Consider the following 71,161-nt stretch of genomic DNA (forward strand, 5'->3'; position numbering starts at 1 on the left):
GGAAAAGTTGTCCTTGGACAGAGCCTGGACTTTGGATGGACCCACTGGAAATGGCAGCTCAGCTGCTTCTCAGCCTTGCAACCCAGAGTGTGCCACTTAATTTCACTGAGTGTCTTGCCTTTTCTGGAAAATGACGGTAACACTCCTTACCTGGAATTTCATCTATAGGAAATTCCTAGCACAGTGGCAGACACAGAGAAGGGGCTCAAGCAATGTTGGCTTCTTTCCCTTTCAGTCCTCTGAGCAGCTAGTATCAGGAAATCAGAATGGTTAGGCCATAGCACAGGCTGAGGTAAAGGGTCCAGATTCTGGCTCTACCACTTGCCAGCTATGCAACCTCAGTTTTCCTACCGGTAGGATGGTGACACTACTTGTACCAACCTTGTGGGAATTAAATAGGTTAGTACAAAGTGTTTAAAATGGCATGGCACTGAGTAAGGATTAGATTGGCTCTTAGACGGGGCTGACCATTAGAGTCCTCTAGGGATATCTTTTTTTTTATATATATAAGATTTATTTATTGGGGCACCTGGGTGGCTCGGTGGGTTAAAGCCTCTGCTTTCGGCTTGGGTCATGGTCTCGGAATCCTGGGATCAAGCCCTGCATCGGGCTCTCTGCTTCAACGGAGAGCCTGCTTCCTCCTCTCTCTCTCTGCCTGCATCTCTCCTGCTTGTGATCTCTGTCTGTCAAATAAATAAATAAAATCTTTTAAAAAAAAGATTTATTTATTAATTTTAGAGAGAGAGAGAGAGAGTACCCATGAGAAGGGAAAAGGGGTAGAGAGAGAGAGAGAATCTGAAGCAGACCCCACAGAGCCTGAGGCAGGGCTTGGCGCATGGCTCAGTCCCATGGCCCTTAGGTCGGGACCCGAGCCCAAACCGAGTCTGAGCCTGATGGTTAACTGACTGCATCACCCAGGCACCCCTTCTAGGGACATTTTAGAAAATATTCATGTCTGGACTCTATCTTCGGAGATCTTCTTCTTCTTTTTTTTTTTTAAATTAAAAAAAATTTTTTTTTTTAATTTATTTGAGAAGCAAGCATGAGCAGCAGGAGGGGCAGAGGGAGAAGCAGAGACTCCCCACTGGCGGGACGGGGAGCATCTGCTCAATGCAGGATGCAGGGCTTGATGCGGGGCTCGGGGCTTGATCCCAGGACGCTGGGATTGTGACCTGAGCTGAAGGCTGACACTGAACCGACTGAGCCAGCCAGGTGCCCCTGTGTTCAGAAATCTTGTCTGTATTCATCTGAGGTGGGGCCCTGGCATAGGTATTTTATAAAACCTCAACTGATTCTATGTGCGGCCAGGAACAGGGACTCTACGGTAGGATTAATGAAGAGCATGGGTTCTGGAGCACAAGGGCATATGTTCAAATCCAACTGAGCCAATGGACAGATGTGTGAACGTGGGCAAGTTCCTAACCTTTCCCCTTAAACTGGGTCCATAAAAGGACCTGGGAGGTTATACAGCTCTCAAATGCTTGGAGCTCTCTGCGGCAGCTAGCAGGCCCTTCGCAGGCCTGGCGTCAGCATCCCTCAGTTCCCCTGCTCTTTCTTTTTTTAAAATTTTTACTCTTTAAAATTTAAATTAATTAACATATAGTATATTATTAGTCACAGAGGTAGAGTTTAGTGGTTCATCAAATTGCATATAACATCCAGTCTTCATTACATCAAATGCCCTCCTTAATGTCTACCATCCAGTTACCCCATCTCCCCATCCTCCTCCCCAAAACCTGTTCTTTCCAAACTGACTATAACCCTGGGTTCAGCTCATACTCACAGTCTCCCCAAGGGGGCCTGGATGCCTTGAACATCCCTCTCCTAACTTTAGCTGCCCCTAAAGTGATTTTTTAAAAAAGTTTTAATTTATTTTTTGACAGAGAGGGAGAGAGAGACAGCAAGAGAGGGAACACAAGCTGGGAGAGTGGGAGAGGGAGAAGCAGGCTCCCCGCTGAGCACGGAGCCCAGTGTGGAGCTTGATCCCAAGTCCCAAGGATCAGGACCTGAGCCAAAGGCAGACGCCCAAGGACTGAGCCACCCAGGTGTCCCTTAAAGTGATTTTTGATTCTTCTGTTGTTCAGCTTTTTTTTATTCACCCACAATGAACAGAACTATCTTCCGAACAAAATTGTCTGCTCAAAAATCAGACCCCAAGGGGAGGGAGGGGAGGACAGAAGCTGACTGGCCATTCAAGTGTCTCTCATATTAAAGAATAAGAAGAGGGAGAAGGAGAAAAAAAAGTCCCCTTCAATGCTTGGGAAACAGTGTTTAGTTGGGGGGGAAAACTGTAACATGGAATTGTATATTCAAGGTAATTCATCCAGGTAAAGGAAAAATAATGAATAGAAAAAAGATCACAAGGAAATATGCTCTATGTTAAATAAAAGTTTTTTCCTGTTTCTCCATCCTTTTATGCACTTCACAATTTTCTTTTTTTTTTTTTAAGATTTTATTTATTTATTTGACAGAGAGAAATTACAAGTACACTGAGAGACAGGCAGAGAGAGAGAGAAGGAAGCAGGCTCCCTGCTGAGCAGAGAGCCCGACACGGGACTCGATCCCAGGACCCTGAGATCATGACCTGAGCCGAAGGCAGCGGCTTAACCCACTGAGCCACCCAGGCGCCCCGCACTTCACAATTTTCTATAGTGAATGTGTAATTAATGAGAAAAATGATTAAGTGAAAAAAGGAAACCCTTCACAAGACTTTCTTTCCTCTTAATCATCTTAATTTTATGTCTTAGTTCCTCCTATCAAATTTATTTTTTTTTAATTTTTGCTTGTTTTATTTAAAGATTTTATTATTTTTTAAAGTTTTTTAAAATTTATTTTTATTTTTAAGTAATCTCTACACCCAATATAGGGGGCCAAACTCACAGCACTGAGAGCCACACTCTTTTACCAACTGAGCCAGCCAGGCACCCCTCTATAGAAATATTTTATTTTATTTTATTATTAATTTATAGATTTGTTTAGTTGAGAGAGAGAGAAAGCAAGGTGCATGGGAGAGGGAGATAGTTTTTTTTTCTTTTTTAAGATTTTATTTATTTGACAGAGCAAAAGTAGGGGGAACAACAGGTACAAGGAGAGGGAGAAGCAGGCTCCCCACTGAGCAACAAGACCACCGCAAGGCCCCATTCCAGGACCTGACATCATGACCTGAGCTGAAGGCAGAGGCTTAACCAACTGAGCCACCGAGGCACCCCAGGAGTCTTAAGCAAACTCCACACTGCGTGTAGAGCCTGGCTCAGGGTTTGATCTCAGGATCCTGAGATCATGACCTGAGCTGAAACCAAGAGTTGTTTGCTTAAATGAGTGTACCACCCAGGCACCCCTACAGAAAATTTTGAAGAATTGTCTCCCTTGGCTGGTTCTGTCACTTCTCCCATTTCCTACTTGATCTGCAACAATCTGGCCTCCTCCCCAACCTTGGAGGTGACCCCACCCTGGAAGGCTCAGCAACAAGTCTTAAGTTGCCAAATCCAGTGGCTTCTCCTTTCCCCCTGCCAGAGCTTTCTGTAGTATCAGATACGGTTGGTGCTTTCCTCTTTCTGTAAGATCCCTGCCTACTCTCTGGACTTCCTTTCTTCCCCATTTTTGACGACCTCTGGTTGGTCCTGGCAGGTTCCTCTCAGCTTAATGTTCCCAAGTTTTGGGCATCTAGCCCCCTCCCTCTCTTCTTGGGTGGCTTCATCCACTCTTGGCCTGTTATGATCCCATCCAGGTGACAGTTCCTAGATCCCAGCCCTGGACTCTTGCCTGGACAAGTCAATCCAACTTCCTTCTGAACACCTTCATTTGGATGGCCCTCCAAACACCTTACACTCAAGAAGTCCAAAGTGACTCATCATTTCTACTTTCCCTCAACCCAATGAACTATTCCTGATTTGTTCCTTCCCTGGGAAGTCAGCATTGTCTTTTTCTTTCCTTCCCCACATCTAGTAGGTCACTAACACCTGTTGGTTCCAATTTGAAACTGTCTGGAGCACACTGGCTCCCTGAGGATGTGTTCTGGCTCTGTCCTACAGAAGGGCCCTCTCTCTCTTGCTGGATGATCATAGCAGTCTCACTGACATAGCTTGCTTTTCCTGGTCTTTCTCCTCCCCAGTCCATACCTTCTGATTTTTCTGATTATTCATTCATTTAGTCAATCAACAAACATTTGCCATGTACAAACTCTGCTCCAAATACTGAGGGGTAAATGATACAGATGGACCCAAAATAGGTAAATAAGAAATCTAGGGCATTTCAGATTGTGGGGATTGCTATCAAAGTAAGCAGGGGGATTGAGAGAAAGTAGGCATGGGCAGGGGACTTTTTTCAGAAGTGGTCTTTGTCCCCTAGATGAACATGACAGTTACCCTGATGGAACTGGGGGCAGCAATGAGGGGAAAGAATGTGGCTGGGGACTCCACTTTAGGTTGGGAGCCAGGGGAAGGCCTGTGAGGAACAAAGGATGAGAACGAGCTCTGAAAACTGGAGGGAGGTGCTTTCCAGGTAGAGGAAAGAGCTAGTGACAAGGCCCTAAGGGGGTTCCCAACACACAAAGGAGCTCAGGATGTCTGGAGCACACTGAGTGAAGGGCAGAAAGAGGAAGGCTGGACGATCATGCCTGGTGGGGCTGGTGGTAGTGCTGGGTTTTATTTGAGTGCAATGGGAGGCTATTAAGGAGTTTTTCACAGGCAAGTCACATCTGACTTTATCTCTTCAAAAGATTACCACCTCTAGGAGTGTAGGGTAAAGAGCATCTGGGAGGGAGGTCCAGGCAAGTCCTGTGGGCTGGGCTGGGTGTTAGGAGTGCAGATGGCAGGAACTTAAACCTTCCTTGGGTTCCCAAATATGCAGGCTAGCTCCATACTCCTTAGGACATCCACTTAGTTCTAGCCTCCCTCTTCAGCCCATTTCTCCTCATTTCTTCTTTGTCTTTGCACATATGCTTTTTGGAATGTTCTTCCCCATTTTCCCTTTGATTTATTTCTGAGACCAGGTTCAAATACCCCCTCCTCTCTAAAGCTTTTCAGGAATTCTCCAGAGAGAGCCCTTTGAACTTTTTCAGTGCTTAGTTTATACCTCTAGGATATCTATCACACTGTACCATTCTGTTGTTTTCAATTCTATGTCTGAAGAAGGTGAACCAAGAGCTTCTGGAAGGGAAGGACAGAGTTTTAGTAAATGTACAGAGTGTTCAATGCATGATCAAAAGATACAGATGGTCCCACTAAGGAACAGTTCACATAGGTCACAATTCCAGGCTGCCCTGTTATATTCAAAACCACCTGATAATGTGTAAGTTATCATCTTATCCTGATGATAAGAACAGATACTAATGTGGGTATTACATCTCATTTGATCCTGGAAACAGCCCTGAGAGGCAGGCACAGTAGGAAAATCATCTCTATTTTACAGATGAGTACATCGAGGCTCAAGATTAGAGTTGGCCAACATCCCTAAGCCAAATTCAGTTCTATTGTTGACTCATGGGTCTCCTTGCCTCTCCTTGAATCAAGAACTTGTAAGACTTCCTGTACCTCTTCATGGTGGTGGGAACATCCAGCAGAGATGACTCACAGGAGGCAAGATGGGGAAGCAATTCTTTCCTGTTAAAAAAGTGCTCCATATCACCACCCCATTTGTTCCTAATAAGGAGAGCAACCATCTCAGCGATTATAGCCTTGGACTCAGGGGAAAGAGGGCCTGAATAGAGGGCCTGCCCATCTATACCATTTACAGGTTACTTTGACTTTGAGGAATTAGTTAACTTCTCTTGCCCCTCTCCTGGGTTTTTTTGTTTGTTTCTGTTTTGCTTTGCTTTTATTTTATTTATTTTTAAAGATTTTATTTATTTGACAGAGAGATCACAAGTAGGCATAGAGGCAGGCAGAGAGAGGGCGGAAGCAGGCTCCTGCTGAGCAGAGACGCCCCCTCCAGGAGCTAGATCCCAGGATCCTGAGATCATGACCTGACCCAAAGGCAGAGGCTTAACCTACTGAGCCACCCAGGAGCCCCTGTTTAGTTTTTAGTCTGTAAATGGGGAGTGAGAAAAAGTTGCTTAGTAGGGTTGCTGGGAATATTATAGGAGACCAAGCATCTTCCCCAACGCTTAGCCATACAGAAAGGTCTTAATATTTGCTAGTTACTATTACCGGCCCCAGAAATTTTCCTAAACGCTTTTCAAGTAACACCTTTTTTAATACTCACAACAACCTTATGCCTTAGGCGACATACACACTTGGAGCTGTTAACAACGCCCCCCCCCCCAAGAAGCTAAGACTTGAACCCATAACCTCACAACCAGGCAAAGCTTGGCAAACACGTGTGGCTCACAGAATGCAAGCAGTCTGCTCTTGGACTCGTGACCACTTACTGACCCTATACTCAAACAGATTTTTGATTCCGAATTGATAGTTGGTCAAAACCCTGAAGGTGTGTAACATGTAAACTCCATAAAACTGGATTTGGGGAGGTGAAACGGGCAGTCCTCCAGAGGAGTCGAGAGACAAGCTTCTGCCTCTGAGTGTGGATGAAGCGACTCTTTAATTTAGACCTCTTTTTCCTTACCGTGAAGTGGGGGCAGAAGAGTTATTAGGGTCCCCAGACCCCTTTCCAATACTGACTCTCGAGAGCAGAAGAGTTCTGCTCAGGTAAAAGCTCACTCAAATCCCTCCGGCCGAGGTTCATCCTCCGCTGGGCCCGCAATAGGGACGCGTCCCCTTTAAGGCGCCAGCTCGCCGACGGCGGCGGCCGGAAGTGTTGAAGCCCGGCCTGGCGGCGGCGGTGGCAGTAGAGGCCGTGGCGGCCTCTGCGCATGCTCCGTCGCCCGCCCGCCCTGGCCGCTCGCCGCCCGCCCGCCCGACGGAGACGGTGAGGAGGGGGAGGGGTGGGCGCGCGGGCGCGGGCGCGGGGTGGGGTGGGGGCGGGGGGGCGGGCGCGGGGGCCGCGCGGCGGCCGGCGAGGGCGGGCGGGCGCGCAGGGGGCGGGGGGCTGCTGCCTCCGCGGGCGCCTCCCCACGCCCTGTGCGTGCCGCCGCCGCCGCCGGGGAGCGAGCGGACGTCGCGGCGCCGCGGGGGGGGGGGGGGGGACGCTGCCGCTGGGTCCGCCCGAGCAGCCGGGCCGCCCCCAGCGCGGCCGGCCGCGCCGCCCGGGCTCGGCCCCTGGCCGAGGGCGGCGGGCGCCGGCGAGCGGGACGCCTGGGGGCCCCGCGCCCCCAGACCGAGGGCCCCGGAAGTCCTAGGCTGAGGGGCCCGGAGGGGCCGGAGCGACTCGGGGCCGAGAGGCCCGGACGCCCAGGACCCCGGCGAGGGGTCCGGGGATCCCGGGGTATCCCCAGAGGCGGGGCCCGGGGAGCAGCAGGCCCGTCGACGCGGAGCTGGGGAGGGGCCTCGGTCGCTCTTGACCGGGGCGCGGGGGGGGGGGCGCGGTGAGGGGGTGGGGGTGGGACGAAAGGTGAAGGAAGCTTGGGTCCCCGCCCGGGAGGAGACCCTCGGAAGCTTGGCGGGGGAGCAAGAGAGTAGGTTCTTCTGAGGGAAGGAGGCCCGAGCTTCACCCGAGGGGCGCGTTAGAGGCCTCAGCCATTCAGTCCAGGGGAAAAGAGGCAGGTGCTGCTCCGAAGGCGTGGCGACACGGTGGGTAGTGGGAGCTGGGGACGAGGAAGAAGAGCTTCAGGGAAAGTGACCAGGCCCCTGCTTTCCCTGAGGTGAGGGGGCAGTAGGAAGACGCCTCAGAGCCTCCTCAAGTAGGAATAGGAAGGGTCCAAATCTGTGAGGGTGTGAGATTGAATACCTTCTGATGTATAGGTAGAGAACGGGACGACCTGGTATGTCAGGGGATGGGAAAACCCATGTTCTTGAGGGCCGGAGAAAAGATAGTTGAGGGGAAGAAGCTTAGAGTACCCCTACTTTCAGAAATGAGAGGGGAATTGGCCAGGTGTCTCCTGAGGGGCAGGAACAATGACAGCAGAATCTTATCTGAGGGTCCTGGAGAGTGATCCACCTGACTTAGGCATGTCAAGCCTTGACCTACAAATCCGGGGAAGTCTTGACTATCCAAGGAAGTGGAGAAGGTCTGAATTCTCTTAAGATGAGAGAAATCTCAAAAGTACTTCCTGCCAGACACAGAAAGGGCCTTGTTTGATGTCTCTTTAGGAGAACCAAGAATTGGGATTCTTCCTTAACCTGGAGAATGAGGAAGAGGGAGGATCAGGTCATTCCAGACGAACTGAGAGGGATTCCTTTCTTCTCCCTTGCCTCTGCTAATGGTTACCAAAGTGCTTTTGGAAGACTTTTTCATTAAATGTTTGGACTGTCTTCCCTAATTTATCAGCCTTGTATCAGTTATGGGTACTGACTTGATGACTTTTTCATTAGTCATTAGTCAACCATTTATTCATATTTACTTCAACGAACATATTAAATAGCTGACTTGTATTCAACTTCATGGGGTTAGCTTGGGCTCTGAATTGGTCTTGTCCTAAGCAGAAGTCTCCTAGACTCTAGTGTGACGATCCTTCAAAGAACACTTTTATCTCATTGCTTCCCCAAGCACCTATATAGTAGTCTCCAATATGTGACTTATCCCAAACTTCATTTGTTTTGGCTGTGTCCCTCACAGTGGTCCTGTATAGCCTTCTTGTTGGCTTTATTACATTTGATAGTGCCCTGAATTCAGTATTACTGAATACATGAGAAGGAATGAAGAAGAGAAAAAATCAAGGAGTTTTGGCCTCAAGTAATAATAAAGTTTTAATTTGGAAATTTCTTAAGAATAGACTGCACAGTTGGGGTGCCTGGGTAGCTCAGTCCGTTAAGCATCTTTACTTTGTCCAGGATCGTGGTCTCAGGGTCTTGGGATTGAGCCCCCACCCCATCTGACGAGCAGGGAGTCTCCTCTTCCTTCTGTCCCTCCCCCCACTCATGCCTGTGTGCTGTCAAATAAATAAATAAGATCTTTAAAAAGTGAAAAAAAAAAAAGGCTACACAGTCTATTAAAATTTCAATGCAGTATGGAATAAATAAATACGTTTTAGGGTTAGAAAATTTCAGGCTATCTGCTATTTTATTCCTTTTCAGCTACCAACTCTGATGTTCCTGCAGTCATGTGACACTCATAATCCTGCCACATTTTAAACACTAGCTTCCAGGAGTGCCTGGCTGGCTTAGTCAATGGAGCTTGTGACTCGATTTTGGGGTTATGAGTTTGAGCACATGTTGAGCACAGAAATTACTTAAAAACAACAACAAAAAGAAACTGGTTTTCAGAACACAAAAAATGAATTTAATCTAGAGTAAGTCATACGTCGTCAGTTTTTTAGTAGTTTATGTGAGTATTCATGTGCCCACTTTCAAGGTATCTATTTTATCTTTGAAAATAACTACAAAATAATTATTTTCACATAAATATGACATCTTTCCTTTATGTGTGTTCCCCTAGAGTTACAGAGTGTTGTATGATTACACAATGAGTACTCTCAGGCTCCTTCTCTGAAATACCCAAAGGAGCAACTCAGTCATCTTGCCCCAGGAGTTTTTGTTGCTATAAACAAGAGCTACTTTTCAGTTTATACTCACCTCAAAGAGATGACCTTGCAGTTAGCCAGTGTAGTCTGTAGAGCTGGTTTCGGGTTGCTTGTTAGGAATGTGGTATTTAGGGTAATAAGAGATACTCGACCTAAACTTGCTTCTCTAAAGAACGTATGAATTGCCATGTTGGATTAGACCTTGTGTCTCTTAACTGACACTGAGAAACATATTGTGGATGATTATAATTATCTTCTTGGATAAACTCAGAAGGTTAGAGAACATTCCTCTTGAGTTCCAAGGTGTGGGAGGGCTAAGGAGTAAAATATGAGTTCCCATTGAGGAAAGTATTAATCAAGTAGTTAGTCAACCACTTATTCTGAGTGTTGTAGAGAGGACTCAACCTTAGGGTAAAACGTTAAAACTAGAAGCATCCTTCTAATTCTCCTCCTCTAACCCATTAATTTACCCAAGCTATTTTTTTTAAGCTATTTTTTAAAAAGATTTTATTTATTTATTTGACAGACAGAGATTACAAGTAGGCAGAGAGGCAGGCAGAGAGAGAGGAAGAAGCAGACTCCCCGCTGAGCAGAGAACCCAATGCGGGTCTCGACCCTGGGATCATGACCTGAGCTGAAGGCAGAGAGGCTTTAACCCACTGAGCCACCCAGGCGCCCCTACTGAAGCTATTTTTAAAATTGTAAACCGCTGTTTTAAAATAATAAATTCTATAAGTTTGTTATATGATAAAGTTTACATCTTTTAAATTCATTAATAAAGTAATAGTAACGAATAGTGCTTGACAATAAGTGTCCAGCAAATGTTAGCTGTGATTCTTTTCATTCAAGCTACATTTTTATGATTCAAGCTTTTTTTTTTTTTTTAAGATTTTATTTATTTATTTGACAGAGAGCACAAGTAGGCAAAGAGGCAGGCAGAGAGAGAGAGAGGAGGAAGCAGGCTCCCTGCTGAGCAGAGAGCCCGATGCGGGACTCGATCCCAGGACCCTGAGATCACGACCCGAGCCGAAGGCAGTGGCCCAACCCACTGAGCCACCCAGGCACCCTGATTCAAGCTTTTTTTTAAAAAAGATTTTATTTATTTATTTAACAGAGAGATCACAAGTAGGCAGAGAGGCAGGCAGAGAGAGACGGGGGAAGCAGGCCCTCTGCTGAGCAGAGAGCCAGATGCAGGGCTCCATCCCAGGACCCTAAGAGCAATGACCAGAGCGGAAGGCAGAGGCTTAACCAACTGAGCCACGGAGGTGCTCCTGATTGTCTTTTTTTAATCCCTAGTTTTTGTTTTTTTTTTTAAGGTTTATTTTTGGGTGGGAAGGGGCAGGGGGAGAGAGAATTCTGAAGCCGACTTCCCACTGAGCTTGGAGTTTTGCAGGACTCAATCCCTGAGATCATGACCTGGGCTGAGATAAAGAGGGGGGCACTTACCTGACTGAGCCATCCATGTGCCCCTATTCCGAGTTTTAAACCTTTAATTTATGTAAGTTCAGATAGTGTACTGTAATATTTTGCAATTAATTTTTTCTCTAATATGTGACAATATCATGCATCTCTTTTCCTTAATTTCTTAAGAGCATACACTGTCCCTTTTCATCTCCAGTGAGCCTAATTCTGTGCCTGATGTGGAGTAGAGACTCGGTAAATATTTGTTGAACTGGCCAAAATGACAGACATAAGCTTAGCCTAGCTACCTAAGCAAATTTATATCCCCTAATTTAGAAAAGTAGAAAATTCTAGAAGTCTTTTAGGGCAAGGCGAGTCATTCACTACACAGAAATTTATTACATACCTGTTATGTGTCAGATTTCCTTAGAAAGTTTTAGGTAGGCAGTTTTGTAAATAGTCTGATATTTGAACACTATTTATGTACTCCTGTGTTCTGGGTACTGAACTAGTTATAGGGGAGTTGTTGAAAAAGGAAAGCCATCTTTGCTCTCCCAGGATGTAGTCTGGTGAGGAGAGGCTGATGAAATGAGTTAATGGTGATGACAGGGGTGCTGCAGCAGGTACTAAGAAGCAAGAATGCAAGCTTACATCTAGCCTCCCTGTAAATGAACATGTATGTATGTGTGTGTATATATTTTATTTTATTTATTTTTTAAGTAAACACTATGCTCAACATGGGGCTTGAACTCATGACTCTCAGATCAAGAGTTGCGTGCTGTACTGACTGAGCCAGCTAGGCATCCCAGGATGTGACATTTTAAATAAGTTATAAAAGTTTAGCAGTGACTAGCCAAATAGGAAGGAGGAGAATTCCCGGTAGAGGAAACAAGTGTGAAGACTCAGGTGAGGAAATATGGCATGTTTGAAAAATTTTTAAAAAATTGGCGACAGGAGCCCACAGCATGAGAGGAAGAACTATGAGAAACGAGACTAACATGTGGACAAGGGACAGACTTGGAGGATTCTATAAGCACTGTTAAGATGCTTGCACTTTAGTAGCAAAGGGAATCCACTGAAGGATTCTGAAATGGGGAAATGGCCTGTGGCCTTTAGTAAGATGACTCTGTGGGCTGTGTAGATAATGGAGTGGAGAGCAAGACCAGAGATTAGGATACTGATGAGAAGCAGCTGGAAAAATTCAGGTAACAGTGTGGCGGCTTAGAATATGGTGGTGGCAGCACAGATGGAGGATGGGGGATGGTTAAAAGAAAAATACAGATGATAGAATGGATAGGATTTGGTGGTTGATTGGATTTAGAAAGAGAAGGCTGAAAAATAACTCAGTAGTTTCTGGCTTGAGAAAATAGAGGATAGTGCCATTTATAGAGGCAGGAAACAGGAGCAGGTTTATGAGAGAACATGAGTTCAGTTGAAGGTGTCTACAAGATAAATTTTAAGAGGCATTTGGGTACAAGTGGTATAGCATTCAGGAAAAAAGTGTGAGAATCATAAAAGGCAGAAGCATAAGTCTGATATAAGGAATTTTAACTAGGTCAAATACAAACAAAAATTGATTGAACCAATGTGTCAGTACCATGGTGAACAGGGCTGTGGGAGACAAGCTTTTTATTTTTTTAAAGATTTTATTTATTTGTCAGAGAGAGAGCAAGCCCGCACAAGCAGTCAGAGTGGCAGGCAGAGGCAGAGAGAGAAGTAGGCTCCCTGCTGAGCAAGGACCCTGATGTGGGACTTGATCCCAGGCCCCAGGATCATGACCTGAGCCGAAGGCAGTGGTTTAACCAACTGAGCCACTCAGGTGTCCTGAGACAGGCTTTTTATTTTTATTTTTTAAAGATTTTATTTATTTATTTGACAGAGATCACAAGTAGGCAGAGAAACAGGCAGAGAGAGAGGAAGGGAAGCAGGCTCCCCGCCGAGCAGAGGGCCCGATTCGGGGCTCGATCCCAGGACCCGGGACCATGACCCGAGCCGAAGGCAGAGGCTTCAACCCACTGAGCCACCCAGGCGCCCAGAGACAGGCTTGGTCATGATCTCAGGGTCCTGGGATCAAGTCCCACGTTGGGCTCTCAGCTCAGCAAGGAGCCTGCTTCCCTCTCCCTCTCTCTTTGCCTGCCTCTCTACTTGTGATCTCTGTCAAATAAATAAATAAAACCTTAAAAAAAAAAACAAAAAAACCTAAAGAATCAACTCCTGCCCTCATAGAATTAAAAATACCAAAAAATAAGAAAAAAAATTTAAAAAAAAGAAAGAAGCAGTACCTCATAGAGAGTATAGTTCAGTTATGGAAATATAGGTCTGTTCAGTTAACTACAATACAGAGCACAGTGTGGTAATCATTAAAAGAGAGCTACAAAGCAAGTGTTGGGGGACTGGAGAAAAGAAAATGATTTGGCAGGGGCTTTGTGGCGGAGGGAGGTTTTGAACTGGGTCTTGAAGGGAAAAGTTGAGGGAAAAGAGAGTTTGGGCTTAAGGAATAAAAAAGGTATAGAAACCTGAAGGTACCTATTGTATATTCAGAGTACAGGGGGAAGCTGGTATGGCTGGCACTTGAGGTTCTAGGGGAATCGCAGTTGCAGATGAAACTGGAAAACTCTTTGGGGGCCAGATTCGGGAGACTTTGAGTGCCATCCTTAACTATGCATATTGTAGACAAGTGCTGTGACAAAGCCAGATGTGGATTTGGTTTCTACCAGTCCCACATTCAAACGTGCTTCTACCATGTGCCTACTCTTATCAGCATATCCTAATCATCTCACATACCTAAGTAAACACAGTGCTCTTACCTATACTCTCTTAAGTGACTCCTTTCTTTGCAGCTGTGAGAACTAACCACTGCAGAATATCCAGGGGCCCTCAGAATTTTCATGAAAATTGGGATGATGCTTTGAATTACATTAGAGTCAAGGAGCACCTGGTTTTGGACACTGGTTTCCCAACAAGTATGCAAGGGAGATGTCAGGCAAGATCATCTCTCCCTTCAATCTGAGGCAAAGAGATAGTAAGAAGTTCCTAGAAGACATACAGTTGGATTCAGAATTTATTAAGCAACCACACAATACAAATCATTTTTCTTCCTATGCAGTTTATTTCATTTAGCGGATACTTTTATTTTTCCTTTGAAGATTTTATTTATTTATTTGACAGAAACAGAGAGAGAGGGAAAACAAGCAGGGGGAGTGGGAGAGGGAGAAGCAGCCTTCCCATTGAGCAGGGAGCCTGATGCTGGGCTCAGTCCCGATCCCCATACCCTGGCCTGAAGGCAGACTCTTAACAACTGAGCCACCCAGGCACCCCTTACCGGATCCTTTTTAAGTAATTCACAAAGGACGGAGCATTTGATGAGGTGCAGTGGCTATTGCAAAGAAAATAGATGATTCCTACTTTCTAGAAGCTTACTGTTTGGGATGGAACTAGTGGTGTGCTGGAAATCAGTTCTCCAGGAAAAAAAAAATCCTGTCCTCTAGTGCTTGCCATATCTGTGGTGTATACTCCCAGCATCACTGATTTCAAGCTACCAATTTGATGTCACTAAACTCAGAGTTGGAACAATTGATTCTTGAGAGCAGGTTCCAAGGCACCTGGGTGGCTCAGTTGGTTAAGTGTCTGCCTTTCGCTCAGGTCATGATCTCAGCATCCTGGGATCAGGTCCTGTGTCAGGCCCTCTGTTCAGTGGTGACTCTGCTCCTCTCTCTCCCTCTTCTTCTCTCAAATAAATAAGTGAAATCTTAAAAAAAAAAAAAAAAATGAGCAGGTCCAGTACAATCACAAAACCTAAGAAAGCCTAAATCAGCAAGTGAGTACTAAGGCATTTCTGGAAAGATCAGAGCCTAGGTCAGCCTCTTCTCACAGTTCCCATCCTCTTCAGAGGACTGCGATCTTGGAATTGGTAGTCATAATTATCTTGGTCTTCCTTTCCTACGATTGCCATTTTTTCTTTATTTTCTTTATTTTTTTAAAAGATTTTATTTATTTGAGAGAGAGAATGAGAGAAAAAGAGCATGAGAAGGAGGAGAGTCAGAGGTAGAATCAGACTCCCTACTGAGCAGGGAGCCAGATGTGGGACTCAATCCCAGGATCTCCAGGATCATGACCTGAGCTGAAAGTAGTCGCTTAACCAACTGAGCCACCCAGGCACCCAGTTGCCATCTTTTCAAACCAGACCAAGTCACTGGTGCTTCTTGTTTCCGACAGCAGCCCAGCTATCTGACTTCATGTGAAAGATGGCTAATGCGGAAGTGAGTGTCCCAGTGGGGGATGTGGTTGTGGTACCCACTGAAGGAAATGAAGGAGAGAACCCTGAAGACACTAAAACTCAAGTGATCTTGCAGTTACAGCCTGTGCAGCAAGGGTAAGTGACTAGAGATTTGGGTCTTCTGAAAAATTTGGGAGGTTTAAAGAGTGGGGAAATTGTGTGAAACTGTGTGATTGCTTAGCACAAGGGAATATTCAACATCAATCTCTCTCAGTACTGGCTAAGTTTTCATCTTTTTATAAAGTATTGTGTGCTATATTTGTCATAGTTGTACTTACTACAGCAGTTACTATGTCCTTGTCTCTTTCTCTTTCCCTCTTCTCCACTGTAAGCTCTTGGAGGGTAAGTTACATGGCTCACTCTTACTGATCCACACTGTTGAGTACAGGGCCTTGATACAAGGCTATTTTGTTCTTTTTTTTTAAGATTTTATTTATTTATTTATTTGACAGAGATCACAAGTAGGAGAGAGGCAGGCAGAGACAGAGAGGGGAAAGCAGGCTCCTTGCTGAGCAGAGAGCCCGATGTGGGACTCAATCCAGGACCCTGAGATCATGACCTGAGTTGAAGGCAGCGGCTTAACCAACTGAGCCACCCAGGCACCCACCTTGGTGCAAGTTTACTGAAAGACAGTATAGTTAGAGTCAGAGGAGATTAGGCAAGGCAACTACAAAAGTTTTCCTACCAGAAGCAGTCTGGACCCTAAGGGGTGGACAAATTAATCAAGCTTAGTTTATCAAAAAATACATGTCAACGACCTATTATTTTATAATGTATTACACAGTGTTGGAAGAAATTATCGCACATGGTTCCCACCATCATGGAGCTTGCAGTCTAGTTGTGCAAACAAGAAGTACATATATGTAAATAAAGAGGTCATTTACATGGCAAAATCTAAGAAGTACTGAGTATCATGGTTAGGAAGTAGCTTGAATTCAGAGGATCACTATGAATTTGAAAGAAGATATAAGACTTTTTAATTGGTCTTGAAATTTATTTTTATTTATATATTTATGTATTTATGCATTTATTTTTTAACATTTTATTTATTTGACAGAGAGATAGGGAGAGCCAGAGAGGACAAGCAGAGGGAATGGCAGAGGGAGAAGCAGGTCCCCACTGAGCAGGGTACCAGACGTGGGTACATCATGATCTGAGCCAAAGGTAGATGCTTAACCATCTGAGCCACCCAGGCACCCCCTGGTTTTGAAGTTTAAATAAGAATTATATTTACAGAGAGAAGGAGGGGGTAGTTAGTTATTTTATCCTGAGGAACGTATGAAAGATTCTTCATAAGATTAGAAATGTTCTTGGGGCATCTGGCTCAGTGGAGCATGTAACTCTTGATCTCAGGGTTGTGAGTTTGGGCGCCATGTTGGGTGTAGAGATTACTTAAAAAAAAGAAAAAAAGGGGGTGCCTGGGTGGCTCAGTTGATTAAGCATCCAACTCTTGATTTCACCTCAGGTCTTGATCTAAAGGTTGTGAGTTCAAGTGCCGCATTGGACTCCACACCCAGCGTGGAGCCTACTTTAAAAAAAAGTGTTCGTGGGACACCTTGGGGGCTCAGTCAGTTAACCCGCTGCCTTTGGCTCAGGTCATGATCCCAGGATTGAGTCCCACTTCGGGCTCCTTGCTCAGCGGGGAGCCTGCTTCTCCTTCTGCTTCTGCTTGCCACTCTGCCTGCTTGTGTGCATGTGACCACTCTCTCTCTCTGACAAATAAATAAACAAAATCCTTAAAAAAAAAATGTTCATGGGCAAACACGTAATCCAGTCTCAACCTACTAAGTAACATACCTTGTCTTAAAACACTTAGGGAGAAAGACAGTTAACCTCTCTTGGTAACTTAAACTTTTTAGTATAGGAAATTTCAAATATACCCCGAAATTTAAGAAAAATGCTGTAATGAACCCCCATGTACACACCCATCACCCAACTTCAACAGTTATCAACACATGGCCAGTCTTATTTCATCTTTATATCCACCTACTCTTGAATTTTTTGAAGCAAATCCCAGACATTAGTATGTATCTTATAAAAGTAAGGATTTTTTAGTTTTTAAAATTTAACCATAGTTTGCTGACATTTCTGAATATTGAAGGAAATATTCTAAGATCTGTGAAAGAAAGTTGATATAAATACTGATGGGGTTCCTGGCTGGCTCAGTTGGACTATGTGACACCTGATCTTGACGTTGTGAGTTCGAGCCCCATACTGGATGTAGAGATTACTTAAAAAAATAATAATAATAAAATCTTAAAAAATAATTACTGACATACAGTGAATAGAATGATTAGAATTTTTATTTGCACCAAAAGATTATGTTTGCCTATTCAAATTCGCTTGTTTGGGAACTTCAGTTGTTATGTACACACATACTTGCAGTTGTTATCCTTTGAGGAAGGGTAATGAGGAAGAATTAAAGAATATATTCTTTAATGCATGGCAGCTTTATTTTCTCTTAGAGTCATTGTTTCTTCTCTCTTTCCTAAAGTGCTCCAGTTGTCACTTATCCTATCCCTGCTAGAGACAGAGAACACTTCTCAACTACTTAGAGATTTAATTATTTTGAAGATTAGCTCCATTTATTTTGTGTGTGGCTTTATTTTCCAAATGACATTGCTCTCGTTTCTTGATTAGATTATAGGCATCTTTGTACAACATTGACTCCCCAACATACTGTTTATACTGAATTTGCCGTATGAGCAAATGAATACATTTTCAGGTACTGAATTTTGAGATGCCAGCTAGTCAATGCTCAGTTGATTTCTCTAGTTGTATTTTACTTACTTACTTAACTTATTTATTTAGAGAGTGAGCAAGCATGTGTTCAGCCGGGAGGGGCAGAGGGAGAGAAAGAATCCCAAACAGGCTTCATGCTCAGCATGGAGCCTGACATGGGGCTCAGTCTCATGACCCTGAGATCATGACCTGAGCTAAAATCAAGAGTTGGACACTTTGTTGCGCCTGGGTGGCTCAGGGGGTTGAGCCTCTGCCTTTGGCTTGGGTCATGATTTCAGGGTCCTCTCTACTTGGTGGGGGGCCTGCTCCCCCCTCCCCATCTGCCTGCCTCTCTGTCTACTTGTGATGTCTCTCTCTGTCAAATAAATAAAGAAAATCTTAAAAAAAAAAAAAGTTGGATACTTAACAGACTGAGTCACTGAAACATCCTAGGAAATTTTTTCTTTTTTTCTTTTTTTAATTTTATTTATTTATTTGACAGAAAGAGAGAGATCACAAGTAGGCAGAGAGCCAGGGAGAGAGAGAGAGGGGGAAGCAGGCTCCTCACTGAGCAGAGAGCCCTATGTGGGTCTCGATCCCAGGACCCTGAGATCATGACCTGAGCCGAAGGCAGAGGCTTAACCCACTGAGCCACCCAGTCGCCCTGGAAATTTTTCCTTGATAAAACCTTGTATATAGACTGTACCCCTACTTCCCACAGCAAGTACAATTTACTGATTGTTGAGATTATGTATAAATAAGAATTTCTTTGGGGTGCATGGGTGGCTCAGTCATTATGTGTCTGCCTTTGGCTCAGGTCATGATCCCAGAGTCCTGGGACTGAGTCCCTTGTTGGGCTCCCTGCTCAGCAGGAAGCTTGCTTCTCCCTCTTCCTCTCCCCTGCTTGTGTTCCCTCTCGTGGTCTCTTTCTCTCTCTGTCAAATAAATAAAAATTCTAAGATAAATAAATAAATAAATAAATAAATATGAATTTCTTTCTTTTTTTTTTTTAAGATTTTATTTATTTGACAGAGTTCACAAGTAGGCAGAGAGGCGGGCAGAGAGAGAAGAGGAAGCAGGCTCCCTGCTGAGCAGAGAGCCCGATGTGAGGTTCGATCCCAGGACCCTGGGATCATGACCTGAGCCGAAGGCAGAGGCTTTAACCCACTGAGCCACCCAGGTGCCCTAAATATGAATTTCTAATTTTTTTTTTTTAAGATTTTATTTATTTATTTGACAGACAAAGATCACAAGTAGGCAGAGAGGCAGGCAGAGAGAGAGAGAGGAGGAAGCAGGCTCTCCGCTGAGCAGAGAGCCCGATGTGGGGCTCGATCCCAGGACTCTGGGATCATGACCTGAGCCGAAGGCAGAGGCTTTAACCCACTGAGCCACTCAGGCGCCCCCCCCCTTTTTTTTTTTTAAAGATTTTATTTATTTATTTGACAGAGATCACAAGTAGGCAGAGAAAGAGGAAGGGAACCAGGCTCCCCGCTGAGCAGAGAGCCCAACTCGGGGCTCGATCCCAGGACCCTGAGATCATGACCTGAGCCGAAGGCAGAGACTTAACCCACTGAGCTACCCAAGTGCCCCTGAATTTCTTTTAAAGGATTTTGCACGTACTGGTCAATTTAGAGTGAATTTACTGAACTTACTTGAAGCAGTAGTTTCTCATATTTATCATAATCCTCATTAACTGACCAACTACTATTGAGTACCTTGTCATGTTCTAGTTAGTATTCGACACACTAGACATACAAAATTAAATAAATAAATAAGACATGATCTCTATTCTCGGGAGCCTCTAAGACTGTGCTTAAGGAGAGGCAGACAGCTGAACAAATATATAATATTAAGTGTTATATGTGTTGTGACAAAAGCCTGAAGTATAGCTGGATGACAAAGAAGGAGATAAGTGATTGTACTGGAGGGTTTATTGGAAGAAAAGGCATCATAGAGGCTACTCATTAAAAAACAAATAGGAGGGCACCTAGTTGTCTCAGTCAATAGAGCATGCGATTCTTGATCCTGGGATTGTAAATTCAAGCTCCACATTGGGTGTAGAGAATACTTAAAAATAAAGTCTTGGGAAGACCTGGGTGGCTCAGTCGGTTAAACCACTGCCTTTAGCTCCGGTCATGATTCCAGGGTCCTGGGATCAAGTCCCGCATGGGGCTCCTTGCTCAGCAGGAATCCTGCTTCTCTCTCTGCCTCTGCCTGCCACTCTGCCTGCTATGCTCTCTCTCTAACAAATAAAACCTTTAAAAACAAACAAATAAATAAATAAATAAAATCTTAAAAACAAACAGGGTCACCTGGGTGGCTTAGTTGGTTAATCGTCTACCTTTGGCTCAGGTCATAATCCCAGGGTCCTGGGATCCAGGCCTGCTTTCGGCTCCTACTTTTCCCTCCCTCACCCCCATGCTTGTGCACTGGCATGCATGCTCTCTCTCTCTCTCTTTTTACCATGCTCTCTCTCAAATAAATAAATAAAATCTTTAAAAAACAAACAAACAGATGAGGAAGGTTGTTCTGGGGAAAGGGGGAAGTAGAACAAGGAGGGAAGGTGTGAAAGATGACAATTCTGGGAACCACAAATAATTTGGTATGACTAGGGCTTGGATTATTATTATTATTATTTTTAAAGATTTGATTGATTTATTTATTTGACAGACAGAGATCACAAATAGGCAGAGAGGCAGGCAGAGAGAAAGAGGGGGAAGCAGGCTCCCCGCCTAGCAGAGAGCCCAATGCGGGGCCTGAACCCAGGACACTGGAATCATGATCTGAGCCGAAGGTAGAGGCTTTAACCCACTGAGCCACCCAGGCGCCCCTAGGGCTTGGATTGTAAGGTGAGGTTTAGGGAGACTTGAAACCAGGGGCCCGATCTTGGAGCAACTTAAATATCCTATGAAGGATTTGGGGCTTTTTTGTAACAGCAAGTAGAGGGTTCTTGAAGGGTTTTAAGGAGGGGTTTACACGATCACTCCATAGGAATATAGAGATCAGGAGATGCAAGGAGACTAGTTTAGACCAGAGATGCTGCAGTCTGAATTAAGGCAGTAGCAGAGGAAAAAGAGACAGGGAGACTGGCTCGTGTTAAGTAGTTACATCTGGTAGGATTTGGTGGCTGAGTATGTGGGAGTTGAGGAGGAGGAAGAGGGAAAAATCTGATGTAATCCCCAGGCTTCTGTCTTAGGCTGTAGAGTGCTTGGTGGTGCCATTAACAGGGATAGGAAATATAAGAAGAGTGGTTTGGGAGAGGGAAGAGAACTTGGTTATTTTAGACATAATGAATTCAACAAACTGCTATGGGACATCCAGAAGCGTTTATTCATTTAGCAAGTAAACTGTGTCCTGGTGTGAAATTAAGAGGAGAGGCCTGTGCTAGAGGCGTCACCATGGGGGTGCTTTCAGGTAACAAGATGCAGGGGCACCTGGGTGGCTCAGACAGTTAAATGTCTGCCTTTGGCTCCGGTCATGGGATGGAGCCCCACATTGGGCTCTCTGCTCTGTGGGGAGTCTGTTTCTCCCTTTCCCTTTGTGCTCTCTCTCTCTCTTTCAAATAAATGAATAAAATCTTTTTTTTCTTTTCTTTTTCTTTTTTTAAGATTTTTATTTATTTGACAGAGGGAGATCACAAGTAGGCAGAGAAGCAGGCAGAGAGAGAGAGAGAGAGGAGGAAGCAGGCTCCCCGCTGAGCAGAGATCCCGGGACCCTGGGATCATGACCTGAGCCGAAGGCAGAGGCTTTAACCCATTGAGCCACCCAGGTGCCCCTAAATGAATAAAATCTTTTAAAAAAAGATGCAATAGTTAGTACAATAAGTTTATTATAGAAATTAAATGTTGTTAGTATATTTTATTAGGTTATCTGAGTCCATTTCTTAGAAGGTAAAACCATTTAATTTTTTTTTCTTTTTTAAAAAAAATTTTTATTTATTTATTTGACATGGAGAGGCAGGAAGAGTGGGAGAGGGAGAAGCAGGCCTCTTGCTGAGCAGGGAGCCCGATGCGATGTGGGGCTTGATCCCAGGATCCCAGGACCTGAGCTGAAGGCAGTTGCTTAAGGACTGAGCCACTTAGGCGTCCCTATTTATTTAAATTTTTTTGAGAGGGAGGTGGGGATGGAGAGTAGGAGTCAGAGAATTTTAATCAGGCTCCATACCCAGTGCAGAGCCTGATGTAGGGCTCAATCTCACGACCCTGAGATGCTGACCAGAGCTGAAATCAAGAATCCTGTGCTTAATGACTAAGCCACCCAGGCACCACAGAAGGTAGAAACATTTTACAAAGACTTTCCCTAAGTGATACTTCTAGTTAATGCTAGTTACTTTGGGCATAGTCTATCTCTCTGTCTCTGTCTCTCTCCTTTTTCTTTCTTTCTTTTTTTTTTCACTAGGCTCTGTTCATATCAATAGTTTGATTATGACCATTTGAAAAATGCTAAAGTGCTAAAGAAAGACTAAAGTATCTAGATTCCAACAAAGGACATCAGCTTCTATGGTCAATGATCTTTAAAAAAAAAAAAAGATTTTTTAAAGATTTTATTTATTATTTATTTGACAGTGAGAGAGAGGGAGAGCACAAGCAGGGGTAGCAGCAGGCAGAGGGAGAGGGAGAAGCAGGCTCCCCGCAGAGCAAGGAGCCCCACTTGGGGCCCAATCTCAGGGTCCTGAGCAGATCTGAACAGAGGGCAGATGCTTAATGAGCAGATCTGAACAGAGGGCAGATGCTTAATCAGCGGAGCCACCCAGGTGCCCTGGGTTCTTCCTGTCTTGAATTGTCCAACAATATTACTTTTTAGTCTTCTTAGGATAATTCTATAATATAACTTAATCTTATACTTGAAGCAATATTTTATATCATAAGCATTTAAGGTATGAAGGGAAAATCTAGTGTGAAACAGTAACAAGTGGTGATGTAAAGACAGTAGCAAGAGGAACTTTCCTTTGAGGTGAGAAAGTTGTTGATTCATGTCCATGGTCGTAGCTGCTAAGTAGTCCTGGGTAGCTTGGAGTTTAAATACAATGGGAAACTATTAAAGCACTAACATAGAGTTGTAAAGTATATTTATTTTATTCCTTTTGAGATAGATTATAACGAATTTCTTAACCCCATGCTGTGAATATTAATTTTTTCATGATTTATGTAGTTTGTTTATCGATGGACACTTTTACAACAGGATTTATGAACCTGGGTCCGAGAACAACACAGCAGTTGTGGCAGTAGAAACTCACACGATTCACAAAATTGAAGAAGGGATTGGTAAGTCTTTTTGTTATTCTGGTATCTTTGATCTTAGCTTCCTTGGTTGAGATTTCTTGCCTTTTGTGCCTTATATTTTTCCCCCAACCCAGTACGCCCTACCAGTGCTGCATGAGTTTGATGATGGTGCATCTAGAGACACCACTGACTAGGCCTGTCAGCTGATTATTTAACATCAGTTTGCTAGGGTACTGAAAAGATTTTTCATCTTCAAAAATTCCACAAAGAAATTAGAGCCTCAAGGTTGATCTGTCATGAGGGAAGTTGCTGATTAGGATGTACGAGGTGTTGATTGGAAGGCAGTCGGTGGAAAGAAACTGAAAAAAAAGTTTGAAACTAGACAAGCCAGAGTTTAAATCCTGCTTTCTCACTTCTTAGCTATATGCCTTGGGAAAGTCACTTCAACTTTCCGAGTTGCACCTACATACATCGGAAACACTTATTGCCTCCCAGGATTGTTGTAAGAACTAAGTAAGATTAAGCATGTAAAAGTACATAGGACAGTATCTTGGATATAGGGTGAGCTTGGTAAGAGAGCTGTTATGTTAAACTTCTTCCAGAAGATTCCAAAATGATACCAGCCAATGTGAACTGTTAGCTACTCCGAGGAACCAAGAGACTAGAGATTTTGAATTAAGCTTTTGGGAAAAAGCATTCAATAAATAACTGATATATTATTTTCATTTTCAGATGCAAGCACTATAGAAGCAAATGAGGATATGGAAATTGCTTACCCCATAACTTGTGGGGAGAGCAAAGCCATTCTCCTCTGGAAGAAGTTTGTATGTCCAGGAATAAATGTGAAGTGTGTCAAGGTAATTGCCTTTTCTCCTTACTGGGATCTGTTTGGGGGCTTCTTGTTTTCAAAGAGTATACTTTAGTGCCTCTTCTCTCTTGTCTGCCATATCAATGTTTTCAATTTTGTGGCTATAGTCCCTATAATGTCACAGGGAAAAAAAAAAGGGCTTTGGAGTGAAATTGGCCTGATTCAAATTCCAAGCAGAACACAAGTTCTGTGAGAGCTGAGAACTTGGATTGTTCGCCAGTGTATCCCCAACACCTAGAATGATGCTTGGCATCTTTATCTATAAATGTTTGTTAAATGAATGAATGGAGTCCCGTCTCTATGACTGGGTGACCTTGAACAAGTTAATATTTTAGAGTTAAAATGAGAATAATGTGTTAAAATATGAATAATCGTATGTTAAAATATGGATAATCACACTGTACGGTTGCTAGCAGATAAAATGAGATAATATATGTAAAAGGCCTTATAGAAGTGTGCATTAGAGTTTATTGAAAATTATTACTGATAAAACTAAATTCTCTTGAGAGCACAAAGTGGAAATAATTGCTTATTCTGTGTCCTTTGGTAGCCACAGCAGTACCAATGGATGGTAGTCACCATCGCTGGCATCATCCTAGAATCATTAAGGATTACCGAGTTTTGAGGCTCTGCAGTGATAGTGGTTTCTGTGGTACTTATTCTTTCCACCACATCCTGAATCTTGTCATTAGAGCTTGGTAGGTTGCTTCTGTTTATTTAAATAGCCTTTGCAACATTGGACCCAAGTGCCTGATTTAGGGCATGAATGGATTTTAGATGCTAATCAGTATATTAATCTCTGATCCTCCTCCTGTCTTCTGTAGCTCTGTACCAGGACAGGGCACTGTGCCCAGAGAAGGATCATCTTCTCTGGCACAACAGGGCAGGAGGCTGGGAGATATAAGGCTATGACTTAAGATGCCATCTGGGTATTTTTCATATGTAACAAGTAGAAATACCTTTCTCTTTCTCTTGACCTGCCTAAGTTGACCTTGGGTTATTTGGGACTTTTCTTTTTACTTTAGTTCAATGATCAGTTGATCAGCCCCAAGCATTTTGTACATCTGGCTGGCAAGTCCACCCTAAAAGACTGGAAGAGAGCCATTCGTCTGGGTGGAATCATGCTCAGGTGAGCTTTAATAACAAGCATGTACCGGGGTGCCTGGTTAGCTCAGCTGGAAGAGCTTGCAACTCTTGATCTCAGAGCCCCACATTGAGTGTAGAGATTGCAAAGAAAATAAAAAATAAAGCAAAAAACAAAAAAGTGCAAACTTTGTTTTAAAGGTTTATTAAGTTATTTCAGAGAGAAAGAATGCAGAGTGGGGGATGGAAGGAGAGTCTTTTTTTTTTTTTTTTTAAGATTTACTTGTTTATTTTAGAGTGAGAGAGAGAGAGTATGAGAAGGAGGAGTAGAGGCAGAGGGAAAGAGAATCTTAAGCAGACTCTGCTGAGTACAGAGACTGTTAGAGGGCTCGGTCTCATGACCCTGAGATCATGACCTGTGCTGAAATCAAGCTGAAACCAAGAGTTGAGTGCTTAACCTACTGTGCCACCCAGGCGCCTCTCAGCACATATATACCTTCCAGCTGACTTTGGAACACTAAATCATGGTAGAATACAGATAATTCAGGATTTTCTCTTTAATTCAAATTTTTTATTCCCTCTAAAGAATTGGCTCGTGCAATCCATGTATTAACCTTCATCAGCCAATTCTTAAAATCACTGTGAGAAAAGGAAGATTGACTTGAATTCACTCTTCCCAGCATTTAGGGCAAATTTTTTCTGATGTCAGGATGTTTGGATCCTTTCTGGGCCAAGAAGCTCGGGGGTAGATGACAATCCTACTTGAGATCACCAAGTACAGGCAGGGCTAAGCCTGGTGCTGAGGAAGCATGCCGACCGCAGAGAAGTGTAGGCTGGTTGACAAGTTCTGTGATAATCTGGTAAGACAGAGGCGCTGTTGATAAGTCACCATCATGTTCAGTAAATGCAGTCCTTGCCATCAATATACCACAGAAATAAACTTCAGAATGTGTAATATCCTCACCCCCATCTTTATGCAGTAAGCTTACTTTTATAATTTTCCTCCCTCTGGAAAGGGAGGAACATTAACATTAACGTTAATTAGTGTTCCTTGAACAGTCGCCTATTGATGGATTTTTGTGGTCAGGATTGGAAAGTTCCTCGCAGAACATGTATCAACACCCTTAAGAACATTTTACCCATTGTCTTTAATTCTTTTTAAGGACTCTGTCCTAAGAAAAATCTATAGTGCTTGTAGAGATTCAGGCATAAAGACGTTTATTGCAACATTGTTGAAAATTATAGTCTGCTTTAGGGGCACCCGCCTGGGTGGCTGAGTCAGTTAAGGATCTGCGTTCAGTTCAGGTCCTGATCCCAGAGCATCAGTCTCCCTGCTCTTTGAGGAGCCTGTTTTTCCCTCTCCCTCTGCCCCTCCTCCCATTTGTACTTGCTCTAAATAAATAAATAAATAAAATAAAATCTTAAAAAAAAAAGAAAGTTATAGTCTGCTTCAATATACAGTCAATATATAATTTCTAAAGAAAATTTATGGCTCATCTAAACATATATGAGTATATACTATGAAATATTATGAGATTATTAAAATATTTCTAAAGAATTTTTATAGGAAAAATGCGTATGATATAATGAAAGAAAGAAAACAAAATATAAAATTGTGAGCGCCTGGCTGGCTCACTCAGTATAGCATGTGACTCTTGATCTTGGGATAGTGAGTTTAACCCCCATGTTAGTTGTAGAGCTTACTTAAAAAAAAATACATGTATAGATGGATACAAATATATAGAGATATATAGATATGTAGATATGTAGGGGTACCTGGATGGCTCAGTCGGTTAAGCATCTGGCTCTTGATTTCAGCTTAGGTCTTGATTTCAGGGTTGTGAATTCAGGCCCCTCATTGGGCTCCATGCTGGGTTGGGAGCCTACTAAAAATATATATATGTATGTCAAACTGTGATTTTAGTTATGTAAAAAACAGACCTACACGTATACATATAAAATTTAATGGAAGAAAATATGCCAAAATGTTAATGTATCTCTGTGTTGTTGGATTTTTTTTAAAGAGCAGTGGTTTTCTTTATAGTTTTATGTATTTTCCACTGAGAATGTTAATTTTTTCTTCACACATTATTTTATTTTTTAAGGTTTTATTTATTTATTTACTTGACAAAGCGAGACGCAGCGAGAGAGGGAACACAGCAGGGGGAGGGGAAGAGGGAGAAGCAGGGAGCCCAATGTGGGGCTCGATCCCAGGATCCTGGGATCATGACCTGACCTGAAGGCAGACACTTAACGACTGAGCCACCCAGGTGCCCCTTCACATATTATTTTATAGAGAGACATGTTTTTAAAAAAGAAATTATTCTATATGATTTGTATGTAGAAATCAGTACTTAGTTAAAATTGGGAAAGAATACTTATAACTTTCATTATTGTTCTTGGCTTGTTCCTTTTGCCCAGAAAAACAAGCACATGCCAACTTTCCTCAAATGTAAGAAGGAATCAGAATGCCTAAAAGATATTTAGTGAAAGCTGAGAAACGTTATAACATAGAGTTTACTATAATTAAGATAACCCATGGCTTTGCTCATGGCCTATAATAACAGTGTCTTGTGAATTCAGTTATAAGGGCATTTTATAGTGGGGATTTAGTATAATCAACTTTGCACTGTATTTATAGGACAGTTGTTAGCCTTTTTTTTTTTTTAAAGGAAAGAAATGTGCTGAAGTTTTGTCTCCAAAAGTGGCAACAGATCCTTCTGGTCTAAGAATACTAATACATCAGAATCTCATCATAAAATTCTCAGTTATGCTGGGATATATGAATTAGTCTTTTCCCCTTTTGGGTTTGGTTTCAATGAGATTCTATGGCGATACTCAGATGTTGTCAGGAGTGTGTCCCTAGCTAAAGCTTGGTGATAACGGGAAATGAAACAATACTCATAATGATCAGACTAGGGAGGGAAGAGGAGTACTTGTAAATGTGGGCAGGACCAATGAAAATTTTATAATCCCAATTAGAATTTTTGTAACCTAATGACTTTTAATCCTATTAGGTTTCACTAATCTATGGAATAGATACAACAACTTTGTTTCTATTTGTCCCTGAGGCCTAGTTCCATCTAGATGTAGTGCAGGCTGAACTGGTACTTCTTGTCTCCCTTTACACAGGAAAATGATGGACTCCGGACAGATTGATTTTTACCAACATGACAAAGTTTGCTCCAATACCTGCAGAAGCACCAAGTTTGATCTTCTGATCAGCAGTGCAAGAGCTCCAGTGCCCGGACAGCAGACAAGTGTGGTGCAGACACCCACTTCGGCTGATGGTAGGGGGTAGGAAACCACCTGAAAACCCAGTGTTTTTTAGTAACATTTTCCCCCTTACTTCTCTCTTGTGTTTCTTAATTTTAATTCTCATGAGCATTGATGTCCTTGTAAAGTATGCTGATCTTGGGTGTGATTCCATACTTTAGAAACAGATCTCTTGGTTTTCTCCCAGATGATTCCTGTTGGCCATACGTACTTCCTTATTTCTTTCTAACTACATGGTAAACATTAGAAAGATGGTTCAGGGGCAGTTGGGTGGCTCACTCAGTTAAGAGTCCCACTCTTTTTTTTTTTTTTTTTAAAGATTTTATTTGTTTATTTGACAGACAGAGATCACAAGTAGGCAGAGAGGCAGGCAGAGAGAGAGAGAGGGAAGCAGGCTCCCCGCCAAGCAGAGAGCCTGATGTGGGACTCGATCTCAGGACGCTGAGATCATGACCTGAGCCGAAGGCAGCGGCTTAACCCACTGAGCCACCCAGGCGCCCAAGAGTCCCACTCTTGATTTCGGCTCAGATCACCATCTCAGGGTTGTGAAATCAAGCCCCACGTCAGGTCCTGTGCTGGGTGTGGAGCCTGCTTAAGATTCTCTCTCTACCCCCCGCCCCCCATGCATGTTCTCTCTAAAGAAAGATGATTCAGTGGTTATTATGTTTATTCAGTGGTCTCACTTTGGCAGGCAAGAATTCTACCACTGAACCACCAGTGCCCCACTGACTTTGGTACCACTTGGCATATCTTTGAAATTAGATTGTTTTGAAAATCCTTTGCTCTACTGGTGGTCAGGAAGGAAGGTAGAATGATGAAGGGTATTCAACTGTTGAGTTGAGATGTATCAAAGATAATGTATGGTTGGCTGGACTGGACTCTGGAGAATCTGCTGCTGTACAGATCAGAGAGCTCTGCCTGGAAGGGATCCACAAAAAGCTTCCTCACAAATGAGGCAAGATGGGCATATGCTTAACTTCATTATTGTTTACCTTGGGAATAGAGCTCGTTGCTCTTCTCTGGGAAAGATAGAGCCATGTAAAAGATGATTGTTAAGGATTCAGTTAGTTCAGGGGAGCCTGACTGGCTCAGTTGGAACAGTGTGTGATTCTTCATCTTGAGATCATGAGTTCAAGCCCCACACTGGGTATAGAGATTACATATATACATACATACATACATAAACTTAAAAACAAAAAAATTCAGTTAGTCCAGTTAAGATTCTTATCTCAACTACTTTCACAAGACTTAAAAATATGCCTGATAGAGTTGTAAGGACACTAACGGATTTAAGGGAAGTACCATGTTTTAATAATGACCACTAAAGGTTTCTCTTGGTCAGCCCTAATACTCTGTGAGTAACCATTGGGTGAGAGGAAGGCAGATCTCTTAGAACCTATGTTCCCTTCAGGAAAGTATAAAATATCTAGCAGTTTGAATTTTTGGTCCTGGGTGTCTTTCACTTGAAAAGTAAAAAATGCTATGAAATTATTTACTTACTTTTTGTTGGCCAAAACTCCACTAGTTGATTATCCATATCAATATTACTTTTTTTTTTTAATATTTATTTATTTATTTATTTGACAGACAGAGATCACAGGTAGGCAGAGAGGCAGGCAGAGAGAGAGGAGGAAGCAGGCTCCCCGCTGAGCAGAGAGCCCGATGTGGGGCTCGATCCCAGAACCCTGGGATCACGACCTGAGCTGAAGACAGAGGCTTTAACCCACTGAGCCACCCAGGCGCCCCTCAATATTACTTTTTTGCTTGATTATTAATATCCTCCAGCATGTGGAGTCCATTCTTGTCTATATATCTGTCTGGATCAGTTTGATTTCTCTCCATTCTCTTTGTTTAAAATCTTTTTTTTTTTTTTTTAAAGATTTTATTTGACAGACAGAGATCACAAGCAGGCAGAGAGGAGGAAGCAGGCTCCCTGCTGAGCAGAGAGCCAGATGCACGGCTTGATCCCAGGACCCTGGGATCATGACTTGAGCCGAGGGCAAAGGCTTTAACCCACTGAGCCACCCACGTGCACCTAAAATTTTTTTTTTTTTTTAAGATTTTATTTATTTGACAGAGAGCACAGCAGGGGGAGTGGCAGGCAGAGGGAGAAGCAGGCTTTCTGCTGAGCAGGGAGCGGGATGTGAGACTTGATCCCTGGACCCCAGGATCATGACCTGAGTGGAAGGCAGACGCTTATCCGACTGAGCCACCCAGGTGCCCCTGTTTAAAATCTTAATATATGAGGGGTTCCTGGCTGTCTGAGAAGAGTATGTGAATCCTGATCTCGGGGTTGTGAGTTCGAGTCCCATGTTGGGGTGGAGAGATTACTTAAAAAAAATAATAATAATAAAATAAAATCTTAATAGATGATGTTAATAGCACAAGTTCTTTTCCTCTGTGAATCTGCTATTCATGGATCTCTTGCCTGATTTTTTTGGTCTCATTTCTCTTGCTTTCTCATACATAGCCTGATAATTAAGCTATAACAACTTCTGATATTCTAGATGGTTAGTGTTCTTGGCTAAGCACCATACTTTTCTCTTAAATTATTTCAGATCCTCCACATCCTCGCTAAGTCTGGGGCAGACAGCCCAGCAATCATGCTCACCTTCCATCTTTTTAAAAAATGTAACCGCTCAGGAAGCAGATTGCTCTTTTGTGATATTATAAGTTATCTTTCCCTTTCTATTCAGAGTAAGAAGAAAGCATTTTCTTTTCAAAGACAGGTTTTCTTTAGAAAATCCAATATTCATCCTGGTTTACCAAAGATTCTAGTTTTTACTATATGGACCTGCAGGCAGAAAGCCAGAATATTAAAATAACAGGGTCTCTTTGGCTGTATGAGATAAAGGATAGCTATGACTTTTTCATGAAATTCACTGGATTTACCTCTAATGGACTGCTTTTAGGTAGCATCACACAGATTGCCATCTCAGAAGAGAGCATGGAAGAGGCAGGGCTGGAATGGAATTCTGCTCTCACTGCTGCTGTCACCATGGCTACAGAGGAGGGTGTGAAGAAGGACTCAGAGGAAATTTCAGGTACTTTTCTTTGAGCCTCAGATACCTTGCAGGGTCTTGGGACCCTTCTCACCATTATGATCATGGACACAGGGGGTCTCTTAATTACTTAGTGGTTTTTCTCATGCACATTAATAATTGTAGCTGCAGACATTTTATTTTAATCCATTGCAACAACAGCCATGCACAATCACATTTTGCATAGGAAGAAATTGAGATTCAAAAAATTCAGCAGCTTGCCTCAGACCAGCCATACAACCAGCAGTGTCAGAGCTGAATTCAGCTGTTTGACTCTGTAGTCAATGCTTTTCATCCTGTCACACTGCCTCCAACTTTGGAACGTTTCTTAGATAAACCAACCTGCAAGGTGTTAGAAGGAAAAATTAGGTAGCAGGTGGTGTAGAGGATGGTGACTAATGATGATTCACTTAGAGGGGACCAAGAGGGGTTTCACATCATCCTCCATTCATTAATTCATTTGAAAAATATTTATTGCTGCCTATTTTTAGTTGGCTCCATTGCCAAGATAGGTGAAAAGACAAAACCTCTGCCCTCAGAGAGCTTATCGTCCCACCGACTCAGCTGTTTTATTTTATTTTGTAAGTATAGAACTAGAGGGAATACAGTTGCTCCTTGAACAAGGTGGCAGTTTGGGGCACCAGCCTCCTGTGCAGGGGAAAATCCCCTGCCCTCCCCCACCTTAACTGTAAATCTTACCAATAACATAGTTTGGTAAAATGTTAACATGTTTTGTATGTTATATGTATTACATACTGTATTCTTACAATAAAGTAAATAAAGAAAGTGTTAAGAAAATCATAAGAAAAGAGTTGTTTAATTTAAAAATGATGAGTACGTGAGTACATTTTTTTAATTCAAAAATGATGAGTGCAGTACATCACTGCACTGTATTTATTGAAAAAAATCTGTGTATAAGTGTACCCTCACAGTTCACACTGTATTGTACAAGGCTTGCCTGTATATCTTTAATGTCTTTATTATTTAACTTTTAAGATACTAAATACTATTTAATTTTAAATTAAATTATGTAAATAAATAATATTTAATATTTATTTATATCTTTATTGGAGGAAGATAACCTGCTCCCTACAGCCCGAGCCATGACAAATTAGAGCAATTATCCCAAGTACCTACGTTGCTGAAGAGGCCAAATAATTGGTTAGCAACTTAGAGGGGCAGCTAGTATTCCAAAAACTTCTTCATTTTTCCCAGAAATGGCCCAACAAGAAATCATTTCAAATTGAAATAATTTTGAGTTTAATTTGTAGAGATGTATCTAAGTATACGTAGCATCTTTGTTTATCTTCTTGTCTTATCCCTCTTGTGTCAGAGGACACTTTGATGTTCTGGAAAGGAATAGCTGATGTAGGGCTGATGGAAGAGGTTGTCTGCAATATACAGAAGGAAATAGAGGAGCTACTCAGGGGAGTTCAGCAGCGACTCATTCAAGCTCCCTTCCAGGTAACAGGTAAGTGCACTAATTCCAACAACAGTGGTCATTTTATTGAACACTAACAACTGTAGGCAGATCCTGTTAGTTTCATGAAAACACTGGGGTGTCAGTATTATTATCCCCATTTTACAGATTAGGAAATCAAGGCTCATGAAAGTTAAGTTACTTGTCCATACTCGATAATAAGTTTTTGAACTCGGTTCTGGTCATGCTCTTCACAGGTAATTTTTGCCTTTATAAATGGTGCCAGAAAGCAGGCTCTCTCTCTATTACATATAGATAGGTAGAGTCTGAAAATTGGAGAAAGCTACCTGGTTTTAGATGAGTCTCATATATATCAGTTTAGGGTTTCCAGAACAATTGTGTGCACTTACAGCTCTTTCCAAATACCCATAGGGTACTTGCTGCTGTGCATAATGTAAAAGGATGCTCTAATCATTTGATACAAAAGGGTTGTGATGACAGGCATCTGGCTGGCTTAGTCGTAGAGCATGTTACTCTTAATCTTGGGGTCATGAGTTTGAGCTCCACATTGAGGGTAGAGTTTACTTAAAAAAAGAGTCATAATATGGGGCGCCTGGGTGTCTCAGTGGGTTAAAGCCTCTGTCTTCGGCTCAGGTCACTATCTCAGGGTCCTGAGAGCAAGCCCCGCATTGGGCTCTCTGCTCAGCGGGGAGCCTGCTTCTTCCTCTCTCTCTGCCTGCCTCTCTGCCTACTACTGATCTCTGTCTGTCAAATAAATAAATAAATCTTTTTTTTTTTTTTAAAGAGTCATTATAATATCTCATAAGCTTGTGTGTCAGTGAGTTCCTAGATTTGTTACTTGTGTCTTACTACCTCTCTATAATTCATACATTATATAAATACACTTAAACTTTACAGTAGAATCTTTTTTTCATGTTCTTGGAGGGGAAAAGGCAAGTAATTTAGAAAGCAGGGATGAGTCTTTTAGGGTGATCAAGGAAGGCCTCCCTAAGGAGGTGGCTTTAAGCAAAGACCTGAATTGAAGAAGCTAGCCATGTGATGAGCTAGGAGAAGGAACTTTTCAGGGAAAAGGAACAAAGCCTTGAAGTTGCAATGGGCTTCATAGGTTCAAAGAATTATAGAAGCTCTGAGGCAGCCACAGTGGACGAGGATATAGGAGAGTGATAGGTGATAAGGTTGGAGAGGAATAGAGAGGACAGTTTAGTTTTTTTTTTTTTTTAAGATTTTATTTATTGGGGGCGCCTGAGTGGCTCAGTGGGTTAAGCCGCTGCCTTCGGCTCAGGTCATGATCTCAGGGTCCTGGGATCGAGTCCCGCATCGGGCTCTCTGCTCAGCAGGGAGCCTGCTTCCTTCTCTCTCTCTCTGCCTGCCTCTCAGTGTACTTGTAATTTCTCTCTGTCAAATAAATAAATAAAATCTTTAAAAAAATAAAAATAAAAATAAATAAATAAAAAGATTTTATTTATTGGGGCGCCTGGGTGGCTTAGTGGGTTAAAGCTTCTGCCTTCGGCTCAGGTCATGGTCTCAGGGTCCTGGGATGGAGCCCCACATCAGGCTCTCTGCTCAGCAGGGGCCTGTTTCCCCCTCTCTCTGCCTACTTATGATCTCTGTCTGTCAAATAAATAAATAAAATCTTTTAAAAAGATTTTTAAATTTAAAAGAAAAAAAAGACTTTATTTACCTGAGAGAGAGTGAGAGAGAGAAAGCACAAGCAGTGGGGAGAGGGAGAAGGAGGCTCCCTGCTGAGCTGGGAGCCTGATGTGGGGCTCGATCGCAGGACCCTGGGACCATGCCCTGAGCCGAAGGCAGACACTTAACTGAGCCACCCAGGTGCCCCGAGAGGACATTTTAGATAAGCTTTGGTTAGAACTTTGGTTTTATTTTAAGGTGATGGTAAGCCATCATAGTTATTTTGAGCAGGGGAGTGAAAAGGATTTATTTACATTTTTATAGTTTTATGTAGTTGTATATTTTTTATTTCATTTATTTTAAATATTTTATTTATTTATTTGACAGAGAGACATTGAAAGAGGGAACACAAGTAGGGGGCTTAGGAGAGGGAGAAGCAGGTTTCCTGCTGAGCAGGGAGCCTGATGCGGTGCTCCATCCCAGGACCCTTGGATCATGAACTGAGCTGAAGGAAGACGCTTAATGATTGAGCCACCCAGGCACCCCTATTTTTTATATTTTTAAAAGATCACTTCAGTTGCATGTGGAGAATAGACTGTATGGGGCAAGAAATCAGTTGGGAGGGGTGTGTGCTAGCTCCAGTGGTGGAAAGTGCAGCTCTTTTTTTTTTTTTTTTTTTTTTTTAAGATTTTATTTGTTTATTTGACAGAGAGAGAGATCACAAGTAGGTAGAGAGGTGGGGCAGGGGGTGGGGGTGGGAGCAGGCTCCCCGCCAAGCAGAGAGCCCTGATGCGGGGCTCAATCCCAAGACCCAGAGATCACGATCTGAACCGAAGGCAGAGGCTCAACCCACTGAGCCACCCAGGCACCCCGAGAGTGCAACTCTTGATCTTAGGGTTGTGAGTTCAAGCCTGACATTGGGCATGGAGCCTACTTAAAAAAAGAGAGAAGGAAAAAGGAATCAGTTGGGAGATTCCTAAAGGAATTACTCCAGGCAAGAGATGATGGTGGCATGGATTAGAGTGGATAGTGGTAGACCTGGGAAGAAGTGATCTTACCGGGGATATATTTTGAGTGTGGAGCTGACAAGTTTTGCTGAGGGACTGGATGTAGGATAAAAGAGAAAGACAGAAATCCAGGATGACTCATACATTTTTGACCTGAGCCATGAATGGTAACAACATTTCCTAAGATGAAGATCACTGTGAGAGTTGTAGTTAGTACAGTTAGTACTAGTTAGTACTAGTTAGTACTAACTAGTTAGTACTACTTGTTGTTGTTATTGTTTTTAAATAGACCCCATAGCCAGTGTAGGGCTTGAACTCAGAACCCTGAGATCAAGAGTCACATACTCTAGAGACTGAGACAACCAGGTACCCCTCAAAGTTAGTTTTGACTTGGGGCACCTGGTTGGCTCAGTGGGTGGAACATGTGACTGGTTATCTCAGGGTTGTGAGTGCAAGCCCCATGTTGGGCGTAGAGCTTACTTTAAAAAAAAAAAGAAAGAAAGAAAAAAAAGTAGTTTTGACTCGCTAAATGATTATGAAGCCTCCAAATGGAGATGTTACTCAGCTAGATGGAGTATGAAATCTGGCATGCGGGAAAGAGGTTAGGGCTGGAGATCTGCATGTGGGAGTTCTCAGCATGTACATGTTATTTAAAAGCATGGAACTGGATGAGATGATTGTGGAAGAGAGCTGTAGGTGGAGAAATGGTCTGAGTTAAGGAAGTAATGACCACAACTACTGACAGTGCTTTCAAGAAGTTTTGTTTAAAGAGGAACAGAGATAACACTATGAATAACATTGCATGCCAGTTCCCATGTTTGACACTTAAAATATGCTGTTTCTTAAAAAAAAAAAAAAAAAAAACTCGATTTATTTGAGAGAGAAAGAGCAAGCAGGGGGAGCAGTAGAGGGAAAGGGACAATCAGACTTCATGCCAAGGGCAGAGCCTGATGTGGAGCTCGACCTCACAACCTGAGCTGAAATCAAGAGTCGGACACTTTACCAACTGAGCCAATCAGGTGCCCCTAAAATACGATATTTCTAATCTTCATGTCTGTCTTGTCAGGTAGGTATTATTAGGCCTTTTTGTCTCAGATGAGAAAACTGAGGAGTGAAATGACTTATCTAAGTTCACACAGATAGGAGGAAACCATAAAACTGAGATTCAAACTTAGCTCTATCTAGAGTGACCATGTTTTCTAAACCACAAGTCAGAACTTATAACCAGATGCGAGATTTTTAAAATTTTTATATTTATTTATATGGAAAGATGTGTAAGTCATAACAAAGTTAATTATACATGTGATAAATCTTTACCAAAATTTTTTAAAATGCAAGTAGAATAGTATCATCATTCCTGGGTTGTTTCATATTTATAAGCAGTAAAACAGAGAGCTGGGGAAACACTTCTTTTTTAACTTGACAGGCATGTCTTTGTTTTAAATAGATGCTGCTGTTCTCAACAATGTAGCACATACATTTGGCCTAATGGACACAGTGAAGAAGGTATTGGACAACAGAAGGAACCAAGTAGAGCAGGGAGAAGAGCAGTTTCTCTATACTCTGACAGGTGTGTATAACTTGTTTCCTCTTAGATGATATTATACTAATATCCTTGAGTCTTGCCATTTCTTTGTGGACTTCTTTTGGGACTGGCTTCCTTCCTTCCGTCCTGTTTTCCTTCCTTCCTTTCTACTTACCTACCTGCCTGCCTTCCTTCCTTCCTCATCATGGTCCTCCTTTCATATCTTGGAGGATTAAGATGTCTGCTCAGTTGCTCCATTTATTCAGTAATATCAATAGTGACAGAAGAAACAAATTGGCCTTTGTTTTTGTTACATTATCTGTATTGCATCTTTTGATAATTATAAATTTATCACCTTCTCCATTATTTGTGGTATTCAGAAATTATAAGCACATGAATAATTTAACTCTTTTTATCAAGTACTTAATTTATGCTGTCTCTGGAATGACCTGGGTGGCTCAGTCGTTAAGCATCTGCCTTCTGCTCAGGTCATGATCCCAGGGTCCTGGGATCCAGTCCTACATCAGGCTCCCCGCTGGCTTCTTCCTCTCCCTCTGCTACTCCCCCTGCTTGTGTTCTCTTTCTCTCTCACTGGCAAATAAATAAATAAAATCTTTAAAAAACAAATTTGCACTGTGTCCAAACTAGGTTGTGGAAATACAATGTTGACTAAGACAGCTTCACACTCTTCATGGTGTTTAAGGAACTCAGGGGAAAGCAGACATAGAAATAAGTGCAAAAAGTAGTCAGCTTTGTAACTGAGGCATATAATGGGTATGGGGGAAGAACAAAAGGAGTTGTCACTTATACCCAGAGAGAATCAAGAAAAGGTTTTGGGTAAGGTGGGTGAGAGATACAAAACAAGTCAGAGGTATGGACTATATCACCTTTGAATGATGCAGAATATATTATAGTTAGTCCTTAAGCCAAGAGGCAAGATTATTTGGTAAGAGAAGAACAATTTATGGTTTTTTTGTTTGTTTGTTTTTTAAGATTTTATTTATTTATCCGAGAGAGAGAGAGAGAGAGAGAAAGCAGGGGATTGGGGCAGAGGGAGAGGCAGGCTCCCTGTCAAGCAAGGAGCCTGACATGGGGCTGGATCCCAGAACCCTGGGATCAGGACCTGAGCTGAAAGCAGACACTCAACCAACTGAGCCACCCAGGTGCCCCAATATATGTTGTCTTAAACTTAACCAGTATATATTTTCAACTCAGTTTACTGAGTATTATGAGATCCTTTTCATTTGATCCTCCTAAGAATGTTAGAGGCTATTGTCCTTGTTTTATAGATGACCTAGTATAGGCACAAAGAGGATAAATATTTGCCTTGGGGCCACATCAGTACTTGGCAGTGAAGCTTGGAATAGAACTTGGCTTTCTTACTCCTAATCCAATGCTTTCACCTTGAAACTTCACACTATTCAAAAAAATGGTTTTTGTTAGGAATGTGGGCTTTTGGCTCTTTGTCCATATATTTTTTTTAAGATAGGTTTAATCATAGTACACATAAAGTTTTATTTTCTGCTTTTTCCACTGTGACATATTAATATTTTTCCAAGTTGCTACATAGTACTTTATCTGGACATTCTTCTAAGGATGACATTTAAATTTTCAGGTTTTTCTTTAGTAGCTTATTTTGTTGCAGTGAACTTGTATGAATATAACTTTTTCTTTTTATGTGCTTTTAAACTACTTCCCAGAACTAAGTTTCAAGTTAAATGGTATTGAAAATTGTTTTATGGATATTTATGACTTGTTGCCAAATTTCCAAGAATATAATGTCACCATTTTGAACATACCAACATTGGATGTTGTGATGTATAATAGTCTCTGATTTAACTTTCTAAAAAATTATAGATGTAATTGTTAACTTCTTTTTTTTTTTTTTTTTTTTTTTTAAATATATTTTTTAAAGATTTTATTTGTTTATTTGACAGACAGAGATCACAAGTAGGCAGAGAGGCAGGCAGAGAGAGAGGAAGGGAAGCAGGCTCCCTGCTGAGCAGAGAGCCCGATGCGGGACTCGATCCCAGGACCCTGAGATCATGACCTAAGCCGAAGGCAGTGGCTTAACCCACTGAGCCACCCAGGCGCCCTGTAATTGTTAACTTCTTCAAAGATTTTATTTATTTATGAGAGAGAGAGTGCACAGCATGAGAGCATGAGCAGGGGGTGGGGGCAAAAAGTGAAACAGATTTCCAGCTGAGCAGGAAGCCTGATATGGGACTTGATCCTGGAACCCTGGGATCATCACCCGAGCCAAAGGCAGATGCTTAACTGACTGAGCCACCCAGGTGCCCCATGTAATTTTTATCTTCTTGAGGTTTACATTTCTTTGACTACTACTGAAAATGGAAAAAAAAAATGCAGTATTTTGTAACGTATGAGGCAGTATTTAAAAATTTTGAGTGAAAAAAAAAATTTTTTTAATGTGCTCTTGATCCCTGCCTACTCCTTTGATTCTCAGCAAGGAATTGATTTGCTCTTGGTGTTCCATAGGAGCAAAGTGCTCTCCAGATGTAACTGATTATTGAGTGCTTCTCAGGTACTAAGAAGTAGAAGAAGTTCTGGTCTAGAACCCGACTCACTAGTGGTCACCAGGGCTGGATTGTACATTGGGAAAGGGATAGTGATAGGCATATTGTGATGGAAAAGCCAGCAAGTTGGCCTTCAGAAGACTTTTGTCTTGGCCCAAACTCTAAGACTTTAAGTAAGTCACTTTACCTCTCTGGGTCCCAGTTAAAAAAAAATGAATGTGTTAGTGCTCTAAGACCTCTTTTAGTGTTTATAATTCTTAGGGACTTCCTCTGTAATTTTCTGTAGACTTTTCTGGGTGCTAATGGTAGACGAAGGCCATTTGGTAAACTAAGGTCACCAGCAAGGTGATCCTGCCTTGAAGGACAATTTGGGAATCACTGCTTTTTTGGAGCAGCCATTGTAGTTCCCTTGTAGGTCCATGTTAGTTCCAGAAGGATTGTGCAAATATTCCTTATTATCATCTGGAGACCCAGGCAGGGCATCTATAAGCCACAGGATCAACAGCAGGCTTCTTTGGTTTGCATTTTGGTGACAGGTGACAAAATACCACAGGAGCTTCTAGGACTGGGCTGTAGTAGGATCACAGCCTGAAAATGATTCTGAATTGTTGCCTTGCCTATAGTCACACAATGAAATGTAGTTGCTGGAGGGATTTTAAAAATCATCCAGTTTTGTTTCTTGTTTTGAAAACAATGAAACTATATAGTGGCAAAGCCAGGGCAAGACCTCAGGTTTCCTGACTCCATTCACTGTTCCCAAGAATATACTTCTCTCCACACAAAGTCTGTCTTTTCTTTCCAGAGTTGGAACGCCAGCTGGAAGAGCAGAAGAAGCAAGCTCAGGATCACAGGCTGAAATCCCAGACGGTTCAAAATGTGGTACTGATGCCTGTGAGCACTCCTAAGCCTCCAAAAAGGCCCCGGCTCCAGCGGCCAGCTTCCACCACAGTCCTGAGCCCTTCTCCTCCGGTCCAGCAGCCTCAGTTCACAGTCATCTCCCCAATCACCATCACCCCAGTGGGCCAGTCATTTTCCATGGGCAATATTCCAGTGGCCACCCTCAGCCAGGGCTCCAGTCCTGTGACTGTTCACACACTGCCTTCTGGCCCTCAGCTCTTCCGCTATGCCACAGTGGTCTCCTCTGCCAAGAGCAGCTCCCCAGACACAGTGACCATCCACCCCTCGTCTAGCTTGGCACTGCTAAGCTCCACCGCCATGCAGGATGGGAGTACCCTGGGCAACATGACCACCATGGTGAGCCCCGTGGAGCTGGTGGCCATGGAATCCGGCCTCACCTCAGCAATCCAGGCTGTTGAAAGCACCTCGGAGGATGGGCAGACCATCATTGAGATTGACCCAGCCCCAGATCCAGAGGCTGAAGATACTGAGGGCAAAGCAGTCATTTTGGAGACAGAGCTGAGGACTGAGGAGAAAGTTGTGGCTGAGATGGAAGACCACCAGCATCAAGTCCACAATGTGGAGATTGTGGTCTTAGAGGATTAACTGGGGATCTCGGGGCCAGGAGATATGTTTTGGTTTGGATTTTTAATTATTTGTTTATTTTTATCATTGTCCCACTCATTTCCACATAGGATCCTTTTTTTTAAACAAAATCTCTTTGTTGTAACTGAAAATGTTGGGTACCTCCCACCCCCTTATTGAAAAATGGACAAAAACAAAGCTGTCCTTCCAGAAGTTGAGAGTAGGTCACTCAGTATCCTAATCCTTTTACACCAAGAAAGTTACTTCTTTTAGGGGAGGCATCAGGATAATCAGAAACCCTGTCCAGAAAGCCCTTTCCAGGCTAGTCTGTGTACGCATGTGGTTTTAGTTTTGTAAAGATGCATTGACCAAACTCTGGAATGCAGATCTGACACTGGAAGGCAGCGCACCCACCCATGGAAGTGGAAGGATACTTTTTTTGTGTCCTGGAAAGGACCCTCAGAGGCCGCTGCAAAACTGAAATGAAAGAAAAGTTGAACTGTACTTGGAGGGGAAGGTGGCATACCAGCAGCAGCTTAAAAAGGGAAGTGCTTTGGCCAGCATGGGGCAAGGAAGTTATCTTAGCTCCAGAAGTGCAACTGATGCCTCTTGATATCTCGAAGGGTTATTACCACGGTGCCATTTTGAGAAGAGGCCAGAAATAAGTGGAAGGGTACATCTCCTTGGACCAAGTGGCACCAGGGGCCCAGGGGCCTGTGGCTTTGCAGAAACAGGAATCCCTGGTTGTCACAGCTGTGCTTTGTCATCGAAGCTCACCTTCCCTCCCTTCCTAACTTTGTCAAAGCACTTAACCCTCCTAAATTAGGATCAGTCCATTCATTTGCAAATATGCGATGTGGTGTAAATTTCTCTGGTTCTTGGACAGTGGCTGTCCTGGGGGTGGGGCTCCAAGGCCGTCATTTTTATTGCATGACTCCAGGCGCAGGGAGTTCCTCATCTAGACCAGCTGCCCTTTTTGGTGGGGCCCTTTTTTGGCTTTGGAACCAAAAGCAGCCACTCATTTGGTGCTTCCTCTTGTTCTACCCTCCATCCCTCAATTGTTAATGGCATCTGTCTCCTGGATCCCACGCTTTTCAGCTTTTTGGCTGATTGGAGAACAGTGACAGGTGCCTGCCTGCCTTCATTCTCTTTTAGATTCATTTATACCATTTATACCACAGATGTTTCTGTGAGATATTAAGCTCATAAAAAAACCTTAGGCTTTGCAGGGAAGACTCAACAGCCCCGGCCTATCCTGAGGCACTGAGTAGATGTCTCCTCCTGAGCAAGCTGGACTCCCTGGGAAAGAAGCATTGTCTGCAACATTATATTATAGGAAATGTACCAGGAATGTCAATAATAATATCTTGGGGGGTTATTATTATTATTTTTATAATGTTGTTTGTATATTTAGAGCTGGGCCATTTTCCGTGCTGTGATTCCTGCTCTTTGACCATCTTCAGTGTTTGGGGCAAGAGTGGATCCTGGTTTTTATTTCTTTGATTGCATTGTTTACTGCACTAGGACAAATATAGGGAAACTGCAGACAATTTAAAGGAAAACAAGGTCAAAAAAGAAAGCACACACCTTAGGAGTGGGAAGCTTTTTTTTTTTTTTTTTTTTGGTTTCTGGTTTTTAATTAAAAGCAAAACTTTGACCTATAGTTTCCTTTTTTTTTTTTTCTTAAGAGAAGGCACCCACCTGAAGCCATGTTTCTTCCAACAGATGTTGGAAACCCTACTGTCAAGCAAATGAAAACTGTTCTGCCATCCCTCAGATGGCTTTAATAGCTAGAGAAGCCCCTCTAACTTGGGAGGGCCAATCTTAACAAGCCTTAAGGGTTAAATTTCTGAACCCCATATAGTTGTGGCTTTGAGCTTTAAAATTGTATGGGGTTTTACTTTTCTCTTCAAAATGTTTAATAGATGTAGCAATCAGCTTAGAACAAACCTTTGGCCCTTTAGTGAAGGAATTGGCTTTTATTATTACTTCTTTAGGTTTTCTGATGGTACATAAACAAACCCAGAGTTTCTATCTAAGCCTAAAACTGCTACTTGAACCTAGAAAGGCACATGTTATGTGCTTATCATGGTTTTTAGGGACACTTTTCTCTTTCCCAGAGATGGGAGGTCCAATTCAGGACAGAGGAGGAGCCCTGGAGAACACCCACACACTAGCTCAGGTTCCTTACTTTCCTCCTTCAGCTGTCTGTAGTGTTTTAAAGTAGTGTGAGCATCACGGTTCCAAAGTCAAGAGATCTCCTCCTCCTGAAGACAGAACCTGTTTACTTTCACTATCTGAATATTCTGGCTGGTGGAAATACATGAGCTTTGTTGTTTTCCTGGTCTTCCAATAGCCTGTCATTATTGCTAGCTGCTGTGTTCCTGGTTGTTGAGAGGGGGTTTCCTCAGAGCCCCGGTCTAAACAATCTCAGTGTGAGAAATATGCAAACCATTGGTATGTGCACAAGCAGTTGCAATGAATCATTCCTCAGGCTGACTTGGCAGTAGCCATCTATATTTCTGTTCATTCATTAAATAAACATTTATAAGTACCATCTACGTGCCAGGCTTTGTGCTAGGCACTGGCAGTACAGAGATGAAGACAGAGTTCCTACAGAGATGAAGACAGAGTTCCTACCCTCAAGACCCAACCTCATACTTCAGAGGTTGTCTGGAGTGAAGAACTATGTTTCAATATAATTGGTTTCTTTTGTAACCCTATGTATTTTATTTCGTGCATTGAAAAACATTCTGAAAATTGGTCCATAGGTTTCAGCAGACCATAAAAAACACAAAAAAGTTAAGCCTTTTCTAGTGAGATACTGAAACATCATCATGTTGGGGTTAGTGCAGCCACGTAGCTACAGGGTGGGAGCTGAGAGAACAAAGGATCAGGCACCTAACCCGGCATGGGGAGGTAGGTGGGTACGGGAGTACTTCTGGGAGAAGGTGTATACTCAAGCTAGTTTAGGACAGATCATTTTGGCTAGGTTTTTTGGTAATCCATTTTCAAGTAGTGGGGCTTGCTTATATAAGAGGGGAAAAAAGTCTTTAGTCTCTTGCTGCTTCTGCCTGCAGAGCTAGGCAGAGTCAGCAGCATGGGCAGTCTCCCAAGAGTACCCCACTGGAAAAAGCCAAGTCATGTGTTAGCTTCTCTGAGTTTCCATCAGAGGAATCCAGTGCCCAACTGGAGTTTAGCTGGTAGAAGGTAAATGGCCCCAACCTTCCTGCCATGTGGTTTCCACAAAGGCCTTGGAGTCATCTGTGCAACTGTCTCACTGGTTATGTCCCTGCCTTGTTCTTTTCCTCTTTCAATTTCCAGACTCCTTCCGTGCTCTCACCCCCAAAACAAAACAACTCCCAGTTATTCTAAAGTAAAAAATGGACAATGTACTTGAATAATCAAGATTCAAAGCCACTTCATGTGAAGTTTCTTTCCTACCTCTGTCTACATTAGGGAAGGAACACCAGTGTTAATACAAATACCTTGGAAATTGATACTCAGTTCAGGTGGTCTGACACTCTTTTTAGTGGTGCATTTTATCCCATTTCATGAAAGGCACTAAGGTAAGTGTGGTGGGAAATACTGGTATTGGTAACATCTGATTATAAAGACAGTATAATCAAGCATGAAATATGTAATTACTAGTTCACTGAATTATAACTGGTCCAGGTTTTAGTACTGTTAGGAGGTCAAAAGCATAAACGAAAGATTGATTTCTGAAAATGGGCATGAGGTTGTGATTCACTTTGGGCAATGCTCTTGAGCAAAGAGTCCTCTCCGAGAACAATGTCACAAACTAGGCTAGTCCCTGCATTTTCAGACAACTTACCTAGTACAGTTGTTCACAGATTTCCTCACCCTTAACATACCTCTTGGGGGAAATTCCTGCATGGTCTAATGTATTACAGTAAAAACTGAGGTTGTTGCACTAGACAAGGTATCGGTTCTGTTAGATTTAGACTCTGCCCCTGGAATTTCTCTTAGGCAACCCTAATTGAACGCTTTTCAAGATTCCTTCCCAATCCAGGAACAACTTTCTTAGTCCTGATATCTATAATTTGACTTCCTCTAGAAGGTTCTACTTTCCTCTAACTTCCTTACCCATACTCCTCTTCCCTAGCCCTAGGTTTTAGGAGCCAAAGTTGATTTGCCTCCTAAATTCTGCCATGTCAGTGATTCTGTCTTTCTACCATGTCAGTAACTCTTGAGAGAATCATTTTTGTCAAGGGACCCTCAAGACCCAAACCTCAGCATACATCCATAGTCTGCAGTCTAAACCTAAAACAGTTTCCCCAACTCCATCAATCACCTGAATTAAAGCACCTTTGGGATGTTCTTGTGCAGTGAGTATCTAAAACTTATCTTTTTGGTGGGGAGTAGGGGGGAAGGCACCTGGGTGGCCAGTAGGTTAAGCATCTGCCTTTGCCTCAGGTCATGATCCAAGAGTCCTGGGATCAAGCCCTGCATTGGGTTCCCTGCTCAGAAGGGAGCATCCTCCCTCTCCCTCTGCCCCTCCCCCCAACTCATGGATGTGCACTCGCTCTCTCTCACTCTCTCAAATAAAATCTTAAAAAAAGATTTTAGTCATTTATTTTTAAAGATTTTATTTATTTATTTGGAAGGGAGAGAATGAGAGAGAGGACATGAAAGGGGGGAGGGCCAGAGGGAGAAGCAGACTCCCCACTGAACAGGGAGCCTGATGCAGGACCAGATCCCAAGACTCCAGGACCAGGACCTGAACCAAAGGCAGTTGCTTAACCAACTGAGTCACCTAGGTGCCCCAAGATTTTATTTTTAAGTAATCTACATCCATCGTGGGTCTTGAACCCACAACCCTGAGATCAAGAGTCACGTGCTCCACCAACTAAGCCAACCAGGTGCCCCTAAAGCCTATCTTTCATATCCAACTGATTCTCTACCTATGGGCATGGCCCAGGCTAAGACATTCCTGTTTCCTGGATAGATAATTTCGGTCCAGTATGATTCCTACTGCCACTTCACAACTACCTGAAATTTCTGTTAGGTTTTATGAGCCTCTCAGCCTATAGGAGACTACAGCCTACTTGGAAATTGCCTCTGGGTTCTCCTCTTGCATCTATGGTTTCCAGTTCTGTACTTTTACTGATAGTTATGGCTAGCAATATGGTATATAGGAATTTGCTTTTCTAGTTTGAGAATAAGAATGAACAATAGTATTGTATCACATCTAAGGGTTAATGTGAGCTGGGCAGTGACCCAGAAGGAAAGACAAGTTCCTCAATGGACTCTGTAGGAGCTTCTAAAGAAAGCATATACAGAGAGGGTTTAGTTGCATTCTGAAGTATATGTTTATATTTTAAAAACTACTCTGCTGTTTCCTCTGTATTACAGAGCAAACTGGAAGCCCAGAGCCCTGATTCTCCCGAGACTTTGGCCCACATTTTTGTTTTAACTTTTTATGAAATATAAATGCATACACGAAAGTGCACAGATGACTGTACAATTTGGTAAAAAACTGAACACACCCATTAAATCAGCTACCGGATTAAGAAAAAAAAAAAATACAGTGCCTTACCCAACCAGGATAACCACCATATGCTCTCCAACACCATAGCTCAGTGTTACCTGTTTTTGAACTGCTCTGTGACTGGCCTATTCTTTTCTTTTCTTTCTTTTTTATTTTCTCTCTTTCAAAGAGATAATGCAGGCACCAGCACACACATGGGGAAGGGGAGGGGCATAGGGAGAAGGAAAAGGGAAAGAAAATCTAAACCAGGCTCCAGGTCTAGCATGGAGCCTGATATGGTGCTCAACCTCAGGACCCTGAGATCATGACCTGAGCCAAAATCAAGAGTCAGACCCTTAAAAGTGACTGAGCCACCCTGGCACGTCTAGCATTTTCTCATTCAATATTATGTTGTGAGATTCACCCATGATGTTGTATGAAGTTGTAGCTGGGTCCTTCTCACGGCTGTGCAGAAACTAACTGTGTCATAGCTGATCCATCCTAAGGATGGGCGTTTGAGGGGTTTCCAGTTTGAAGTTATTATAAATAGTGCCTCTGAACATTCTTGTCCATGAATTTGATAAACATACATATGTATTTATGCCTTTCAAATATTAGGACAGTTCGCATGAAAAATTCAAGAGAAAATTTTTCTTAAAAAACAAAAACAACCAGGGCACCTGTGTGGCTCAGGTGTTAAGCATCTGCCTTGGGCTCAGGTCATGATCCCAGGATCCTGGGATCAAACCCCTGCATCAGGCTCCCTGCTCAGCAGGAAGCCTGCTTCTCCCCCTCCCACTCTTCCTGCTTATGATCCCTCTTTCACTCTATCTCTGTCAGATAAATAAAATCTTAAAAAAAAAACCCAAACCAAACCAAAAAAAACCTAGAAGATCTGACAACACTGGGTCCACATTTCCTCATAGCAAGCCTTGTCTGGAACTCAGTCCTGTCTCTGGTGGAGCACAGTGTCTTCACCACGTGACCCTGTTCCTGTCTGTCATTACAGAAAGACCCAGACCTTCTTCTTTGGGAGCCTGTTTTTTTGATTCAGTAATCTCTTAGGACACTCTTCCCCGCAGATAACTGCAAAGCTTATTTCCTCACTTCCTTCAAGTCTCTGGTCACATGTTACGTTATCAGAGAGGACTTCCCTGACCACCCACACCATGAAAAATGGCAACTTCCCCTGCCCTGTGCTTTCTAGTTTTCTTTACCCTCCTTTATTTTCCTCCATTTTATGTATCTGATTTTTTTTCCTCCCCAGACTAGAATGGAAGCTCCATAGGCAGGGGATCTTTCTTGTCTCTATGTCACTGCTGTTTCTGCAGGCCCTAGAACAGTGCCTGCCTTGTAGTAGAAGCTGAATAGGTATTTGATAGGTGAACACTAAGTAGCCAATACTCATTGAAGAGGAACTATGTACCAAGCATTGTTCCAAGCACTTTACATATGTTAACCCATTTGATCCTCCCAACTATCCTAAGTGGTGGATAACATTATTTACTTCATCTACAATAAAGAAACATATTTATATTCTATCCTAAACAACAGATACTTTTGAGTCATTGTTACTCATCAAACTAGTCTTTAAACTACTAGGGAAACTTAATACCTAAAAGGAGCCCTTCAATGAATCATTATATAATGGTGTTTTATTTGATAACATGTTTCATTACCACTTAAGTTAAAATTTTCAGCTTGATCAGGCTGCAGTTTAGATAGGATTGTGGAGATCTGGAGCAGTGGTAGCTGCTAAGATTTTGTGATCATGCTGGGCAGTAAGTCCTGTTCCCCATCTCTCTAGGATTCCTGATAGGAAGTACTGGAGGGAGGGAAAGTTCATTTACTGGATGAAGGATTTTAGAATCCAGATAATCTGTACTTCACAGGAAGTATCACTTTGATTTTCTTTTTTTCTTTCACTTTTTTTTTTTTTTAAAGTAATCTCTATGCCTGGTGTGGGACTCAAACTCACAAGCCCAAGACTGAGTTACACACTCTACTGACTGAGCCAGTGAGGTGCCCCTGATTTATTGCTTTGTTAATGGCCCTGTTTGAAATGACACTGGTGTCAGAGTCTTTGCTTAGAGCACCTTTATTTCTTTTCTTTTTTTTGAAGATTTTCTTTCTTTCTTTTTTTTTTTAAACATTTTACTTATTTATTTGACAGACAGAGATCACAAGTAGGCAGAGAGGCAGGCAGAGAGAGGAGGAAGCAGGCTCCCTGGGGCTCGATCCCAAGACCCTGGGATCATGTCCTGAGCTGAAGACAAGAGGCTTTAACCCACTGAGCCACCCAGGTGCCCCGAAGATTTTATTTCTTTGTCAGAGAGAAAGCACAAGCAGGGGGAGCAGCAGGCAGAAGGAGAAGCAGGCTCCCTACTGAGCATGGAGCCTGATGCGGGACTTGATCCTAAGAACCTGGGATCATGACCTGAGCCAAAGGCAGATGCTTAACTGACTGAGCCACTCAGGCATCCCAGAACTCCTTCATCTCTTTGTTAGGGTCCTACTGTGCAGAACCAAGTCCATGTGCCAGTTGCTACACAGGGACCCTACTCCGCAGAACATTGATAGCACTGCAAAGGCTTTGCTAACTGAGCAAAAAGCTAATACTCTTACTCTAGGAACTATGAGAACTACTTTGCTACAAAAATGCTGAGTTCACCCTGTCATTGACTGAGACACTCTGGGTAGACTTTCTGAGCAAACTGGACACAACTTCTCATATATTTGCTTTATTTATGTTCTCCGTAGTTCCCACCCAAGAACCAGGGAAGGATTTATCTGTAAAACATTGTCACACATAGGAGCACCTGGGTGGCTCAATTGTTAAGCATTTGTCTTCGGCTCCAGTCATGATCCCGGGGTCCTGGGATTGAGCCCCCCATCAGGATTCCACTTGCTTCACCTTCTCTCTCTCTCCTGGCTTGTGTTCCCTCTCTCACTCTCTGTCAAATAAATACATAAAATCTTTAAACAAATAAACAAAACATTGTCACAAATAGTTCAGTCCCACATTCATTGGTTTACTTATTCTTTCTTGGAAACTTAAAATTGAATCAGCCCCTCCGGGGGGGTCCCTGGCTTCATTTCCCTTTGGCATTATCTCCAAAAATCTTGTTTGCCCTTCATTTTTCTCTCTGATTGTCTTAGATTGAGACCTTAAGCTATTCCCTAGCACACTGCTACTTGGACTTTTAGATATCATGTATCAATAAAAGAAAAAAAAAAGTCTTAGGAACCAACATGGGGTTCTTGACATTATATTTTACTGAATAAGGATTTTTTAAAAAATGGCCAACTCTTACTGGCATCATTTGAAAAGAAAGGGCATTTTTACATCAAAAAGACAGGAGATAATCTCAGAATAAAGAACAGTCCTTTACAGTGAATACATTAAGCTTTATGAAAAGCTCATTACATTATCATTACCTTTCTTTCTTCCTGGAGGACTGGTGAAAATTTCTACTCTTACCTCTTGACTCTGAGTTGAATCTTCAAGGCTCCTTTTGCAGGCCCTTTCTTGGTGCTGTTCTTCTCTGCCCTCCAGGTCTCTAACAGCTGCCTTTGGATTTGCACAGCTGTGAATTGCTAGTGTCCGGAGGCCACCTGGCCCAGCTGCAGGTTTTTTCTTCCTTTAGCCTTGTTCTCACATTGCTCTTTTCATGCTTCCATTCAGACCGTCATAAAACACACCTGCACATTACAAAGCCAATCATCCACCTACCCTGGGATTTCCATAGTGCCTTTCTTTTAACATTCAATTAAGCTAATTAAGTCTCTGTACATTTTTTTAAAAGTTTATATTTTTAGTAATCTCTGCACCAAATGTGGTGCTTGAACTCATGTCCAGGAGAACAAGAGTCACAGGCTCTTCTGACCGAGCCAGCCAGATGTCCCTGCACATTTAACTTTTTAACACATATGTTGGCTCCACCAGATTTTCATTAGTAAAATGGGGATTGACAGGACCAGGGAGAATTTTGAAAATGAATGAGAACAAATTAATTCAATGAGTATTTACTTAGCTTGGGGATATAAAAATTCAATGAATATTTACTCAGCTTTGGAATATAAAGATCAATAATAAAAATGCTCCTTGTCCTAGTAAGCAGTTCTAGATTTACTGGAGAAGCAATATGTAAGCCCAATGCTTGGTTCTCTTGACCTGGGGTCCATGGTATATAGATGGGCTTGGGGAAGGGTCTGCTCAATGAGATTGTTGGCAAAAATTTGGGTGCATGTACCTTTTTCCAAGGACAAAATTCATTACTCCCATTAGATTATCAACTGAATCCCAAACTTCCAAAGGAAAAATAAATATTGATGTGAATTGTTTTAATGCACTAAAATGTTAAAATAAGGAAATATGGCTAATATTATGAGTGAACAAAGAACAGAGCACCTTTCTGCTTGGGCGAAGAAATAAGGCATCATTTGATGAGGATCTCAAAGATAGATAGGAGCTGGGTAGGCAAGATGAGAAGGGCATTTGAGGCAGAAAGAACTGCATGTGCAGAGTTCTGGGGTCCAGAAAAATACATGTATTTGGGAAACAAGTTCAGTGTGGCTGGGCCAGAAGTATATGGTGAGAAATTCACAGGGCTAGGGAGTGGCAAACTTTGTACATTGTATGGACTACAGAGAACCAGCAGAAATCTTTAAAAATAGGGTTTTACAGGGCACCTGGGTGGCTCAGTGGGTTAAGCCGCTGCCTTCGGCTCAGGTCATGATCTCAGGATCCTGGGATCGAGTCCCGCATCGGGCTCTCTGCTCAGCAGGGAGCCTGCCTCCTCCTCTCCCTCTGCCTGCCTCTCTGCCTACTTGTGATCTCTCTCTGTCAAATAAATAAATAAAATCTTTTAAAAAAAATAGGGTTTTACACTGTCAGTTATATGAAGGATGTAAACATTTCTCTATTCCTGCCTTACAAAGGGGGGGTGACTTGGGTCTTGAGGTCTACTATTCCTGAAGGCTGGAAACGTTTGAGGACCAGAGCCCAACAATCCAGCCCCAGACTACAGCATAATTCTGAGGAGTATGCAAAAATCTGTACTCTTTGCTACTTCTTTTTCTCTCTGATCCCCACTCCTCATTTCATGTATCTGGAAGGACTACTTTGGTTTCTACCTTCCAGAGATCTAAAACAATGGAACCCGAAGGGACCTTAGAATTTGTTTTGGTCCTGTGTCCTTCTTTTACAGTCTTGGAAATAGATTTTGAGTGAGGGAATGATTTACTCTCCTTATCTCCCCTTGTATCGCTCTGGTCTCTCTCTCTCTCTCTCTTTTTTTTTTAAAAAGATTATTTATTTATTTGACAGACAGAGATCACAAGTAGGCAGAGAGAGAAGAAGGGAAGCAGGCCCCCAGCCGAGCAGAGAGCCCGACACAGGACTCCACCCCAGGGCCCCGAGATCAGGAAGGCAGCAGCTCAACCCACTGAGCCACCCAGGCTCCCCTCTTTTGGTCCATTTCTAACCGTATTCACTGCCACTATGTTAGAGCATGACCTTTTGCCTGGACTTCCTACAATCCTCTTCTAACTCCTCATCTACTGTCTCCTCCCTAGATCTATTTCCCACACTGCAACCAGAAGGAACTCCTTGAAACATAAACCCGAGAATGCTATACTTCTGTTAACTCTCTCCTTGCTGATCATCATTAGCAGCTAACGACTAAAGTCCCTGTTTTCCTTCTTTCTCCAGTCTCATCTGCTCCCACCCTCTCTCTCATTATGTGCCAGTCATGCTGGCCTCCTTTCCATTCCTCATCAGTGCCAAGCTCCTTCCCACATAGGGCCTTTGCACATATTGTTCCCACACTTCCCTTCCCTTCCTGTCTGGTTAATTTCTGGTCATCCTTCAGGTTTTAGCTGAAGCTTATCACCCAGGGAAAACTTCCTTGCCCTCCCCCACTCCCACCCACCCTGCATCTGAGCTAGATCCATAGGTGTTTCCTCGTTGCACTTTGTACAACTGTAATTGAATAACTATTTATTTACTGTTGTTTTCCCTGACTGTCTATAAGCTTCAGGAGTAAAGTGAACTCTTAAGGCTTTCTCTCCAGCACATCGCCTAGCCCTCAATACATACTTTAAAAAAATGTTTTTAAAGATTTTATTCATTTATTTGACAGAGATCACAAGTAGGCAGAGAGGCAGGCAGAGAGAGTGAAAGGGAAGCAGGCTCCCTGCAGAGCAGAGAGCCCAATGCGGGACTTGATTCGAGGGCCCTGAGATCATGACCTGAGCCGAAGGCAGCGGCCTAAACCACTGAGCCACCCAGGCGCCCCTACCCCTCAATACATACTTGTTAAAAGAGATCTCGAGTGCTTTTTCCACCCAGTGGCAGAGACAAAGCTAGAGAGGCCATTTCCAGTCTAGTATTCCTTTCTCAAACCATGGGGGGGAGGGGGGTTTATCTCAGTAAGATGACACACCACACTCCAGACTTCCTCACCCTTTTCCTGGTGATTGAATTTATTGTTCTTGTGTTTCTCTTCAGGGGCCTGTTACAACCAATCTGGAGAATGAATACAGATTTAGAGATTACCCTTGCTCCAAGGATATTTGCGTTTTAACTCCTGAGAACTTCTGGAGGACAGAAAGTAATCCCAAAGGAGCTACAGTAGTCCTCTTTTGCCCATGGGGCACGTGTTCCAAGATCTCCCAGTGGATGCCTGAAACTGCAGATAGAACTGAACCCTATATATTGTTTTTTTTCTATATATAAATACCCATGATAAAGTTTAATTCATAAAATACACACAATAAGAGATTAACAACAATAATAAAATAATTATAACAATGTATTGTAATAAAAGTTATGTGAAGGCGGCCTTTCAAAAATATCTTATTATAGCTTTCTGTGCTCACAGTCCTGGTGGTGGCAGCAGGCTCACCTTAAACATGCAGTAGGACATCAGCAAGTTTGGGGACCTGCACCTGTTGCAGAAATGCTCTGCCTGCTACTGTGTCATTGGTCCTAAGGACCACACATCCATCCAGATGCATGTGGCTGGGGTTGACAAGGTGACAGGCAGTTTCAAATGGCCAGCTTAATATTTTTTTCTAAAGATTTTATTTTATTTACTTGAGGCAGAGAGAGAGAGAGAGAACATGAGCAGTGGGGAGGAGCAGAGGAGAGGGAGATGTAGGGCTTCATCCCAAGACCCTGAGATCATGAACTGATCTGGAATCTGTGGTGCAGAGATGTTAGTGGAAGTGAAAGAAATCCACGCAATTTCCTCAGAAAAGAGGGAGAAGAGCAAAAGTCCCCACAGCAAAGGCAGGCACCTAACCTACTGAGCTACCCAGCCACCTCTCATATGGCTAGTTTAAAACCTCTGCTACCTATGAGGCCATTCACAGGTTAGGTGAGTCAGATGACTCCATCCTCTGACTGGCAGAGGCTGATGGCATTGTTTCAAAGAACTTCTGACAGGAGAGGATTATGGATGTGGGATATTTGTCATAAATAAATAACAAACCCCCCAAATATTATAATATACTCACTCCTCTTGCGATAATGTGAGATAATAAAATGTCTATGCGTTGAGATGATGTGAAGTGAATGATGTAGGCATTGTAACCTGGCATTAGGCTACTGTTGCTCTTCTGACCACATGTCAGTACAATAATCTGATCTAGACCACAGTTGACCATTGGTAACTGAAACATAGAGTGAAACCTCAGATAAGGGGGAACTATTGTAAGAAAAATTTAAAGCACTAGAAATGTCATTGGAAGGAGGGAATTTTCACTATTATCCCTTAATGGGAGTACAGGAAAGGAACCTGCAATGTACCAGACTTGCTTCCGTGTTGTTGTATTTTTAAGCTTTTTCTTCACAACAAATCTGTTAAGTAATTATTTTCCCTTTATCAAATGGGGGAAATCTCTGAAAGTTTCCAGTAATTTACTTAATGCTACAAATCTGGTGGTGAGGCCAGTATTTAGTCTCTCCTCTTCCCAGGACATGATTCTTAGTCAATCCTCTTTTCATACTATCATGCTGCTTTCAAGGGTAACTGTAGGCAACTGCTTATTTTATACAAAAATGTGGGCTATGGGGTTAACTGGCTGTCTCAAAGAAAAAGGTTACTAGGTTTCTTTATTCTCTTGCTGGGATCTCTGCTCTGAGACTTGACATTCTATTGTCTTTTCCAGAAGTCCATTACATATATAGGTGTCTGATCTTATTCCTTCCAACCATAAATATGATATAAATATGATTATGGGCAGAAAAAAAATGCTTTCAGCACTTTGAGCAAAATTATAATGCAAAATCCAAGATGCTGTGTTATCATTTATTTTACTACTGAGTCTACCAAAGCCTCCTGTTTCCAGAGAGTGGATGGTATCAGGTTGATCCTTAATAGTGCATTATTTATCTGTTTACTACTATTTGCAATAATAAAAGCTATTAGGAGATGGGCTGTCCTAGGATCAAATATCCCTGCATGAGTTTGGGTTTGTTGCTGATTAAGGATGCTTTTGCCCATATTATGGATCTCCTCTGGATTTTGATTCCTGAATACAGGATTTCTCGTGGGCGTGGAGGGACACTATTATGTTTCTCTTAGTGTCAGATACACATGACTATTTAATAGCTTTGTAACCTTGGGCACATTGCTTAACTAACTCTGTTTCCCCAGTTGTCAAACAGAGACTAAAGACTATTTGGAAGGTGCTGCTTTAGAATGTTCAAAAGCACCTATCAGGGGCGCCTGGGTGGCTCAGTGGGTTGAGCCTCTGCCTTCGGCTCAGGTCATGACCTCAGGGTCCTGGGATCGAGTCCCGCATCGGGCTCTCTGCTTGGCAGGGAGCCTGCTTCCTCCTCTCTCTCTCTGCCTGCCTCTCTGCCTACTTGTGATCTCGCTCTGCCAAATAAATAAATAAAATCTTAAAAAAAAAAAAAAAAGCACCTATCAACAAAACGTAACCCACAGCAGATATTCAAGTAGAGTTAATTTCTCTCCTTCCCCAGATAAGGACATTCTCTCTTCAAGTCCATAGATTTAGAGATTCTTGGGAATTGTTCAAAGTACACGGAACATTTTGTGTAGATGTATGTGGTGTGCTTTTCTTGGAAATAAAGGCCACAGTTTAACAGATTCACGGTGGCCAACGACTTCCTTAGAGAGCTATAGATTGTCCTCCCTGCAATGTCAAATCTCTTTTGCAGGGTACCGGATTTTTTGTGGATGTTTTTGTTTTTTGGGCACTCTCTTTGTAGTCCAACAGAGGATAACAAGGTCCCTGCTGGTAGTGGTGGTGGTGCATATTTCTCGGGGGGCTGTGAAGTTTCCCTGGGGGCTGTGACCCCTATCAGGATACCCACCCTTCCATGGGGGTGGGGTGCCATTTGCAGCTGGGAGGCAGGTTTATTCTGAGGTCTCTCGCATTCCGGGGGTGACTTCTTCATTGAGAAACCGGCTTTTGTGGGTTTTCTCCAGCTAAAGCTACTCCCTCCAGGTGTTAGTCAAAACCTCGTGGCGCGACCCTGGCCGCCCCCACCTTCCTATAGGCCCCAATCCCGAGGCGATGGGGGCGGGGAGGCCGCACTCGCCGCTTCCGCTCCTCCAGCCCACCAGAGGGCACTGCGGCCTCGTCCCTTCCTTCCCGGAGTGCTTCGCGCCGGACGCCTTCCGCGTGGGTGAGTGAATGTGAGAGTCAGCGTCGCGCCGCGCGCGCCGTCCGCCTCCGCCGCTGGGCGCCCTTATTTCGGCTGCGAGGGGCGGGCGCGCGCGTAAAGACATAGAGACGAGCGTTGAGCTCTCGGGCTAGAGCGTCGCCGAGTCGGAGCCGGAGCCCGAGCCGCGCGCTGTGTCTCCGCTGCGTCCGCCGAGGCCCCCGAGTGTCAGGGACAAAAGCCGCCACCGCGCCGCCTGCTCCCGCCGCCAGGGCTCATCCGCCGCCGCCCTGACGAGAGTCCACCGCTGTCGCTACCCGCGAGGATCCGAGAGCCATGTCGGCCAGCAGCCTCTTGGAGCAGGTACAGGCCCGGCCCGCATGCCTCGGCCATTGTGTGAGGCGAGAGGGAGCCCGACTAGGCCCGGGCCCGCCGCCCCCGGTCGGGCCGAGCCGAGGCGGCGCCTCTCGCTGGCCAGCTTTCGGGCCTCTCAGGCCGGCCGCGCCCAGCGCCTCGCCCTCCGCCCGCTCTCCCCGCTTCTCTCCGGGCCTCGGAGCCCACCGGCCGCGCCGCGTTCCCTCTTCTCAGCGGGCCTCGTTTTCTTCCTTGTTTCCTTCCCCTTCCTTGAAACGCTAGTCTCCTCGCGTTGTTTCTGGCGCGTCCCCCGCTTTTTCTCCGCGGGCCCCGCCGGCCTGCGCTTTTCCCCGCCTCCCATTTTCAGCCTCCCCCTCACCATCATTCCTGACGCCTCCCTTCAGGCCTGCTCCTTTATTCCCGTCTCCGACCCGGCTTTAATTTGTCTTTCCTTTTCCATTTCTTCCTTGGACGACTTGCTGCTCGGCGACGTTTTCTTCGCCCGCAGAGACCAAAAGGTCAAGGAAACAAAGGTGAGCCCAGCTCCGCCGGTGGCCCTGGGCCGGGAGGGGGGACGCCGAGTAGTGGGGGCGGGGTCTCCGGGAAGCGCCCCAGGGAGAGGACCTTTCGGAAGCCGCTTAGTTCGCAGGTGCCTCACACTTAAGTATTTGACCCTTTCGGTGTGTTCTTGCAGCTGGCGAACAGCTTTTCAGTGAACAAGGAGTAATTCATTAAGGGTGGGGGTGGATTCGGTTTTGAAATGTCCCAGGTCCTTAGTTTCCTGTAGGTCTTAGAAGGCCTTTGTTTTTCATCCTCGTGGATCACTCTCTGGAAGTACTCACATGTGATGGGGGAGGGGAAGCCGGAGGGGATTGAAATCTAGAGGAGCCAATAAAATGACCTTTTTAAGATCAACTTGCTTCTGGTGGAGGGAGACATTTTCATTGACGAATATTGCTCCGCTTTCATTCTCCTCTTTATCCGTTTTTTTCTGAAATTCAGACTGACTTGCTCTGTTTAGTGAGGCTTTTCTCCGGGTTAGAATAGATTTGCTTAATTTGGGAGATAGGTTGTGCGATTGAGACACTCCTAATGTATTTGAATCTTTTCCCCTTCAGTACAAAATGGATCTGTACATCAAAAGGATGGATTAAATGATGATGATTTTGAACCTTACTTGAGTCCACAGGCAAGGCCCGTGAGTAGTTAACCATTTACATGCCTGATCAGAGGGTGTAACATACCGTATTTTTTCTCTGCCTTATCAATGAATCTCATTTTCAGGGGGTGATTTTTTTTAATACCAGTCCGTGTGTGGTAAACGAGTTACTACAGATGTTATAGACTTAAGATTCCCATCGTTGTTGACAGCAAACAGAATTCTGAGATTGGAAGTGATAGCATTTTATAGTATACCAGCAGCACCTGATAGTAATTCTCCTTACCAAGAATGTAACGGTGCAAAACTGAAGAATACTCAGTTTAAGTATTCTGATTTTTTACCCCCCAAACCTTTTTCTTTTAGGAAAATTGGATGCATATGTGATGGGAAAAAACTAATAAAAAATCTCCTGAACTTTATTTAGTGCTGTAGAACTGCAATCTTCCTTTTCATCTGGTCACTAGTTAGTGGGTTGTTAGGTTATCCTAACTTTTGGACTTAGGTATTCCTTTTTCAAGTTGAGATGTGTCTATATCTGTAGAAACCAATTTTGTACACCTCTAGTTTCTCACTTGTGGGAGCTATAGAATTTTATAAAATGGAGTTAAAGGAAGATAAGGTACTCTTTGGCACAAATGAAGATCAAAAATGATTGAGGATTTTGCTGTGTAACCTGTTTTTCTAATTTCTTTTAGGTCTATATTGGTTCATATATTAACATGATCTGTGTATGTAGAAACTACTTTCATTTGTCAGTTCTTTTGTGTTAATATTCTGGGTCCCAAAGATATAACTCACAAGGTTTTAGCTAATAAATACAAACCCACAGATTTAATAAACCAGAAGGAAAACTTACAGTAACTCATCGAAGATACCCTAAAAAATGAAAAAGCTTATGATATATCTATATAAATTCTGAACAGATGCCATACACTAGATTTTGAAAACTTGACATATTGGTGCATGCCCATATTTGGACCTAATTCTTGCATAAAACTTTTAGATCCCCCACATAAAATTTTCTCCATTGAGAGTGAAGAAACCATTTAAGCGAGTGATTGGGAAAAGTTTTCAGAGAAGGCAACCAGTTAATCAGGAAAAGTAGGAAGGAAGTAGAGGAATGAACTATTTATAGGTTCCTGCTATTGAAGTAGTTTGCTTACATAATCATACAGGGAGAGTGGGAGCATTTGGAAACATAATTCTAGGTAGTTCTTGTGAAACATTGTGTAATTCAGATTTTTGAGCTCAGGGGCATGTGGGAACCTGCCAGTTCAGGTGTAGGCACTCAGCTATATGATGGCATAACCTGTGATATTAAGTGCGTTTTTTACTTCTCAAGCTAAAGCTTGAATGTCTTTAAAAAATTCTGGGGTATGGGGGAGTAGAAATCATATCATGGTTGAATAGATGGATAACTTGAAAATCTTTGTAGTTTATCAAGAGTAGTTCATCTACCTTTTAACCATTATTTATTGCCTTATGTTGGAATAATCCTTAAGGCTTAATCCATTGATGATAGACTGAATTTCTTATTCCTAATGGATTTGAGTCTTAAAATTTTAACACTGTCTTTGAGAAACTGATTTCTCTTAAACCTAAGGGGATGTGTGAAAAGACTTACTTTTTCTCCCCTTTTTTTGGTAAGGAAAATATTGGCAGAGAAAAGGACCATTTTTATCAAACCGTATTAGTTGAAACATTTAATTTTCAAGCGCTATGTTTGGCTAGGGAGAATAGTGTTGGCTTTGATAATACAGATAATACAGGCCTGACATACTTCTGGTCATCCAAGTTTCTTAAGAACAAAATTCTTTATTCAGTAGTTAAAGGCTTCTTGTGTACCAGAGCTGCTATTTTAATTCCATTGCAGTTAATACAGTGTTACATTAGTTTTAGGAGTGCAGTATAGTGATTCAACAATTTCATGTATTACTCAGTGCTCATCAGGTTAAGTGTACGCCTGTACCAGAGCTATTTTGAAGTTAGGATACTCTGTTTTGAGTTGAGCTATATCCATACATATTCAGACCAATTTTTTATATCTACAGCTTCTCCCTTATTGGACTATTCTGTGAGTTACAGTATTTACTTAGGTCAAGAATGATTGAGGTTTTTGCAGTGCAGTCTGTCTTCTAATGTGCTGACTAGTTGAGTGTAAGTTTATATTTTTGGTTATTCCTTAGAATAATTCTTAAAGATACAGACTTTCAATGTTTTTGGAATTCCCCTAGTTTTAATGGAAAAGTCAGGTGTGCATTTGAAGCCATTAATTTTATAGGTGAAGTAGACCAGATAGCAACATTTTTCAGTTTTAAACTTTGGAAGCGGTTATGCATTGCCTTCCCAGGTTATAATTAAATAGTCGTATCTCCTAATGTTCCCAAATGGTTTGCCAAGAGGCTAATGATGTAAACTAAGTGTAATAAACCTTGGTTTATGGTTGAGGAACGGCTACACAGATTTTTGGGATAGAACTTGAAATTTCCAGTTCTTGCTATTGTTTTCTTATCTATTATAGTATGGTTTTGATAGGAAACTCTTAGGAACACTCCTCTGATCTGTCAAAGTTCACACTCCTTGAATCCACAGAGCACTGGTTTTTAGTAAAAGCATCATCTCAACACTTCTATAGAGCAAAGACTTAATTCTTTTGGTGAGATGCTGGGTTTTCCCTTTCCTCAATTCTAGTGCTAAAATTAAGGCTTATATGTATGTCCTAAACTGTATACTGCTAAAGTTAAGGCTTAAATTGTATGTCAGTTTAACTTGAAATGCTTAAACATTTTAATTATGAAACTAAAATCTCTTTCAGTGTAAGAATTCCAGGAAGTTTATGGGAAGAGATCACCTGAAATAGTTGCTTTTCTAGTCGCATTTGAATTGGGTGAATAGTTGGAAGAGGAAATGTCCTTATTGTTGTTTTATTAATTTTTGTGTTTAATTTTGATTTGCCTTTTTTTTTTCCTTTTCACAGAATAATGCATATACTGCCATGTCAGATTCCTATTTGCCCAGTTACTACAGTCCCTCTATTGGCTTCTCCTATTCTTTGGGTGAAGCTGCTTGGTCTACTGGGGGTGATACAGCCATGCCCTATCTGACTTCTTATGGACAGCTGAGCAACGGAGAGCCTCACTTCCTACCAGATGCAATGTTCGGACAACCAGGAGCCCTGGGTAGCACTCCATTTCTTGGTCAGCATGGTTTTAATTTCTTTCCCAGTGGGATTGACTTCTCAGCTTGGGGAAATAACAGTTCTCAGGGACAGTCTACTCAGAGCTCTGGATATAGTAGCAATTATGCTTATGCACCTAGCTCCTTAGGTGGAGCCATGATTGATGGACAGTCAGCTTTTGCCAGTGAGACCCTCAATAAGGCTCCTGGCATGAATACTATAGACCAAGGGATGGCAGCACTGAAGTTGGGTAGCACAGAAGTTGCAAGCAGTGTTCCAAAAGTTGTAGGTTCTGCAGTTGGTAGTGGGTCCATTACTGGTAACATCGTGGCTTCCAATAGTTTGCCTCCAGCAACCATCGCTCCTCCAAAACCAGCATCTTGGGCTGATATTGCTAGCAAGCCGGCGAAACAGCAACCGAAGTTGAAGACCAAGAATGGCATTGCAGGGTCAAGTCTTCCACCACCCCCAATAAAGCATAACATGGATATTGGAACTTGGGATAATAAGGGTCCTGTGGCAAAAGCCCCCTCACAGGCTTTGGTTCAGAACATAGGTCAGCAGCCAACCCAGGGGTCTCCCCAGCCTGTAGGTCAGCAGGCTAACAATAGCCCACCAGTGGCTCAGGCATCCGTGGGGCAACAAACACAGCCATTGCCCCCACCTCCACCACAGCCTGCCCAACTCTCAGTCCAGCAACAGGCAACTCAGCCAACCCGCTGGGTAGCACCTCGGAACCGTGGCAGTGGGTTCGGTCATAATGGGGTGGATGGTAATGGAGTAGGACAGTCTCAGGCTGGATCTGGATCTACTCCTTCAGAACCTCACCCAGTGTTGGAGAAGCTGCGGTCCATTAACAACTATAACCCCAAGGATTTTGACTGGAATCTGAAACATGGCCGGGTTTTCATCATTAAGAGCTACTCTGAGGACGATATCCACCGTTCCATTAAGTATAATATCTGGTGCAGCACAGAGCACGGTAACAAGAGACTGGATGCTGCTTATCGCTCCATGAACGGGAAAGGCCCCGTTTACTTACTTTTCAGTGTCAACGGCAGTGGACACTTCTGTGGCGTTGCAGAAATGAAATCTGCTGTGGACTACAACACATGTGCAGGTGTGTGGTCCCAGGACAAATGGAAGGGTCGTTTTGATGTCAGGTGGATTTTTGTGAAGGACGTTCCCAATAGCCAACTGCGACACATTCGCCTAGAGAACAACGAGAATAAACCAGTGACCAACTCCAGGGACACTCAGGAAGTGCCTCTGGAAAAGGCTAAGCAGGTGTTGAAAATCATAGCCAGCTACAAGCACACCACTTCGATTTTTGATGACTTCTCACACTATGAGAAACGCCAAGAGGAAGAAGAAAGTGTTAAAAAGGTAACCAGTTTACCATTCTTAAGACTTATAAGGAAGGAGAAGGAACTAGAGAGAACAGGAGAGGTATTCTGAATGGTTAATAAAAGCTCTGTAAATAACAAACATATCACTTAACAGTTTAAGCCTTTATGGAAGTATAACTGATGTTACTGTTTGGCTTCATGTGTAGAAATGTAAGCTTAAGTTAACGGAAAGCAGAATTTAAATGATGCAAAAGAGGTGAAGAACAGGCCAGAAGAAGTGCAAAGGGGATAATTGAAGTGATAGAACCATGAAAAATCAAATAGGAAAAGATCGAGGCCTTAATATGGCAGAGAAAAGGTTAAAGTTCTGTTATAATTAACTTTTGGCTTAAGTCAGGTAAGGTGGTTAAGTCAGGAGTTGGTGTGCCACCCTGCTTGCCTTTGATTACTGGAAGTATTAGGGAATGTTTTGGAACTTTTTCCTTGTTCCTGTCCTTAGTGTTCTGCTTAGTTACTTTTTCCAAAACCCTTTTCCAGTTTGGAAACATAGTATGTATTATATAAAACTTGGAAACAGATAATCATAAAAAGCTGATCTCTCGTTATTAAAATTCTGTTGTATTCCTGAAGAGTAACCTCTTGTTCCCTATTTGTAACAAGTGACCATCTTGGGCAGATGGGGAATAGGTCCAAACTAAAAAGAGTTGGAATTTATTGGAAGGTGTTGGTAATACTTGGTCTGTGTGTATTGAGTGAATGTAAACTTTAAGACCATAGAGAATGGTAAAATACGAGTTGAGGCAGAGTTTATGTTATCTAGGACTTTGACATATTTAAATGTAGGAAGTAGGTGAAAAGATTATTATGGGCAAGAAGACTTTTTTTTTTAAGAAGACTTTTTTTTTTAAAGATACATTAATGATTGAGAGAATCCTAAGTGGTTAGCTTCAAATGTAAAATTAAGTTTATTAAATTTATGTAAATATATTTTTCTTAGGTTTGTCATGAATTCATACAGGTTTTATATATTTGTTATAGGATCTGAGGCACTTGTTATGCCTCTATAAAAGCTTATTTTTTGAGCAGTAGGAGGAGGGCTGTATGATTAGATTCTCCACCTGGATAACACAGACTCAGAGGTGCATAGTTGTCCAGCTAAAGCAGGATGGTTGCCTTCTGGTGTGTGCAGATGAATAAAAAATGGAGATATGTTTGTCAGTGATGCTACAAGTATAGAGCCACATTATGAAAATTCACTGTCAAAAAATTTTTTCTTTAAATTCCTCTTTTCCCTTCCCCAAAGTTTACCGGTTTAACTTAAAAATCTACCATAATCTTGAGGAAATGGTACTGATTATTTTCACCAGACATCTGAAAGGCTCTAAAGATGTTTTAACAGTCTCCTGTATCTAGAGGAACTTAAGGGGGTGCTTGCATGGCTCAGTGGATTAAGCCTTTGCCTTTGGCTTAGGTCATGACCTCAGGGTCCTGGGATTGAGGCTGGAATCAGGCTTTCTGTTTGGAGGGGGATGGTGGTGCTTCTCCCCCGCACCTCCTGCCGCCTGCCTCTATGCCTACTTGTGATATCTCTCTGTCAAATACATAAATAAAATCTTTAAAAGAAATATAGAGGAACTCAAGGATGGGAGGCCATGACCTTTTAAACGTCATGTAGTTTCACAGTAGATTATTAAAGTGTGTGAGGGGCATCCAGGTGCTTAGTTTAACCACTTGAAACATGCGTATCAGTCCCATATTATGAATCTGCTTGCTTTCATCTGCAAAGTTCTGTCCCACGTGTTGTGATTAAAAATAGGAAGGCAAAAACAAAAATAGGGGGGCGCCTGGGTGGCTCAGTGGGTTAAGCCGCTGCCTTCGGCTCAGGTCATGATCTCAGGGTCCTGGGATCGAGCCCCACATCAGGCTCTTTGCTCAGCAGGGAGCCTGCTTCCTCCTCTCTCTCTCTCTCTCTGCCTGCCTCTCTGTCTACTTGTGATCTCTCTCTGTCAAATAAATAAATAAAATCTTTAAAAAAAAAAAAAAAACAAAAAACAAAAATAGGGCAAGGACAGGAATGTACAGCCTAATTGATAAGATTGACTTGTATGTATTGGAAGTAGTGGGGAAATTTGGATTTAAAAATGAAGTAGCAAATTTGAGTGCTGTTAATTTATGTAGACTTTTAATCAAGTTTGTACTAAATTCACTGGAGCAGTTCAGTGAATAATAATTCAACTTCATAAGGAGGTGTAAGAGTCATATGTTGGAATTGACCAGCTTTGTGATGTTTTCATAGTGAGTGGTAATAATCAAGGTTTAGGGGCTTTGTTAAGCCAACTAATGGATCTTTCTTTCTTTCTTTTTTTTTTTTTAAGATTTTATTTATTTATTTGATAGAGAGGCAGGCAGGGAGAGAGGAGAAAGCAGGCTCCCTGCTAAGCAGAGAGCCTGATGCGGGGCTCGATCCCAGAACCCTGAGTTCATGACCTGAGCTGAAGGCAGAGGCTTAACCCACTGAGCCACCCAGGCGCCCCTAATGGATGTTTCTTAAAACCATTCCGTAAAGACTTGTGATGAATGAGTATATGAATTGTTCTCAGGCTGGTGAACAAATTACAAAAAAAAAAAAAAAAAAGAAAGAAAAAGAAAGTTTCAACCATACTTGTGTCAGATTACTTTTTAGTTTACCTTCTGTTAGAAGAGATTGCTAAGGTTTCAGGAAGGTCCCTATGATTGCTTCTAAACCCAGTTAACATTTCAGTCAGTATTGCCTTACTTCTCTTGTCTACTGCTAACCTTAACATTCTTACATAACTGATGTAAAGCTAGTCTTTTTTAGGCTTCCAAGATAAAACAAGTTTCATGAGAATCAAACTGTTAGCTCATTGAGGCAGTCGACTCCTTTAGGTGGGGTGTTTGTATGTGCACTTGTGTATTATTTACAAGATTCCAAAAAATTGTGCCAAGTGGGCATAGTAACTCAAGTGGGGAAATACGTAAGCTTCATCCTGAAAATGATGTCACAGCTATTCTAAAGTTCCATGATTGGGTATGTATCTTGGCAGAACACACTGAAGCAGAACTATAGCCATTTTAGCCTACTATTAGCAACTTGCTCTGTTCTTTGTTGCAATTCAGTATCATAGAAGCTTCAAGCTTGAAACTTCAGCAAATTTTAGGGGTATCTTCCATATGTGGTTTACTCTTTTGTGTACTTCAGATACTATCTTGTAACCTGCTTTCTGCATTTATTTAGAACCTTTGCCTAATTGTTAAATATTCTTCTGTGACATGACTTTTGATGGCTTCCTAGTATTCTTTCATAGATTTATTATAATTTACCAATCCTTAATTTTTAGATTTGTCAGCTGCTTTATGTTTTTTTTTCCCAGCTGAAATAACATTGCAGTGAACATGCATTGATTAAAAATGCCTATTCACATCTTTCCTACAATGTTTTTTTTTTTTTTAAAGATTTTATTTATTGGGGCGCCTGGGTGGCTCAGTGGGTTAAGCCGCTGCCTTCGGCTCAGGTCATGATCTCAGGGTCCTGGGATCGAGTCCCACATCGGGCTCTCTGCTCGGCAGGGAGCCTGCTTCCTTCTCTCTCTCTCTGCCTGCCTCTCAGTGTACTTGTAATTTCTCTCTGTCAAATAAATAAATAAAATCTTTAAAAAAAAAAAGATTTTATTTATTTATTTGACAGAGAGAGAGATCACATAGGCGGAGAGGCAGGCAGAGAGAGAGAGAGAGGAGGAAGCAGGCTTCCCGCTGAGCAGAGAGCCCAATGTGGGGCTTGATCCCAGGACCCTGGAATCATGACCTGAGCCAAAGGCAGAGGCTTTAACCCACTGAGCCACCCAGGCACCCCCTCCTTTTTTTAAAGATTTTATTTATGGTGGCTCCTATGTGGCTCAGTTGGGCGTCTACCCAACCAGGTCATGATCCCAGGGTCCTGGGATTGAGCCTACATTGGGCTCTGTGCTCAACGGGGAGCCTGCTCCCTCTGCCTGCTGCCCCCTGCTTGTGATCTCTCTCTGTCAATCATAAATAAAATCTTAAAAAAAGATTTTATTTGTATATTTGACACAGAGAGATGGAGAGGGAATACAGCAAGGTTCTGACATAATCTATCTATATATATATTTTTAAAGATTTTATTTATTTATTTGACAGAGACACAGAGGGAACACAAGCAGGGGGAGTGGGAGAGGGAGCAACAGGCTTCCCATGGAGCAGGGAGCCTGATGCGGGGCTCCATCTCAGGACCCTGTCGTCATGACCTCAACCAAAGGCAGAACTTAAAGACAGAACCACCCAGGCACCCCTATATCTTTTCTTTGCTGTATGCTAGATACTACTGAGAAATCTGGAGTGTATGTCAGGGAGCCTTACATTAGTGACAGGTAAGCATACAAAACAAAGCAGTTTCACAAGATACATACATGGTGCCAGTTTGAAAGTGAGGACTGTCTAAACCAGCCTGAGTTGTGGGTGGGTTGGTCACAGAAGAAATTCTGGAAGAGGTGATCTTTTGAGCTGAGCCTTGAAAGATGTATAGAAGGTAGCCAGAGGTGTTTGGGGGAAGAATAAACATAGATCAGTTCAGGGCCGTCCACATCTGTGACTGTAGATAATTTGGAACAAGAAGTCCTGTACATTTTAAGAGCAAGTCTAATTGGTATTTGTGGAGTAGGTTTCTCCATAATGGAAACTTGTTGGAGGTTGGCTGAGGAAAAGGGAGTTGAATGAAATGTTCATGCAGTTAGTTTGATATAGAAGGAAACTGAGAAAGGCACAAAATTGGTTTAAAAAAGTTCTAAAAGAAAGGAAGGTTTCATTTGAATCAGGAAAGTTTTTATTTTAATTCTAGTTAACCTACAGTGTTATAGTAGTTTCAGGTGTGTGATATAGCAGTGATTAAACAATTCCATAAATCATCCGGTACTCCTTGTCATTACCTTTGCATGGAAGACAGTGAGAAGCTTGTAGAAGTAAAGGTGAACCAGTACATGGTAATTACAATTATCATTACTGAATTCGTAACAGCTCACTTCTTCCAGTGATGTGTTTCATACACGTTATCTGTTTCTCATCATATCCCTGTGTTCATCAGAATGTTTAGCTTAGATGATTTAGAAGGGGAATATGATAGCTGGTATCAAATGCCTTTAAGACTGGTAGGTTTGGGGCACCTGGGTGGCTCACTGGGTTAAAGCCTCTGCCTTTGGCTCAGGTCATGATCTCAGAGTCCTGGGATGGAGCCCCACATTGGGCTCTCTGCTCAGCAGGGAGCCTGCTTCCTCCTCTCTCTCTGCCTGCCTCTCTGCCTACTTGTAATATCTGTCTGTCGGGTAAATAAATAAAATCTTAAAAAAAAAAAAAAAAGACTGGTAGGTTTAGGGGGTGTCTGGCTGGCTCAGTTGGTAGAATACCTGATGTCCTGATCTCAGGGTCATGAGTTCAGCCCCCATGCTGAGCATAGGTTTTACTTAAAAGGAAAAAGACTAGGGGCACCTGGGTGGCTCAGTGGGTTGGGCCTCTGCCTTCTGCTTAGGTCATGATCCCAGGGTCCTGGGATCCAGCTCCACATCAGGCTCTCTGCTCAGCAGGAAGCCTGCTTCCTCCCTCTCTCTCTGCCTGCTTCTCTGCCTACTTGCGATCTCTGTCTGTTAAAAAAAAAAAATAAAAAAATCTTAAAAAAAACAAAAAACAAAAGACTAATGGGTTTATTCTCCTTGTCAGAAGATAGCACCAGAACCAATGAATAGAAGTTATAGGGAGGAAGATTTTTGTAAATAGAAGGGAGAACTTTCCAGAAATGGAGTTCTTAGTCATGGGAGGGTTTCAGGAAGAGATCAAAAAAACTCTTATTAGGTATGTAGTAGAGAAGATTTATGCATGGAATAGTTTATACCAGAGAAATCAAGAATAAGAGGGTTAGCTAGCCCAAGATAACATTCGAAATTCATGAAAGGAATGTATGCTACTGAACACCTCTTTTTAGGAAGGTTATTTATGTTTTGTAATTTCTGACCGATTACTTATACATATAAGAAATAAAGGACTTGAGGCTAGAAGGACATGGATGACAGAAAGGACTGATAGAGTCCCAGTAAATCTTAGTACAGATAAGATATATGGATATTTAAAAAATATTTACTGCATTAGTATTAATGAAAAAATTATTACCTAGAACATACTGAAGAGGGGGTCCCTGGGTGGTTCACTCAGTGCCTGCCTTGGTTCAGGTCATGATCCTGGGGTCCTGGGATCCAGCCCAGCAATATGCTCCCTGCTCCTCAGAGGGTCTGCTTCTCCCTCTAACAGGCGCTCACATGCTCTCTCTCTTGTGCTCTCTCTCAAATAAAAGCTTAAAAAATATAAAAATAAAACATATTGAAGATTTATCGAGGAACATAGAAATGATTATTTAAGAAAAGTGTTACCTTTTTCTTAAAATCCAGTTTTCCTATGATGTTGGTGCAAGTAATTTCTCTCTCTCTCTCTCTCTCTCTCTCTCTCTCTCTCGGTTTTTTTTTCCCCAAAGAGAAAGCAGGAAGGGGAGGGGCAGAGGGAGAGGGAGAATCTCAAGCAGGAGGAACCTCTCACACCCTGAAATCTTGACCTGAGCCGAAATCAAGAACTGGACACTTAACTGCCTGAGCCACCTAGGTGCCCCAGTGTTTCTCTTTATAAGGAGGTTTTGTGGGTTTTTTTTTTTTGTTGCTTTTCCTTTATGGCCATCTTCCTAACCTTTTGATTTGGACCTTTAATCAGTTGTTGGGAAATACTTGAAGCTGTCAACCTTGGCTCCATTTTCTTTTTCTTTTTTCTTTAACTAAGTTCTGTGCCCAGTGTGGGGCTTTAACTCATGAGCTGGAGATCAAGAGTCACCTGCTCCACTGACTGAGCAAGCCACGCACCCCTGCTCCATTTTCAGCTTTAGAAAAAAATTAAAAATACACAAGTAAAATTGTGATAGAAAAGTTAGAATACGTCACTTTAGCCAGATGTGTTTTCTTATTAAATTCTTAGGGAATAAATAATCATGGCATATTGTTCCTTTCGATTTAGTATTTCTGCCTTCCACCACTGGTTTAAATTGCCTCTTCAGAACTAATGCAATGCTCGGTGTCCTGTTTTAATTGAAATGGCAAACCTGAACTTTTTGTAAAATTCTAAGGCTGTTTATGTCTACTTCGGTCTTGCAGATAAGTTACTTGTCTCTCTGCCAAAAGGGTTAACGAAATTCTGTTTGTGTTACTCCTCACCTTCCTTGCTTTGTGGATAGATGAAGTGCCTTTCTGCATCCTCCTTAAGGGAGGACTAGAAGAGAATAGATGACACTGAATTTGGCTCTCCTTGAACGATGCCCTTTGTATCCGTCTTTGAACAAATGTTTGTGTTTAAATGAGGTGTCACCTTTACAGGATAATAGCTGCAATAGAGTATAATGAAGAAATGGTTTTCTGATAAAGAGTGATACATTCGGGGAAATTGAGGAGGGCTTCATGGAGGAAGGAACATTTGAACCATGTCAGAATGAGTAATAAACACTCAGATGATAGCACAGAGCTTGGCACAAGGGGCACATAAATGTTTGGTATATTCTCATTTTAGATGAGGAAGCAGGCTCAAAGAGGTTATTTGTGTAGGGTCTCATTGCTTAATAAGTTGTGGAATTGGTATTTCAGTCATGTCAGTGATGTGGAGCTGGCTAATTGTGAGCTGCTTAGCTTTGAAGAATTTTAGCAGGGTGTCTGGGTGGTTCCATTGGTTAAGTATCTGCCTTCGGCTCAGGTTATGATCCCAGGGTTTGCCACTCCCCCAATTTGTGCTTGCTTGCTTGATAGTTTTATTGCTTACTCATTATCTGTCAAATAAATAAATAAAATCTTTAAAAAAAATTTGTTTATGGGATGCCTGGGTGGCTCAGTTGGTTAAGCGGCTGCCTTCGGCTCAGTCATGATCCCAGCGTACTGGGATCAAGTCCCACATCAGGCTCCTTGCTCGCTGGGGAGCCTGCTTCTCCCTCTGCCTCTGCTGCCACTCTGCCTGCCTGTGCTCTCTCTCTCTCTTTCTCTTTCTCTCTGACAAATAAATAAATAAAATCTTAAAAAAATTTTTTTAGCAAGCAGGCTGTTTAACATTATTTTGACATTAAAGTTAAATACATTGTATTAAAAGATATTTTAAATGCCTTTGTATTTATATTAAATACATTATAAACCAGTTTGTAAGAAAATTAAAATTAAGCTACATAAACTTAGAATACAATTATTACTACCATTAAACCATAATAAATACTCAAATTTATCACTCGAGGTTATTTACCTCTGTTTTATCAATGTATAATACCATATATAAACTATGTAATACATAGCTCTGCCATGTTATTTACACCATGAAAATTAGCAAATGCTGTGACGCCTGGGTGGCCCAGTTAGTTAAAGTCTGCCTTCTGCTCAGGTCATGATCCCAGGGTCCTGGGATTGAGTCCTGCCTTGGGCTCCTTTCTCAGTGGGGAGCCTGCTTGTGCACTAGTGCTCTCTTGCTCTAAAGCTCACTTTTGTATGCATGCTCATATGCACGCCCTGTCTCTGATAAATAAATAAAATCTTTTAAAAAAATTGACAAATGCTATGTATGTAAATCAGGACTTGGTTTTTGTTAATTGTCTACCCTTAAAGTGATAGAGAAAATATTAGTGCAGATTAAATTTAAGTGTGTCATGTCTGTGGCTTTGCATATTTTGAATAGCACAGAAATCTGAGGAAATAATCTTCCAGAATTTGAAAATTATCTGGTTTAGCAAAGAAGTTGCTCAAATCATGGATGAAGTAGTGAAGTTCTGACATACGCTTTTGTTTCAGTTTTGTCTTAATAAATGATAAATGGAAATATGTTGGAGCTGCATCTGAATAGAAACAAGTCTCTTTGGCCCCAAAGCCCATGGACCAT

General features: G+C 42.5%; 2 protein-coding genes and 1 pseudogene across 10 annotated transcripts in view; all 3 read left to right on the top strand.

Moving 5' to 3' along the window:
* The first annotated feature begins 6,758 nt into the window (after nucleotides 1–6,758).
* GMEB1 (glucocorticoid modulatory element binding protein 1) lies at nucleotides 6,759–43,580 on the top strand. 8 transcript variants are annotated; one of them, XM_045064061.1, is made up of 10 exons: nucleotides 6,759–6,864; nucleotides 15,131–15,287; nucleotides 23,064–23,176; nucleotides 23,867–23,991; nucleotides 25,028–25,131; nucleotides 28,218–28,375; nucleotides 31,274–31,405; nucleotides 32,736–32,873; nucleotides 36,927–37,049; nucleotides 40,344–43,580. In XM_045064061.1, exons 2-10 carry the CDS (start codon nucleotides 15,160–15,162, stop codon nucleotides 41,042–41,044), a joined length of 1,722 nt encoding a protein of 573 aa, XP_044919996.1. In that variant the 5' UTR covers nucleotides 6,759–6,864; nucleotides 15,131–15,159; the 3' UTR covers nucleotides 41,045–43,580. The 8 variants fall into 8 exon arrangements, with proteins under 8 accessions (XP_044919996.1, XP_044919999.1, XP_044919997.1 ...); XM_045064064.1 differs by having other exon boundaries at nucleotides 23,094–23,176; XM_045064062.1 differs by having other exon boundaries at nucleotides 6,773–6,864; nucleotides 15,134–15,287.
* A 9,849-nt stretch (nucleotides 43,581–53,429) lies between these two features.
* Nucleotides 53,430–53,961, top strand: LOC123387388 (annotated as a pseudogene).
* Nucleotides 53,962–56,191: 2,230 nt separating this feature from the next.
* YTHDF2 (YTH N6-methyladenosine RNA binding protein 2) overlaps nucleotides 56,192–71,161 on the top strand; it is a 28,058-nt gene continuing 13,088 nt past the window's right edge. The window contains exons 1-4 of one of the 2 annotated variants that reach the window (XM_045064065.1): nucleotides 56,192–56,517; nucleotides 57,017–57,041; nucleotides 57,627–57,697; nucleotides 60,648–62,234. In XM_045064065.1, coding sequence (XP_044920000.1) covers nucleotides 56,491–56,517; nucleotides 57,017–57,041; nucleotides 57,627–57,697; nucleotides 60,648–62,234 — 1,710 coding nt within the window. In that variant the 5' untranslated portion in view covers nucleotides 56,192–56,490. Of the gene's footprint in view, nucleotides 56,518–57,016; nucleotides 57,042–57,626; nucleotides 57,707–60,647; nucleotides 62,235–71,161 lie in introns of both variants that reach the window. The other variant, XM_004741004.3, reaches the window with a different exon arrangement.

The sequence above is a fragment of the Mustela putorius genome, unplaced genomic scaffold (assembly GCF_011764305.1).
Source record: "Mustela putorius furo isolate JIRA1106 unplaced genomic scaffold, ASM1176430v1.1 tig00003853_pilon_pilon_pilon, whole genome shotgun sequence".
In the NCBI taxonomy this organism is placed as follows: domain Eukaryota; kingdom Metazoa; phylum Chordata; class Mammalia; order Carnivora; family Mustelidae; genus Mustela; species Mustela putorius.

Coding starts and splice junctions, on each gene's coding strand:
- GMEB1 (XM_045064061.1), top strand. CDS start 15,160: ATGGCTAATGCGGAAGTGAGTGTCCCAGTGGGGGATGTGGTTGTGGTA. Junction 15,288..23,063: donor TTACAGCCTGTGCAGCAAGG/GTAAGTGACTAG, acceptor TGATTTATGTAG/TTTGTTTATCGATGGACACT. Junction 37,050..40,343: donor GTTTCTCTATACTCTGACAG/GTGTGTATAACT, acceptor TTTTCTTTCCAG/AGTTGGAACGCCAGCTGGAA.